General features: G+C 41.7%; 1 long non-coding RNA gene across 2 annotated transcripts; it reads left to right on the forward strand.

Moving 5' to 3' along the window:
- The first annotated feature begins 4,756 nt into the window (after window positions 1-4,756).
- Window positions 4,757-10,414, forward strand: LOC118892783. 2 transcript variants are annotated; one of them, XR_005019343.1, is made up of 4 exons: window positions 4,757-4,845; window positions 7,096-7,275; window positions 8,754-8,894; window positions 9,618-10,414. It is a non-coding gene; the product is annotated as an uncharacterized LOC118892783 (long non-coding RNA). The 2 variants fall into 2 exon arrangements; XR_005019344.1 differs by having other exon boundaries at window positions 8,754-8,854.
- The last annotated feature ends 61,675 nt before the right edge of the window (window positions 10,415-72,089 follow it).

Raw genomic sequence — 72,089 nt, forward strand, 5'->3', positions numbered from 1 at the left:
CACAGGCAAACTGTGCAAATGGCACCCAGGACACACATTTTGTCCTGGTGCTTCATTCTGCTTCAGTACTAATTGGCCAGGCATGGGAGATGTGCTGAGGGTTACAAGGGAGCAGGTCCCTGGCCAGTCAGTGTTATGGGGAACCTCCAAGCTCATGCTCTCCTGGGGCTGGGCCCCTTGGGTGCTCTTCTCACAGCAAGAAGAGGATTTGCCACAGATCAACTCAAGATGATTGATGATTTGATAAACATAAGGAGATTAAATACTGGGTAGTCAAACTCCCAGTTTGGAACCCCAGTTTCACTCCTTTTATTGCTTTGAGACTTTAGGCAAGCTACTTAAGTTTTATTTGCCTCAGTTTCCTCATCTATAAATGGGAATAATAATAGCACCCAACTCATGAGGTTGATTTGAGTCTTAGTGCCAGGAACAAACTGAGTTCTTGTCAACATTATATTATATATTAAGCAGCTACTGTGTGTCAGGTTCTAGTAAAGATGACATAGAAAATGTGAAAAAATGAGACAGGACCTGTCATAGATGGGGAACAGATGTAAAAAGAATAAGGAGAGCAATATAGGAAAAGGTAGTTCACTTAAAAAAATAAAATGTCTGTCATGCAGATGTATTACAGATTAATGGCCAATAAAGGGAGAAAGCAAGGATGGATTGATCCTGGGACAGCTTCAGAGGAAAGTCAAGCTGAGGAAGACCTTGATGTGAGGCGGTCTTGGAGAAAAAGGGGCATTTCTTTTGGAAGTCACGCTATTTGATACAAACTTGCAGCTGGAAGACTGTACTGTCAGAGGACAAGTGTCTGAAGCTGAAGGTCTGGTATGTGAATATTTGAAAAGGTAAATAAATCCATATTTTTTATTGCAATGATTCATCTTCATCCTGTGCACAAAGATGAAATGTTACCACAAGTGAGAATTATGACAAATGCCATAGGGACAGTTTAGGTTACCTTAGCATTTTGCACAAACCCCCTATTTTATCATGTGTAGAACTCCAGAGCCTAGAGAGGAACAGGAGGCAGGTGAGAGCAAGTAAGGTCAAAACGAGAGACCATGTGAGAGATGGTAAGACCTCAAATTGGGTAGCAGCAGTGGGAATGGAAAAGAAGTATAACAATAACTGTGATAATAATAATAATGGAATTGCAAAATGATTGACTATCCTGTGCAAGTATTGTAAAGCACACAAGTCTGACTCCAGTGTTTATATTCTTGCTATTACATCAGAGCTTTCCTCTTAAAGCTAATTTATTGAGCATTTACTTGGTACCAGACACCATTCTAGGTACATCACCTATGTATACAAGGCTAGTGCTTCCTTCCAATAGCCCAGAGAGGCATGATGCTTACTTCAGTATTACTTAATTATTCAATTTTTTCAAATAGTCTTTAAATAAATTAGGTAAATGGTTACATAAATTTTGCAAAATTTAACATTACTATCATTTACCATAACCAAATCTGCCTGTGTGATATGATCTGTTCTTAGTATTTCTCATCCAAGAACCGTGATAAAAATCCTGATTCTCACATCCCACATCCAGATTCTGAGTTAGTAAGTCTGGTCCAGGGCCTCAGAACCTGCATTTTAACAAGTTCCCAGGTTACCTTTATGCAGTTTTAGAACCCAGATAACCTGCTCAGATCTTGACCTTCTGAGTTTTCTGTCTTGACAGTAGCTCATTGTGAAATAGTTATTATGAACAAAGAGTAAAAGAACAATAACAACAACAAAATTGAGATAAAAAGGCAAATCAACATTTTTAATGCTTTGTTATTTGAGGCATAAACAGACAGCTATTCATCCCTCTCACTTTGAGGCCTCAAGTCCCTTCATTTAAGGCTGTTTCACTATCTCTCTCCCTCCCTTTGCGTCTCTACAGAGCAAATGTGTTTACTATGCCTTTCTGTTTCCATACATCTACGTGACCACCTCATGATGTCCCTGGAATTTTTACTGCTTCATTTGTGTATTGTTGTTTCAAATAGAGAGATTTACCAAAATCACATTTCATTGCATTGCAGAATATCGGACAATTCCCTTAGGTTAGCTGAGTGCAGTGCCCTGATTTAGCCACTACATATTTCTTTATTTTGCTGTCTCACGGAGCTTTCACGCGCTCCCAGGACCATGGTGGCTGCAGGTCCTGCTCACCTGAAGGCAGAAGACTGGAGCCTAATTCGACTCTCTAATTCACAGCCTCATCCGTCCTGCCTCTGGTGTGCAGGGGGCTCCTGGGACACAGACTCCACAGCAAGACCTCCCCAGGGTTGGGAAACTGCTCCGAGGAGAGCCAGGCAAAGGTCAGATCTTAGAAAGGAAGTGATAGTTCTTTGAATATTGCAAGGGTCAGTTCAATAATTACCCAGCTGAAGTGAGCCGTGGCCCAGGCCCCCAAGTTACAAAACACACCACGGGCTCTTTAGTAATGACTCAGGGCCTCAGTCAGGGATGCTGACTGTTTCCCTAACACCTCTGGCCACAGTCTCTCAGCCAGCCCTGCAACATGCCTGCCAATGCTGCAGGGTTATTAATAGAAGCTAATCAATAAAGATAGACATGGGGCTTTGGTGCAGCAGGCAAGGTCAGCCAACTGCAGGGCAACCCCCAGCCTCTTGCTAAGCCCCTGATCTTTAACTGATGTTCCCTGCCCCAAAGGTGCAGCCTCCGAAGAGGGGACAAAGGAAGACTGCAGTCCTGTCTTTCTCCTGAGTTTATGGTGGAGACACTAAGAAGAGGCTCAGGGAGGAGGTGGGGCCGTTCTGGGAGACCACTGGACATCTGCCTTCTGGGGATTCCTGGGGGGAGGGGTGCCCTTACTGGGAGGACTTCCTGGGGGGACCATGCTTGTTCAATTTCATCTACTGGGTGCCTGTCTCTCTCCGTCCCTCCCCACAGGTACGGTTTTAAATGATCACAGTGTGTATTTTTAAAGTTAATTTAAGCTATTGTAATGATGTTTATTCAATTATAAAATTATTATATTATCTTGTAAAGTGGAAGAATCTCTCTCAGAAGTAAACATGATTCATGTTTGGAATACTTCTTCGTAATATTTGTAATGCATAGATGTCTCTCTAGCACATGAAAATTGCAGCTGTTATGGGTACCTACTTTTCCCTAATACAGGCTCCCATGTTTACATTTCTCTGTCCGGGACATTTGCATAGGTGCATTTTTCACTCCTACAAACAAGGCTGAGACCATGATCTCAGAGGAGACTGCTGACTGCATCCCTGAGTCTTTTCTTAGGAGACAATCCTCCAGTGGAATTGCAGGGCTGAAATTGTGGACGTGCAAAAGCTCTTACTACACATTGTCAAACTGCTGTATGGAAAATGTGTACCAGATTGAAAATCCTGCTGAAACTCAGACAGGGGTGGCCCGGGGCGTCATGGACAGAACTCAGCATTGCCTGCTGAATCCCGGCAGACCGGGCAAAGCTTTAACTTGCATTTTATCTGGATGCAATAATGTTGGAAAATAATTTCCTAACCTGGAGTATTTTTGTTTGTAACCTTATATTTTCATGCTGTCTTTTTTTTTTCCATTGATTTTTTAGTAGAAATTATGCTTTAAGAATAATAATCTGACACATGGATTACAAATTCACTTGAAAAAAATGGATTTGTAAAAAGAATGTTTTTTCTCCATTTAGGGTATTTTTAATATCATAACCTTCCATTGCAATGGAGATTTTCCATCGCTAAATGTGCTTGAAATGTCTCATTCCTCAGATCAGATAAAGAAAAAAAGTTTATTCTGTACAGTAATTTCTTAATCCACTTGGAGAATATTTTTCAAAGGATATAATTTGAGTTTCTGTCATTTTTTTCAAATACTTATTTTGGGAATTTATTTTCTGAATAATGTGTCCCTCCTTACTCTGTTAGTTGCATTTATGGCCACAGAACAAGTACTGAACCAGAGTAGGGTCAGCTTCAAGGAGCCTGTTCTGTTCTCCTGACCGTCAGCTTGGGGGCGAGTACTGGTCAGTGGACAACGTCATCTCATATTGAGAGTGACTAGACCCCCTTCGTCACTCTCATTTTTTTTTACATTCTTTTTTAAAAATTCTTTTCCATTATGGTTTACCATAGGATACTGAATATAGTTCCCTACACTATGCAGTAGGTCCTTGTTGTTGATCAATCTGCTATATAATAGTTTGCCTTTGTTAACCCCAAACTTCCAATCCATCCCTTCCCCCTCCCCCTTGGCAACCAGAAGTCTGTTCTCTATGTCTTTGAGTCTGTTTCTCTTTCGTAGATAAGTTCATTTGTGTGATATTTGAGATTCCACATATAAGTGATATCACATGGTATTTGTCTTTCTCCTTCTGACTCACTTCACTTAGTATGATGATCTCTAGTTGCATCCTCATTTTTAAACATTTTGTTGTCAACTCTTGTTGTTATGTTCCAGCTGAAGTTTAGAACATTTTGTATCTTGGTGAAAACCTGGGCTGGGGACCAACCTTATGTCTGGGCAAGTGTGGGAGAGGGCAGCTCACATTTCTGGGGCTCTTCTGCATGGTGAGAAACAAAGCAAGTGTGCTTTATGTATCCTTGTACTTTGACTCGCATCAGTGCTGTCGTCAGCATTTTCTAGAAGAGAAAGCTGAGGCAGAAGAGGTTGGGCAACTTGCCTGGGTTTCACAATGAACAGAGGCGGAGCTGACGCATGGTGCAGGCAGTGTGAGGACACGTCACACACCCAGTCCCTCCCTCCCCAGATCAGAAACAGCAAAGACCCCTCCTCATCTGTCATGATGTTTCCTGCCAGTAAAGCTTCCAACGTTCTTCATACAGAACTCACACACTTGAGGTGAGGGTACTTCTAAGTAGTTATATTTAAAAGACTTCAATATTTTTTTTTACAATTCTTCCATAAATTTCCTAGTCCTATTTTCATAGATTTATTCCTAGAATTTTTGTTGCTCTTGTACAAGTTGTATCTTTACCTTCGTGTGTATGGTGAGTTTGGAGGAAGGGAATACGGCTGCTTTTCTTGTTATTGGTATTATATTGTTTTCTATCCTGAAATCCTGATGAATAGTTTATAGTGAGCAAGAGTTAGTTGATTTTCAGGAATTTTCAGTATAGATAATCATGTCTTCTAGAAACAAGGAAAATAGTGTCTCATCCTTACCAATGCCTATTCATCATATTTCTTTTTTAAATATATAATGTCTTTGAATTGGGGATTGTAATAAAATGTTAAATAGAAGAGAGTGATGAGAGGCAACCTTGATTTCTTCCTGATTTAATAAAAATGCTTCTAATCTCCCATTGCTAAGGAGTATGCAGCCTTTAGTGGATAGTTTTATTGCAATAAAGATGTCTTCCTAGGTCTCCAAGAATTTTTCTTGAATGAATGTTGAATTTTATATTTTTTTGCTCTTTCTAATGAGATAACATATTTTATTTTTTCTCTTTTAATATGTTAATCTGGGTGAACTAGGTTGATAGATTTTCGCATGCCAAACCATCCAAATATAAATGCTACTTGTTAATTACATATTACTTTTATATACACCACTAAACTTCTTCTTTTTAATTAATTTAATATATTATTTCATTTTATCTGCTCCAGTAGATTTTTTTTTATTTTATGTTTATTATCACTTTGTAGCCATCTCAAAAATTTTAAAAAAATGGATCCTTACCTATCACTAACTCCTTTAAGTTGGCACTTTTCTACATCCCAAATAATGAAACCTCTAAGAGCAATTTAACTTGATTTTACACCAATTCTTTCACTTATTGTCATATGTTTTATTTCTATACATGTTATAAGTCCCTCATTGTTATTATTTTTGTTTTAAACAGACAATATATTATACAATTATTGATACATTTTTCTTTTTCAATGACCTTTCTTTTTCCCCAGTTCTCTGCTTTTTTCTGGAATCCTTGTCTTTGCTCCTGAAGAAGGCCCTTTCATATTTTCAGTAGTGTGAAATCTGATGGAAACAAATACTCTCAGCTTTTGTCTAAAGAGATCTTTATTTTCCTGTAATTTTGGAGCAATATTTTCACTGAGGATAGAATTTCAGAGCTTCAGGTGGTCATCCCTCCTCTTCCCCTGAAGTTAATGGATGCCCACCCCACCCTCAGTGCTTTTAATATTCCCCTTTATCTTTGGTTTTAAACAATCAGACAATGATGTGATTAATTGCAGTTTTCTCTGCATTGTGCTTTGAATTTGCTGAGTTGTAAGCTGATGAGTTGTTTGTGAGTTGATGTCTTATCATTTGGAAAGTTCTGGGTAATTACTTTTCAATATTGCTTCTGTTTCATTCTCTCATTCATATCTTCACTCATATTTCTCTCATGCTCTGTTCTGCTGTTTCCATTCTTTCTTATCTTTAAAATCGAGCCCAAATACTATATTCTGAATTATTTTCAAGTTTATAAATTCTATCTTCTGCTTTAATTTTAAAACTAACTCAATATACTTTTTAAAAAATATATATATATTTTGCAGTTTGTATTTCTAGAATGCTTATCGATTATATTTTGCTCAGTGTTGTTTGTCCATTTGTCCATATTAGTCATACTTATTTTGAAGTCTTTACCCATTAATGACAATATTTGATTTATCCCTTATTTGCTTCTATTGAATATTTTATCTCTTGATTCTTTGTTATTTTTTCTTGCTTTTTGATTATATATACATATTTTTTAACATGTGCTGGAGTTAGTGTATGATTTATTGTAGGGATTCTGAATTATGTTCTCTTCCTCTAAAGAGTGTTGATTTTTTTTTCTGTCTTTTTCTGTTAAATTTGATTTGCTGTCCTTTTACAATATTTATATTTTTACACGTATGGTCATAACTCCACTGTGATTTCTTTAACTTGTGAATTGGATGTGGGTTGTTTGATTCTGAATGCGTCGGGATGGAGGCACTTTTAGTTGTTAATTTCTAGTTTCAGTCCTTGGCTGTCAGAACCTAGAGGAGGAAGCAGGGAGGGGGCAGCATCAGGACCATCTACTCATGCATCTCTCCATTGTCGAGGAGGAGGCCCTTTTCCAGAAGCCCTAGCCTATGTCCTCTTACATCTCTTAACAGAACTTGGTCCCTGGACTAAATCACTGGCAAAGAGGAAAGGACCATCATGGACCATCCTTCAGAGTCAGGTACATGGTCACCCAAATGTGATGCGTTCAGTAGAGAAAGGAGGAATCAATATCGGTCTGCTAACCAGCAAAGTCGGCCACAAACATTGTGCCAAGTCACCACATATAACAAGTGAGTATTCCTTTGTCAGAGCTGCTGTGATAAAGTGCCACAGACTTGGTGGCCTAAACAACAGTAATTTATTTTCTCACAGTTCTGGAGGCTGTAAGTCCAAGATGTCAGCAGGACTGGTTTCTTCTGAGGCCTCTCCCCTTGGCATGTAGATGGTCGTCTTCTCCCTGTGTCTGTGTCCTAATCTCCTATTCTTATAAGGACACCAGTCATATTGGATTAGGGCCCCACCTATGTGACCTCACTTTACCTTAATTACCTTTCTAAATGCACTATCTCCAAATACAGTCATATTCTGAGGTACCAGTGGTTTGACTTCAACATATCAATTTTGGGGGAACACAATTCAGCCCAGAACATAAACCAGTGCACAATTCTCTGATCTCAGCTTATCTGAGCTGCTAATAATAGTTGACACATGATCAACTGCACTTTCAAAAAAAAATCTCCTTCACTGTCTCTTGAAAAGTTACTCCTAGTTCTTCTACCTCACTGAGTGTTTCTTTTACTTGCACTACTTAGAGGATAACACTCATCTGTCATTTAAAAATTCCACCTATACACGGATGATTCACAAATTATCCCTCCAATCCAGACCTCTCTCCTGAACTACAGTCCTGTAAGTCCAGCTACATTCTCAATAATTCCACTTAGATGTTCAAGGAGCATCTCAGTCTTCATGTCTTAAAAGGAACTCAATCTTTATCCCCAAACATTCTTCTCCCATAGTTTTCCCCATCCTGGTAGATTATAACTACATTCTTCAATTTGCTTTAACTAAGATCTTAGAGTCATAATTAGATACTTTCTCTCTCTCTCTCTCTCTCTTTCACTCAGTGTGTAACTCAAGAAAAAAATCTGTCATTTCTACTTCAAAATATATCCATATTGCAACTACAACATGGAATCCCATTGACGGGACTTCCCATCTCCCTGAGTGTGGAGACCTGGCCCCGCTTCCTCTCTGGCCTTATCACCTGTTACTCCCCCCCACCTTATCATCCCCACCTCACTCTGCTACCACAATACCACCTCTCCCTGTCCTTGAATTTGCAGAAGACCCTGCCAAGACCACCTGCACTCCCTCTGCCTAGACACTCCCTTAGCTGATTTTGGTCTTGTCCCTGCTATACTCCAGCCTGCTACCCAAGACCACCTCTCCTGACACCTCACTCTGCTTTATCTCCATCACTCATCATTCCCTGGGGTCTTGTGTGTTTGTTTGTCCATCCCTCTCCACTGGAGTAGGATCCCTGGAGAACGACACTTATCTCACAGATCTCTGTATCCTCAGAGTCTGGAAGAATGCCTGACAATAAGTAGTGCTAATAAATATCTTCCAAAGGCAATTGGATGTGCGCCATTGTAACTCACATCTCTTTGCTAGTTAATAAGTTTGAACATTTTCCTCTTATGTGGGTTACCTGTTCATGTTTGTGTCCATCTTGGCTTCCTGATATTTTGCCTTTTAATTTCAGACCATCAGTGTTAGTAAGCTCACTTCATTCCATCCCATAAGAGTTGGAGTCTCCTGGTGGTTACCCCTGCTTCTGCACAGATGGACGCACAGGGAAGCCAGGTCACGTATGATGTCACACCAGAAGCTAAGTTTCCTCCAGGTACCAAAGCTGAAGCATGCCCCTCTGCCGGGCTGTATCTTCAGCACAGATACATCAACCTTGAATCTGAGAAACCTGCTGAATGCGGCTCCCTTTGGGTTGAGAGAGTAGAGACGTCACAGCCAAGGCCCCCAAGCCTGGGAGCTGGGGACCCATCACCATGGGCTGGCTGTCAGTGTGGCAGCATCAGGTTCTAATAAGGCACAGATTCAAGGGGAGCTTGCACCCCGACCCCCTGGTGAGGTGATTATGATTTGTTCACGGGCATTAGCGAATTTTGCTCAAATGTGCATTGGACCATGTTTCTGCACATTTCATGAATAATTAAAAATGGAAGTCTAAACAGTTCATGTGTGGGATTTGTGTATGATTCTCATGCTAAAGACAATCGCCAAGGTCTTAGAACTTTATCCAGAGCACAGGATGTTTCAATAGCAGCTTGTTCATGACGTAGGCTGCATGGGAACTTTAAATTGCCGCCCTTTTAAAAAAGGTGATTCATGGGGTCTGCGTTCTTGAAGACAGTATGTTTTTAACAAAAAGAAAAAGAAGGCTTTAAAATATTCAAATGATGCTTTCACATAGCCTGTATGAACACAGAACACATTCTAAGATTCCAGCATTTTTGACATCCTTTATCTGTTTTCACTTATAAAGGCTAACGTGTTTTCTACTGTATGATAAATCCATTTTTTAAAGCTATAACTTTGACCTCTCTTACAGGAAGCAACTGGAAGCAAGAGATGTGGTGTCCTGGAAGGACATCATTTCCCAGGAGTCAGGCCCTAAATGTTCATGGTGAAGTTGCTCAGAGTGGAGCTACTCTGAGGGCCCCTCACGGCAAACACCTATCCAGAGCCTTGGAGCCATCCCAACAGGGCCACTGGACTCCTCGCCCTCTCCTCTGCTCCTACCCAGCCCTACCCACCCCCTGGACTGCGGCTCTCTCTCCCCGGCTGGCTCTGTCTTTGTCCTTGTTGTCCATTCTCAGGCCTGAATCCACTGCAGATGGACCTCAGATCTGCCCTTCCCCCCAAACCCTCAATGCCCCCTGGGGCACCCAGAGAAGACCCATGGTCCTGGTGTGCCCGCAGGTCCCGGCCTCGCCCATCCTCCCTACCTGGCTGTTCTCAGCCACCTCACTCACCCCACTGGCTTCAAACACGCTGGCCTGCCTGGGGCCCTGACCCTGCTCTTACCCCCATCTGGAACGTTCCTGCTCTCTCTCCCTCCCCGTCTTCTGGTCTCTTACAGCCAGGCCTTCTCGCAGTCCTAGTCAAATGTGGCAGCACCCCGGTCCCCATCTCTAAGTCATGGCCCCGCGTTGATCTGCCTCAGACACATGGAGGCATAGTTTATTTAGTTATTGATTATCCGCCCCACACACCTGTGTCCACTCCAGTGAGAGGAGGCTTTTCTCCTATTTTGCCCACTGTGTGTCCAGGATAAGAATGACTTACCTGCAGCAGGTCCTTAATCAGTATTTGTTGAATAAATAAATTCTCAAAATGTCATTAGGCCTTTCAGGGCCTCCAGGCTGAAGGTCAAGGGCACCTGCAGTCTACATGCTCCCTCTGTAACCCGGCCCGTGACCCTATCATCCAGAAGGCTTCCGGACGTTGGGGGAAAGGCACTCGGTGGGGACACAGATGCCCTGGGACCCCTGACTCTGAGCAGCCCTGCCAAGCACATGACGGGCTAAATGCATGTCTCCTGGGGTGGGGGGGTGTCGGGCACTCCTCACCTGTGCGCCCCCATCACCTCCCCAGGGCACCCGGCTCTGCTCCTTTACATGGGGTCTCCCGAGGACACAAGGCAGATGTGATAGACCCGTGGGGATATCCCAGTAACAAATGGAGAACATTCTCAAAGGAATGCCTTTTTTCCAAAAAAGCAAAAAAACAAAACCTCCATCCTCCCACGTGGAGGCAATAGGGCCCACACGTCACCTCCTCTCTCTCCTACGTCCCTGATGGGCCCCTGAAAACCAGTGGGGATTTCACACTGGACCACTTCTGCACAAAGAATGTGGCTAAGTGTGACTAAGTCATTCAAGTCACCCACGTGGGGAAGTACCCGACGTTTTTGAACTTCTAGAAGATCTTTAACTTTTCTGTGGACGCTCAGCTCTATGGTTCACTGTTAAAACAGCTGAGATAGGAGCAGGCCCTGCAGGACGGCCCTCATGGAGACAGAAAAGCAGTGCGTTTCTCGGGGTGGGGGGGTGGGGGGGGGGGGGGGGGGGGGGGGGGGGGGGGGGGGGGGGGGGAGGGGAGGGGGAGGGGAGGGGGAGGGGTGGGCAGCTTGGATTCAGCGAGAGTGGCGTTTCGAGCAGCAGCGAACTGTGCGTCTGAGGAACAAGCAAATGAAAACTTCTGGTAGCTTCTTCCCTCGGGGGCTGCTCTTTAGTGTAGGGACTTGAGACGGAGCCTCGGTCATCTCCCCACGTCACTCCCAGGACATCAGGGCACGGCCGGCCTGGGATGCTGGTCAGGTGCGCCCTGGGATGTGGGCCCTGGAGGTGGCGCCCTGCTCCCGGGGACTCTCTCTCGCCGAGGCCTGGAGCGCACTCCCCGCACACCTTCCCCGCTCTCCAGGCTCCACCAGACTCCAGCTCAAGGTTCCAACAGCGGGCAGCCAGGGGGTTCTGCGCTCCGGAGCGGGTGGCGGCCTCAGCCAGTGAGCATGCGTCTCAGTCCTCTCTTGTCTTCTCCTGCTTCCGGCCCGACCCTGTCCTCTCCCCGGGCCGCCTTCTCTCCTCTGATGGGCTCTGGCCAGAGGAGCAGTGGGGGAAGGGGTGGTGTCACCCTCCCAGCCTGGCACGGGTGACAGAGGCAGAGGTGATTCCGGTTCCGCAGAGCCCCGGACCTGCACCTGAGCTCTTTATCACTGGCCACGCCCAGGCCACCACGTGGGGCCTGGCGCTGTGCTTACTAAAGGGGTGTATTTGCCCCCGCTGTCCCCCTCGCCTTGACGCATTCTCGTGCCAGACTCACAGATATGGGCTGAATTGTGTCACTCCCCTCCCAAGAAGGTCATATGTGAAGTCCTCACCCCCCCGCCTCCCTGGACCTCAGAATGTCACCTTGTTTGGAAATAGGGTCATTGCAGATATAACTAGGTGAGGAGAGGTCGTAGTGGAGCAGAGCCCCTCATCCAATAGGACTGGTGTCATGAAAAGGAGAAATTTGGACACAGACACACACAGAGAAAAGACCCGGTAGAGATTGGAGTTCCGCAGCCGTCGCCAAGGACCTTCCAGAAGCTTGGAGTGTGGCCTGGAGCAGATCCCACCCCGCTGCTTTCAAAGGGAGCGTGGCCCTGTCCACACCTGTGTCCCGGGCATCCTGCCTCCAGACTGAGAGACAATAAATGCCTGTTGTTTAGGCCCCGTGGTTTGTGACACTTTGTTAAGGCAGCCCAAGGAGACCAGCACACACCCCCCAGGACATGATGATGTGGAGACTGAGGCCGTGGGTCCTCTGAGTGTTGACCCAGAGGCTTAGGTGAGAACCACACGTTTCTGATCTGCTGAGGGCAAGAAAGATAATTCCACCCAACCCTTTACCATTAACAAGTAAGCGAGGCCCAGAGAGATTAAGTGACTTGTGAGGATATGATGACTAAAAACAGTCATCAGCCTGGAACCCAGGCCTCCCCAGCCCCAGGTCAGTGTTCTCTCTGTTGCCTGATTCTTTTCTTGAACTTGTATTCTGAGCTCATCAAAAGAGGCCACCACTACCTGGCTTCTCAGTAATGGGATTTGCTCTGGGGCCATCGTCAGGGCCAGAGCATCCAAGACCACAGCCCAACATCATCCTGGGTGAAGCACAAATCATGGGGCACCTTCTCAACCCCAAATGTGCCTGCATTGGTGGGAGGTGGAATGGAAGCGTGCATGGCCTCCAGGTGTGAGGCTGGCGCTTCCAGACGGGCAGCGGTCAAGACAAAGAATGCCAGCGGGGCCCCTCCTGATACTTGCCAAGGAAAACCGCATGTGAGGAGAGGATGTATCCGCTCCTGAGGTTTTACTCTGAGGACGAAGACCGCAGCGCTCATTGTGCAGGGTGAGCAGAGCTGCCTCCTCAGCACAGGGATGACAAAACTGAATGGTTTAAGGGTCCGCACAAAGAGGAGTCATGTGAGAACCCATGGGTGGATGCCTGGCATCTCTCCTTGAACCACACCATTGCAGAGAAAGTGGCCGTGGCATCAGGCACATGCTTTCAGGGGGGCATGAACACAGACACTTGAAGATAATAACCTACCGCTGGTCAAGAAAATAATAAAAACTTTCAAGTAATGAATGGGAGTATTTGTTTTGGCAGGAATTGTCTGATGCACTGGCCTGACGTCCATCTCTGATTGCTAAGGTTGGTGTGGCCAGAAGTCATGTCCACAACAAGTAGAGTCGTTGTGCCCACTGGTGATTCTGCTGAATGAAATGTTTTCCCCTGAGCAACCGCGTGAATGTAACACAAGATTGCCTGTAGGGCTGCAACATGGGCCTCACACCTACAACAGTCCTCCCAAGATGCAGGCCAGAGAGAGAGGCAGAGACACACAGAGGGGATGCTTTTGGTAAAGAGACTTCAGGTTCCCTAAAACTAAAATATCCTGATGTGTGTTCTGCACATCAAACACACCAGTCTCTTAAAAGTTCCAAGAAAAGCCTCAATCCCCTTCTTCCTAGAGGACAGTGTTGATGTCCCTTCTCTCTGGAGGGAGGTTGGATGGAGGGGGAGATGGGAAGGATGCCTCAGGTGGAGGAGGGGGAGAAGAAGGGCAGCTAGGGAAACACAGGCTCCCCAGACACAGGGAAGAGCTAGTTCGTGAGCCCAGTGACTGCCTTGAATTGCTATGGGGTTTCTCCTGATATTGTCAGAGAAAGGGGGCTGAAGACACAGGAGATGGAGGGGGAGAGAGCTGGGACGAGGGGGTGTAGCTGAAGCAAGCCTCTCTCTCCTTGACATCTGGGGCTCCTCAGGAACACGGCAGGGTCAGCCTTCAGCCAGAGGGTTGGGCAAGGGATCAGGCTGCAGACAGGCAATGGATCACACGTGTGATGGTGTGGACAGAGCCCAGCATGCATGTGCTACAGAATAAATAAGTGTGTTTCCAGATTTCTCCAGCAGCTCCATCAATCCAAACTACAACAAACCACATGGAGCTCACTAGGTACCCTTTAAAGGAAACAAGTGATTCAAAACAACTCAGTGTTATATGATATTTGTCTTTCTCTTTCTGACTTACTTCACGTAGTATGATAATCTCCAGTTGCATCCATGTGGCTGCAAATGGCATTATTTCATTCTTTTTTTATGGCTGAGTAGTATTCCATTGTATATATGTACCATATGATATCACTTATATGTGGAATCTAAAATATGACACAAATGAACCTATCTGTGAAACAGAAACAGAATCACAGACATACAAAACAGATTTGTGGTGGCCAAGGGGGATGGGGGTGAGGGAGGGATGGAGTGGGAGTTTGGGATTAGCAGATGCAAACTATTATATATAGGATGGATAAACAACAAGTTCCTACTGTAGAGCACAGGGAACTCTATTCAGTATCCTGTGATAAACCTTAATGGAAAAGAATACGAAAAAGAATGTGTGTATATGTGTGTGTGTGTGTGTGTGTGTATATGTATAACCGAGTATCTTTGCTGTACAGCAGTAATTAACATAACACTGTAAATCAACTATACTTCATTAAAAAATATGGTTAAAAAAACCCTCAGTGTTTATCAGTACTTATCATGGGCTGGGAGAAGGGCCTTCCTGGTGCCCATGAGAACCCTGATGTGTGGACAGCTGGGCAAGTCCTTCACGTGCTCAGAGAGGCAGATGGACGAGGTGAATTCCAGCCCTGTCTCCGTGAGAAAGCCCGGCTCCTGGGCACGGGGCTGAATGGCCCCTCTCTGCAGCCACTAGTGCCGTGACCCACAGCATTTGGGGGCCTGAGAATTGCCTGCAATACTTGGAAAGTTGAGAAATGTGATCAGCAAATGGGCTAAAAAATGTGATGTAGCGTGAGACCAGGTTTGTCCCTGGGTAGTTTCAGTGGTGCTTTGGCTGGAAGGGCGAGGTCACGTGACTTCTTCCACCCTCACCACTGACAGTTTTACGGAAATAAACTCACACATCCATCAATGCATTCACCCAGACACCCGGCGGTACCTTCCTGTGTCTGGACATGGCTATCGACATCTGAAGGCAAACCAGCCCAGGGTCCTGCAGAACACGTTTCTGGACCTTTCCTAAAGGGGCTGTGCTGCACCCTGGTGACATTTCTGCATACATTATTTAGGGTAATGATGGTGGGAAGGGGAAGAAGAGGGAATAAAAGAGAGAAAGGAAGAAAAAGGAAGAAAGGAACGAGGCTTGTTCTGCTTGAGATTCAATATTTCTTCTTCCCGTTTTAATAGTAAATAGAGCAAGCCTTCCTGACAGTTGTTCCTTTTAAAATGAAATTATTAGACTGTGAATTGCAGAGGCTGGAGAGCAAATCAAACAAACAAACAAAAGATTATTTCTATTTCCTTGCTGGATGGTCTGTCCAAACCAATGAATGCAATTTAAAGGCAGGGCCTGGGAAAGTGTAGTCCACATAATACACGCTGAGATCCATTCCGTGCGGGCACAAAGGACTAAAAATAAGAAAGGAAAAGGGAAAATCTATATAAAAGAGGATAATCTCGGCCCTGGAAGCACAGGGGAATTGCCTTTACTGCGACAACCAGAGAAAAGTAGAGAAACAGCATCTTCGGGCAACATGGTACAGCCGGAGGAATCAGCGGCAACATCATTTGACTCCAGGCTGACAACCTGGAGGGCCGGGGGTCCTGTCCACCTAAGGCCCTTCCATTTCCCAGGGAGACCCTCCCTTCCCCTCGCTGCTCCTCTGTGTTGCATCCGTCTCCTTCCCTTCCGCTACCTGGCCAGGCTGTAATATGTTTTTTCTCAGTGTTCACTCTGTAATGATCCCTGTCTCCTACAAAGGCCACGGCGTAAATGAGATGTGACGCCACTGCAGTGAGGCAGTGTCTAAATTGAAATATTATAGGAAGGGCAGCTCACTGCAGACCTTTGATGTAACAGCCCCTGTCTCCGAGGGGAGCTGTGAATACAGAAGCCATTGTCGGCTGCACAAAGTTCGTCGTCGTTGCCAAGAGGGAGAAGAGAGAGCAGACAGAGTCAATAAAAATAATTCCAACTGGGTCAGCAAAGTGGGGGCTGTGAGCTCGCAGAGCTGATGGCCCCTGGCTCTGGAAAGTAAAGCCGAGGAGGATCACTCAGTATTTAAAGTGGCTTAAAATAGGTTTATGTGTGGTGGTCTTTTTGCTGTGGTTATTAGAAAAACAAACACATAAATCCAAGCCATGAATGAAATGAACCTGTAAATTAACCTATAAAATTGTTTGAAAATGACCTGTTATGGATAAATATGGAGGGGGATCTCTGAGATGGTGAATTATCTCCCACCAGGAGCAAGGGGGTGTCTGTGCTCTTTTACTTCTTTTAAAACATGCTGGTGATTACTTTCAATAAGTATAGTTGTGCATAGCTCTAAGAACAGACTTGCTCACAGATATCATGATCATATATGGAGAAAACTCAAAAGATTCCAAAAAAAAAAAAAAAAAACCTGTCAGACCAATAAATGAATCCAGTGAAACTGCAGAATGTAAAATCAACACACAAAGATCAGTTGCATTTCTATACACTGACAATGAACAATCAAAAAGGAAATTTTTTTAAATTCTATTCACAATAGTATCCAAGGGAATAAAATACTTAGGAATAAATCTAACCAAGCAGGCAAAATACTTGTACATTGAAAACTACAAAACATTCCTGAAAGAAATTAAAGGTATAAATGGAAAGACAGGCCTTTTTCATGGATTAGAAGACTTAATATTAAGATGTCAATACTACCCAAAGTGATCTTCAAAGTCAGTAAAATTCCTATCAAAGTCTCAACAAAGTTTTTGTAGAATGAGAAAAATCTATTCTTAAATTTCATATGGAATTTCAAGTGACACTGAACAGCCAAAACAATCTTGACAATGAAGTACAAAATTAAAAGTCTCATGTGTCCTGATTTCAAAACTTACTACAAAGCTATAAAAATCAAAACAGTGTGGTACTGGCATAAAGACAGATACATAAACCAATAGAGAACCCAGAAATAAGCCCTCAGGTATACCATCAAAGGATTTTCAACAAGGGTGTCAAACCATTCAATGAGGAAATGAAAGTATTTTCAAGGAATGGTGTTGGGAAAACTGGATATCCACATGCAGAAAAAAAGTGAAATTAGACCTTTATCTTACACCATATACAAAAATTAACTCATAATGGGTCAGGGACCTCAATGCAAGGACAACAACTCTAAAGTTCTTAGGAGAAAAGCCAGGGGAAAAGCTTCATGACTTGGACTTAGCAATGATTTCTTGGATATGACCCCAGAAGTACACATAACAGAAGAAAAAAAATTAGATAAATTGGATTTCAGGACTTTATCATCAAAATTTAAAAACTTTTGTGGATCAAAGGATACAGTCAACAGAGTGAAAAGTCACCTCACAGAATGGGAGAAAATATGTACAATATCTGATAAGGTGTTAATATTCAAGTATATAAAGTACTCCTATAATTCAATAATAAAAATCAACCCAATTAAAAAATAGGCAAAGGGCTTGGGGAAATATTTCTCCAAAGATATTCAAATAGCCCAGCACATAAAAATATGCTCAGTATCATTAATCATTAGGGAAATGCTAACCAAACCACAATGAGATACCAGATCACACCCACCAGGATAGCTATTATAAAAAAAAATGTGTTGGTGAGGATGTGGAAAAATTGGAACCCTTGTCCACCGCAGAGAGAATGTAAAGTGGAAGACAATATGGTGGTTCCTCTAAAAACTAAAACTGGAATTACCATGTGATTCAGCACTTCCATGTCTAGGTTTACATCCAAAAGGAAGAAAGTGGACAAGTAAGTCGAGATGTGTGCTCTGTAGGAGGGGATAAGTCACAGTTGTGTGGAATCTTCCAAGAAGCAATTTTTCTGTTGTTAGAAAAACAGTTGTTTTTGAGCATATTTTTATGTGCTATGGGGTATTTGTATATCTTTGGAGAAATGTCTATTCAAGTCCTTTGCCTATTTTTTAATTAGGTTTATTTTTGTTATTGAGTTGTAGGAGTTCTTTGTGTACTTGAATATTAACACCTCATCAGATATTGTATTTTCTCCCGTTCTGTGACTTGTTTCCAGTTGTTAGAATATTTTGTTTTACTTTTTTGTGGAATTGAATGATTTTGAATAAGTTAAATCATCTGACTCAAGTAAAGGATTCCAGTCAGCTTCTTCTTGCACAGATAAAGGCACAGAGAGTTAACCAGACTCCGCAGTTGCCATGGTCAAGGTCATTGGGCAGCAGGAGTAAATTAAAACCCAAAAATCAAAGTCTCGCTTTCTCTTAGGATCTATAGGACAGCAGATCACGTAAGGCGGCACAGAAGTGTCCTGACAGTAGAGTCAAAAATGAAACAACCCCTGTCCTGCAGTTGTTCACTTTGTCCTGGGGTAAAAAGAATCATAAACCAAAAATCCAGACTTTCAGGCTTGTCCATGCCTGTTGCTGTTCTTAATTGCCTCATGTTAAAAAAAAAAAAAAAGAGGGGGAAAAATTAGGCTAATTACAGCAGCATGGCACATTTCACTGGGGTGCCATAAAAGTAACATGAGAGAATGGACAAGAAAGCACTTAAAAGTTTAAAAGTGATGCACAATGGGTTATGAGCTTTATTCCTGAATGATGTACCTCATCAGGGAGGATGGTTCTTCCGTGTCTTTCTATCTCCTAAACTATACCAACAATAAAAGAAAATATGAGTTTGTCGGGAGAATTAAGCTGACATTATTCTCTTAGACAATTGTTATTCGCCATCATGCTTTAGCCCATAAAATAGGTTTTGGATTTTTCTGTGTGAGTGGGTGGGGGTTAATGGTAAGGGAATAGACACAACAAACATGGTCAAAGTACACATAAGCTGTGGGGTGTTTCTTCTTGTAGTGCCCTTTGATTCTGCCGAGTGGAGAAGAAAGCACACGTGATTTTGATGCCAGCAAAGACCATGATTTCCCCACGCTCAGCCCTGCCCCTCCCCCAGAGTCTTCCTGTTAGGGCTTAAATTGGATGAGGGTCCTCACACTGGGGTCTAAGCTCCTTCCTCCCCACGTCCACCAGGCACTACTTGGTGAGGAGCCAGGCTTGGAGCTCGAGCTCATGTCACACCTCCTCCCACCCTGGGCCTCAGTCAGAGCTGCTGCTTTTGTTTTTACATACTGGGCATCTGATTAAGACATTTTTTCATTTAAGTAAAGGGTTACACTGCTTTAGGGAGATAAAAGGTGGAGAGAGAGATTTAGATGATGATTGGTCTCCACTGGTGTCAATTGTTTGCTTCTACGCTCACTAGGAAAGTCATCTCCTGAGCACCTGACCATGACTGAAAGGGGAGGGTGAAACTGACATAAACCCAACAGCAGCGGAAAGTCTCTTTACGAGCAGCCAGGCCTCCCTTTTCATCCCCGGCACAAACCAAAATACGTATAATAAGCTACCCATTCCCAGGGTGAATCCTCTGTTATTAGACTTACTACAAAGTACAGTTTGCTGGTACAGGTTTATTTGGACTCGGGAAGGGTGAAATCCCATTCTTCCAAGGGGAGTACCCTTTCCGTTTCTGGAAAAATTGATCATCAGTTAGCAAATCATTTCAAATAGGCAGAGCATCCTATTTCTGAGTCTTTCTAAATGACAGAACAATAACTGCAACCTTCTGGGTATATACAGTACACAGTTGTTGTTATTAAGATGATGTGTCTTTAGGGTGACCCACAGTTTCAGTTTCCGCAGAATGAGGGGAATTCGGGGATGTGGTACCACCATTGATAAAACTGGGCAGTCCCAGGTAAACTGGGGCTGTTAACAAGTCACCCTTTGTGTCTTGTGGCTGCACGTTACCTTTTTTTTTTTTATTGAAGTATAGTTGAGTTACAATGTTTCAGGTATATAGCCGAGTGATTCAGTTGCATATATATATATATATATATATATATATATATATATACACAAATATATATATATATACAAATATATATATACACATATATATATTCTTTTTCAGATTCTTTTCCATTATAGGTTATTACAAGATATTAAATATAGTTCCCTGTGCTATACAGCAGGTCCTTGTTTATCTATTGCATGTCACCTTAAATGTCTCATCAACTCATTGATTCATTCATTCCCGAAGTATTCAGTGAATGACTCCTGGGCACCTAATCAGCCCCAGGGTTCACAGGGTGAGATGGATTTCACATGCAGCATTTGCTGCCTAGAATAACTACAAAGCCAGGGAGTGATTAAAACCTCTGAGGACTCATGTATCTACAAGTCTGGGAGTTAGGGAAAACAATTGCCACCAGAGAGAAACAGAGGAAGCCCCATGACCACTGGACTCAGAATGGCCAAGGCTGGACCATGTACAGCCAGGAATGGAGGTGGTCCCAATGAAGAAAGAGCTTGGACAGAGGTACAGAGAATACTGACCAATCTGTCATCAGTTTTATTCCAAAACACCACTTTCCAACCCCTTCACACACTCTCCTATGGGACCCCCTTTTGTTGGACACTCAGAGACCCACGCACACTCGTCCAAGAGACTGTGTTGCTGTGTGAGGCCTATGCAGGTGTGCACATGTGCTAGCAATGCCCCAGCAACATTGTACAACATCGATTGCATCCTTGCTCTGAACTAGACTTTGGGGATTCAGAGAAGAGCAAGACCAAGTTTCTCCCTCAAGGAACCAGAGATATGGAGGAACCAACTGTAAACCAACAAGGAGGTGAATGAAGGAATGAGGTGAACTGGTCTCATTTGTGCAACACAGGAAAACAAACCAAGTACTAGCAGGGAGAGTGATGAGGTGGGCAGGGCTATTTGAGTTGGAGGAACTGGGGACAGCTTCTCCGGGGAGAGTACATCTGAAGAGAGTCTGAAATGCAGAGAGGGAGTGAGGAAGCCCAGAACCAAGGGAAAGGGCTCTCCATGCAGAGGGACCGCTGTGCTAGGACCCTGAGTGGGAGTGAGCAGGGTGTGCTGGAGGTGAGGGTGTCTGGGAGCCCGTGAAAGTGGACTTGACCCAAGAGGAGGTTGAAGGGTCGTGGGAAGGGGAGGCCGCAGGGCAGAGGAGCTAGTCTTTGGAGGATTTTAGGAGAGGAGTGACATGATTCGACTGCATGTTGGGATGACTGCTCCGATGCTGAGTGGAGAATGAACAGGACGGGGGCATCGTCCCAGGAGTTCAGGTCAGAAGGCACTGTGATCCAGACAGGAGTGTCCAAAGGAGAGGGTGGGCAGTGGAAAGAGTCAGAATAATCTTTGGAAGGATTTGTGTTGAGATAGCGTGTGGAAAAACAGAGGGCATCTCCAAGGCTTTTGAGATAAGCAATTGGTGGGAGACAGTGAAATGGGGGATTCCAGGGCAGGAACAGGTCTGGGATAAGGATGGAGGTTGAGGGTTCCACTCAAGTCACCCAACTGATGCCCAGATGGAGACTCCCAGGGTCAAGTTGGCTTTGACGCTGGAGCTCATTGCAGAGATGGGGATGAAACCAGGGAGTGGGTCAGATCCCGAGGGCAGAAATCTTGCACAGTGAAGAGCCTGCCACCAAGCTTTGGTCCTTCCAGACTTTAGACATCAGGAAGAGAGAAGGTGGTGAGGAAACAGAAGCAAGAAGGAGCAGCTGGTGCCACCACATGAAACCAGGAGTGTGGTGTGCTGAGAAGCAAAGAAGAAGGTAAAACTGCCAGGTTTTCAACCCAGCCCCTGCAGCCATCAGTTATGGGGTCTCAAGTGAGATTTTTCTAATTCAGCCTACATAACTATACAAACTTCAAAATGTTATGAGCAACGAGCAGACACTGAACGTGAAGCACTGGAAAGGCACAGCGTGGACACCATGGCGGGCTGTCTCTACACGGTGCAGGCAATTACGACAGTGTCCTGGTCCACCTCTCTTTACATCACCTGTATCTTCAGTTGATTGGATGAGCTAAAGTATTATTCATCCTTGTGTCCCAGGTGCCTGTTTCCCCACCCAGGTGGCCCACGTCTCCCATGTGGATTCAGCCTCAAGTTAGGCATTAAAATAAACTGCTGCAGGAAGCACACTGCTGTCTTCCATTAAAAATTCTTGGTGCTCTTGGAAATGACGGATCTTGCTTATCCCACTCTGTTGTATGTTTGGAGTCACCATATCTACGCTTTACTGAAACCTTAGGAAAGCATGTATTAGATGGGTTTCAAGGAGCTGTATTATTTTTCCTTTGGTGCTGCAATGAATTACCACCAACTTAGTTCCTTAAATTAACAACACAAGTGTATTATCTTGCAGTTCTGCAGCTCAGAAATCCAGCATAGGTCTCAATGGGTGTAAATCAAGTTGCCAGCAGGGCTGTACTCTTTTCTGGAAGATCTGGGGGGAAAATCTATTTTCATGCCGTTTTCTAGGCCACCCACATTTCTTGGCTCAGGGCCCCTTCCTCTGTAGTCAAAGCCAGCGATGGCCAGCCGAGTCCTTCTCGTACGACATCACTCTAACATGCTTGTCATCACATCTCTTCCTCGGACTCTCTCTTCTGCCTTCTCTTCCACTTTGAAGGACTCTTGTGATGACATAGGACTCACCTGGGTAATCCAAGATAATCCCCCCCACATCAAGATCATCTGATTAACAACCTTAATTCCATCTGCAATATTTACTCTCTTTTGTCATGTGCCAAGTATATTTACAGGTGCCAGGATTGGGATGTAGACATATTCTGGTGGGCCTTATTCTTCCTACCACAATCTTGGACTTGTGTGCAAAACTTACTGGGTATGTGAGTTTGAAGTTATTTTTTCCTGGGAGAGAATCCATAGGTTTCATCAAATTTCAAAGGAGTTAGTGGCCCAAGGCAAAGGTTAGAACCGCTGTTTGAACAAACGCACAAAAGACACTTGTCCACACACCAGCAGGGTGGGAGTCTCCACCACTTATTTTATTAATCCTCAAATGCTTATCATCAATCAAACATTGATTGACAAAGCAAACCAGTGTCCGAGCTTTCCTTTCCCTTCTGCAGCAAAGGCAAAGCTCCATCTTTTCCCAGATCAAGTATCATTGCCATATTACCACCTACCTTATATTTTCTTTGGAACTTCCTATAATGACAAAGATTACAACAAACAAATCACACTGTATGTATTGGGTTTTACGTGGCTTTGAAACCAGAAACTGGTCAACTGACAAGCCATCCTCTCTGTTTTCACATAGTCATTTTATGTGTGTGTCCTTGGCTCTCCACAAACCCTAGACTTATTTATTAAATGTATAATGCTTATCTTGAGACTCCAAAGGGAGGAACTGAGAATGGAACTTGCTAATTTTGGCAATTCTCTGGGTAAATCCTGTACTGGTCAGAGACAATGGAACCCTATTGTACACCCAGTGGCCTTTCTCACCTCCAATCTGCCATCAGCATCTTATCTACTCAAAGATAAAACAAATCAGATCAAAGTTGAATGCATTAAGGATTTGTTGACTAAAAGCCTATTGTATTATCTAAATCAAGAGACACACACTAAGTCTATTTAATGGGGAAGAACATAAAAATGAAGGCAAATGGCATCTAATTGGGCAAGTGTAAATTTTTATCCCCAATATCATCCAGTTCCCAAATCCTCACTCACAGACTCATAAACTAGTGGAACCGAGAGCAAGTTTAGAGATGAGCAAAATTTATACTCTCACAATTTACCACTGTGTAAATTGAGCCATGCAGAAGCTCCACAGTTCTTTCAAATTCACAGGAAAATTACTATGCTTCAGTTCTTTCTGGTAGACAGCCTTGTCATTTAGCTGCTTCTACTGCCCCGCTGCGAGGATGTTATCAGTAACTTCCTTGCAGCATCCTGACTCATCTGGGTTTGTTTGTAGGCATACAACCCACATTCAGTGTAAAGGGGGCAAGTCAGAAAAATGTCCCTATTGAAGAGCTATTTCTGGTGGAGTCCCGGATCTTTGAGTCTTATTCATGACATAGATGCATAACATTGTTGTTGATTTATACAGATAATTCACTCTGAGGGAAGGAAAAAGAATCAGCTCCCCTCCGTGCTGCCGAATACAAATATACAGACTGTGATGGAAACCACCGGACTTACACTTGGGAAGATGAAGCAGTCATTGGTCATGATATTCGAAGGTGACAAGCAAACAAACTCTTGTTGGGCTTGCGAAGTTTTCGGATGAAAGTTTACGTGCTTAAGATAATCCATCTCTGCTCGTGCAGCCCTGGGTGATTTTGCCCCCGTCACCAAAGGAGACCCCCGGGACAGACGGTTGGCCGTACCCATAATGAGGCACTTCATCCCAGAGCAGCTGCCACCTCACCTGTTTGCCAGCTCATCCGCAGGCCTGAGAAATTCTCCAATTTAGCAAGCAAACTTAAGTCATTATTAGAAATGACAGGGAAACCTGATGAAATTGTACTTTCAATTGGAAAACAAAATTGCAATCAGACCAACATGATTTCCTCATGGTCTGACCATGCTAATGCCAGCCGAGACATGGGCAAATGTATTTAAAAGTCATAATGGGGCATTACCATGCGATCTCCTTTCACTGGCCCTTATTAATATAAAACTTCAATTTGCATGTAAATGTGGTCAACTTTCATATCATCAAAATACATGAGGCCTGGGAAAGTAATGAATTGAAGTTGGATGCAGCAATTACTGACGTTTATAAAGAATTTTAAAGAGGTCAGTCTAGCCTTGGCTGAGAAAATGAGGAAATCAACAGGGAATATTGTCAATATAGCAACCGGGGGACTTGGAGTCAGTCCCAGGTGCTGGGAGTGAGACGATGATTAATAGAGTGGGATGGAGGCGTCTCTCACCCAGAAGGGCTCGGCCAGACCCCCGGCCAGCGCCATGCGGCATGAAAGGTTCTTGCTGGTCCTCTCTCCAGCCGCCTTGCGGTGCGATCCGGAGGGAATAAAGTAGCAAGTGTTTATGCGGGAGAGCAAGGCTGAAAGTTTAATTGGACTCGCTCTGCTTTCAGCCCCCTTCAGTAGCTGATGTGCAGTTTAACCTTTCTCCCCACCTCAGACACTCCAGAGCCTTGGGGATTTTAATAAGGCCTCCGCATGACGGCTGTGCTAAACATTGACTTTGTTGCTAAATTGAGTTAAACTGCCTTAGTGTGTTGTAGTGGCAATTTATAAGTTGCTTGATTTTTTTTTTAAAGAGGAAATATTTATCTGGGTCGCATATTTCATAAATCCTCAACCACGTGGAGTGATTTGGAGAGATTTTCTTTGCCTATTGCTACAAGCAAGTTAACAGGCAACATTCTTTTAAACATGCCCAGATAAATCAATGCAAAGATAGACGTACTGCTCTAATTTTTGAGTATTTTATTTCATGCAAAGCAGTGTCGGGGTATCTCCTCTGAATGTGCCAGCCATATGTGTACAATGTGACATGACCAGTCAGGGCCTCTCAAGGTTTCCAAGAAGGACAGAAATCACATGGCCTCTTGCAGAAAAGAGGCAGAAGTGGAGACCCAGCCGGGCATGCAGTCTCAGTGGGCCACATGCAAGGCTGCGGTGTTTGCAATTTTCCATATGTCCTTTACATATTTACACTTTGCATCTCTTCCCTTTTTCAAGATTTTAGAGTCGTCTACAAATCTATTATAAATGCAGCCACCTCAGAATTACAGAGACATTTACGAAATCAATATGTGTAATAGCTACTTTTATTAATTGCTTAGTTTAAGGGAAATCCCATGTCTGGCCCATCCTGTGCCCGGTTTGGTGGCTTTTTTGCTATTGGGCAGATGTAATCTCTCTTGCACCAAATTCCTCACTTGACATTTTGTTGTCTCCATGGCCACTTTTTCTTTTTTGGCTTTTTATTATTTATTCCTTCCTGAGACTGTGCATAAATATGGATGCTCAGCCGCCTTTAGAGCTACACAAATATATAATTGCACTGACATATGCATCTGCCATCCTGAAAACCCAGAGTCCAGATACCATGGCCATCAACGTTGGGAGCTGGCAAATGTAAGTCTTTGAATAGAGAGTCTGCATTTGCAATGACGTAATCATCACCATTTACCCCCATTTGACTACCAGTAGTATTTTAAATACTTACAAGAAAGCTTTTTCCTTCTAGTTAATAAGCAAAGTTCCTCTTTCCCAAGAGCTGTTGTAAACAGATGAAGTCAGGGACATTTATTGAGCAGGGAAAAGAGTAGCCAGGTACTGGGACAATCCTTCAAGACTGGACTTTGGATGCACATGTCCCATAAGCGTTAGCAATTTCCTAAGGCTTTAAAATTAAATATATATTCTTCCCACACATGTTATCTCCTTTATGAACTATATCTTACTGCATTTTATGTTATTTATTTTTTATTGAGATGTAATTGACATGTAACAGTGTGTAAGTTTAAGATGTACAATGCATTGATTTCATACATTTATACATTGCAGTACAGTTACCACTGCAGTGCTAGATAACTTCTCTACCATGTCACCTAATTATCATTTCTTTTTCTGTGGTGAGAACAATTAAGATCTAGTCTCTTCCCAACTTTGAAGTTTCTTAATGCAGTATCATTGACTATAATCATTACGCTGTGCATTAGCTTTCCAGAACTAGTTGCAAGTTTGTATCCTTAAATATTATCTTCTCACTTCCAGCCCTCAGCCCCTGGTAACCAACATTTTGCTCTCTGTATTTATGAGTTTGGCTCTTTTAGATTCCAGCTATTAGTGAAATCATACAATATTTGTCTTTCTCTGTCTGACTTATCTCACTTAGCATAATACCCTCAAGGTCCATCTATACTTTTGCAGATGGCAAAACTTCATTCTTTTTTATGGCTGAGAAGTAGTCCACTGTGTGTGTGTGTGTGTATGTGTGTGTGTTAGTTCCATTTTTACTTTTCTAAGGAATCTCAGTACTGTTTTCCATAGTGGCTGCACCAATTTACATTCCCACTAACGGTGGGTTATTTGCATTTTTTTGTATATTGAGTTGTATGAGCTGTTTATAAACTCTGGATATTAACCCCTTGTCAGTCATATCATTTGCAAATATTTTGTCACATTCAGTATATGCTGTCTTTTTGTTTTGTCAGTTGTTTCTTTTGCTGTGCAAAAAGATTTAAGTTTAATTGTGTCCCATTTGTTTATTTTTGCTTTTGTTTCCTTTGCCTTAGGCAACAGATCCAAAAAACTACTGCTACAAATTATGTCAAAATGTTCTGTCTATGTTTTCTTCTAAGAGTTTTATGGTCTCCAGCCTTATATTTACGTCTTTAGTCCATTTTGAATTTATTTTTGTATATGATGTGAGAAAATGTTCTAATTTTGTTATTTTACATGTAGCTGTCCAGTTTTACCAGCACCACTCATTGAAGAGACTGTCTTTTCCCCACTGTATATCCTTGACTCTTTTGTCATAGATTTAATTGACCTTAAGTTTGTGGGTTTATTTCTGGGCTCTCTATTATGTTCCATTGCTCTATTTGTCTATTTTTGTCCCAGTACGGTACTGCTTTGATTACTGTAGCTTTGTAGTATAGTCTGAAGACAGGGAGTGCAATTCCTCCAACTCTGTTCTTCCTCAAGATTGTTTTCGCTTTTCAGGGTCTTTTGTATTTCCATACAAATTTTAAAATCTTTTGTTCTAGTTCTGTGAAAAATGCCATTGGTATTTTGATAGGGATTGCATTGACTCTGTAGACTGCATTGACCATCTGTAGTATGGTCATTTTAGCAATAGTAATTCTTCCAATCAATGAACATCATATGTCTTTCCATCTGTTTGTGTTGTCTTCAATTTCTCTCATCAGTGTCATAAATCTCTGAGTACAGGTCTTTCACCTCCTAGTATTTTATTCTTTTTGATGCAATTGTAAATGGAATTATCTCTCTTTAATGTCTCTTTCTTTTGGTTTCTGATAATTTGTTGTTAGTGTATAGAAATGCAATGTAATTATTCTCCTGTTTGTGGGTCTTGACTATACCACGACTCTGCCCCTTACCTTTCCTTCTTTATAGCTTTAGTTGTAGAAGATCTTTTCTGGTAGGTTCTGGTCTTTTCAATTGATAGATGTTCTGTGAATAGTTGTAATTTTGATGTGAGAGGAGGTGAGCTCAGGGTCTTTCTACTCCACCATCCTGTCTTGCCTTCCTGATAACAGTCAACCTAACAATAAAGGCTGATTAAATGCCTCACTGTTCCTTCAAATCTCACTGCCTCGCCCAACCCAGCCCTCACCTAAGAGCTTCTGGACAGTCAGGAATCCTGCCCTCCCTTGAATAAAATTAATTTGATTTTAAAATGTAGAAAATGTAATTAAAAATAAATTAACTATTTTAAAAATGTAGAAAGTGTCTGCCTTCTTTAGGCTGTGTGATGTTTACTGCTTTTCTTGTCTGGTTGACTTTCCTTTTCCACATTGATTGATATAGTGTATAAATTCAGAACTCATAAAATCATTTTTTCTACATAGAAGAATTCATGGCTGATGCTTAAAGATCAATTAGAAAAGGAAAATGCAGGAAAATCTAATCATTGGGAGAATCAGATCGATCTGGAAGATCATTGGATTTCTGTAATTCTTTTTTTTTTCCTCTTCTCTAAAAAAAAAAACAAAACTAATTCTTACTACTATTAACTGAAATAAATCAGTCAATCAGTTGCACTGTTATAAGAAAGTAAACAAATCTATTCTGCTTAAAATCATTCCTTATGTTTTTAAATCATGCACAGTTACAAACTTTAAAACCTTGCCCATACTTGTAACATAGTATTTCACCTTTTATTTCTTAATGGTCTCTCCACTGCTCCAGTGTATCTAGAAATCACTGTGCTTTCCATGTACCAAGAAGAAGGTAGCATACTGCCACTCTATAGCTATATCACAGCAGAAGGTGAAGGAGTCACAGCTGGGCATTTTCTGATGTTTCTGTTAGGTACACAGCACAAAATATTCCCTGAAAATGGTTTTAAAATATCTTTCTACTAAATGTATATTAATCAGGTCAGCAAGTAAAGCCCCATATTCAGACCCCTTGCAGCCTGGTACTCTGTGATCTCAAGGAACTAATCAAGGCAGTGCCCATTCCTTGAAAAAAGAAGTATAAATTCAATTCTTATTTTTAAATGAATGGATAAATAACCAAAATTTATCCAAAGCCAAATTGAACTTTGGCAAGGTAATCTGCCCATTTCATTCTAAAGCTTAGTATTAGAAATAAGAAATTTCTCACATTGTTTTTCTCAGGACTTCATAATTCAAGTTTATATAAATATACAGTTGAATAATTTTATTTCCTCTAATATTGTCACTAGAAAAAGTTGTTGAATTTCATGCTGGGATTTAACATGGGACATTCTTAAGTGACTGAAGTTCTATTGTAATTATCATCTTACATTTCTGATTACTGGGTTCTTCTCCTTGTACCTCATTTATTCACAGATTTACCTTAATTCTTGTTCTGTGAGGGGACAAGCGCCAGAAGACCTGATGAGTTCTAGCTTCAAGGGAGAGACCACACACAGAAGCTGGAGCAGAAAGCTGTATTTATTACATGAGTAGGGGGTGATATGCCTCTCAGACACAGGACACCTGAGCAAAGTAGACTGATATCTTCATGGTATAGGGCTCGGGGGTTGGAGCATTAACAGAGGCTGCAGAGAGGGGGTCCCCCAATGATTTAACTGGTGCTCAGAGGTGAGTTTATTGGAGCAAGGCTCTTCCCAGTTGGCTGACTTCCAGAAGTACAAAGGTGCTACTGGTGGTTTGGCTTTTGGAAGTGTACGTACTGGTGCCAATTCATCAACACTTGATCACAGGGTTTAAACAGAATCTGGGGGACATTAGTGGGGCTGTGTATCTGGGACTGCGGCACCTCTGTTTACCATACTACAAAAACACATCTTTTCCCTGTAGTGCTGAAGAGACCACCAAGAAATGTCCAAATCTCCACCAGTGTTATGTTTTTTCCTGAAGATGATATTCCATTTGAAATAGTGTGAGTTTCAGTTTATGTGCCCATCAGCCTAATTTTACCCTTGTTTGGCCTTTGAATCATTTGTTGAAGTATCTGATAGAGCAGTAGCTATACAGAAGTATTCATCAGATATTAAAATACTGTAAATATTATAATAAGGGGGAGATTTGGTTGTTAATCCTGGTACAGTACGTAGTGGTAGCAATGGCTTAAATTATGCCTGGGTTGGCCAAGAGAAAATCCAAGACTGAAATACTATCCCTAACTACTTGGGCTGAAGAGTGTAAACTAGTTTGCTATCTGAGCCGAAGTGAAAGGTGCATTTTTGACGGCCACCTCACCTTGTGCATCTCCTATAAGTGGGATCATTCTTTCCAGTGTTCAGTCCCCTGATTACACACCCAGGTTATCTGTACACCCAGGGATTCTTTTCTCTCTGGAGACTCTGTTTAGAGAGACACAGTCCACCAAGGGTAACTGAGAGTCATACAGTTGCAATGGTCTCTTAGTCCCACAGAAAACATCCAAGATTTCTCTCAATTTGTTGCGCTAGCAATTGCTGGAGAGTCAATTTGTAGAGTGAAGATGGTGACTGTCCTATAAAGTCTAAATAAGCAGCTGATTGACAGTAGTCAGTGAAGCATGAGAGATTAGAACAGAAGCAAATTTACCCTAAACTATTAAAGAGGAAAAATATGACCCCAAAATACAGAAGAAAGTATGCAAAGGGAAGTAAGATGATCAGACGAGATGACTTATAAGCAGCAGAAATGTATTGCTCAGTTCTGGAAGGTGGAGTCTGAGATCAGGATGCCATCAGGGTCGGGGGAGGGTTCTCCTCTGGGTTGTAGACTTCTTGTATTTTCACATGGTGGAAAGGGCAGGGGAGCCCTGTGTGGTGTCTTATAAAAGGGTACTAATCCCATTCATGGAGGGATCCACCCTCATGACCTAATCACTTTCCAAAGGACCCATCTCCTAACACAATCAATTTGGGATTTGGGATTTCAACATATAAATTTGGGAGGGAGACACAGATATTTAGATCATAGCATCTGTATTCCTTGGCTCATGGCCCCTTCCATCTTCAAAGCCAGCAATCTCATCTCCAACCTCTTCTTCTGTCCCATCTCCTTCTCTGAGTCTCACCATCCTGCTTTCCTCTTTCACTTATAAGGACCCTTGTGACTATATCCAGCCCACTCGGATAACCCAGGATGTCCAGGTTATTCGATTAGCAATCTTAATTCCATCTGCAACCTAATCCCTTTTGCCACGTGACGTAAAATATTCACGTTTCCAAGTATTAGAATGTAGACGTCTTTGGGGGCCATTATTCTGTCTACCATCTCCTGAAGTAGACTCCAACTTCCTAATTTACCATCCTCTACCTCCTCAGGAGTCAGAGAGATAAAAACCTCATAAACTTCTACTACTGAGGAGAAGACTGAGTTATTTGCGATCATTAGAGTATTCTCCTAGTATACTCCACCCCCAGGACATTTAGATTCTAGTGAGAGAGACGGAGAACAAGCCCATGAAGCAGCCAACTCAGATGCTGACGTGCCTTGTGATGAGTGCTGAGGACAACACAGCCAGGGTGTAGAGATGGCCTAGCCATGGGAGCCAGTTCAGGCGGGCAGCTCCTGGGAGCTACACTGGGGCTCGGCGCTGGGATGGAGAAGGAGCTTGCTTCGCCCAGAAGAGGGAAGGTGGTGAGGTGGGACGTGGCAGGAGGAGGCTGCTCTGGGCTGGAGGGCTAAGGGTGTCACAGGGGAGACAGCAGTCACACCTCCCATGGTGGACACACCTCCCATGCTCTGCAGGTCACAGCAGGGAGACGGACTTAATCCAAAATGCAAAAGAGACGCAAATGTGGGAGCATCGTGGTCTGACACATGCTTTATGTAGGAGAGGAGATCGCGGGGCTTGATGTGAATACAGGAAGTGTAGGTAAGAGGTTGTTCCCTGATTTAAATGAGAAGATGTTACCCTGATCAATGGCGGTGGCAACACGACAGAGAGGTGTAATGAACGTGGGTGGGGAGGAAGGGGGAGGACCAACGGTTCTGGCTTGAGTTCCCGGGGCAGTGGTGATGCCATTTACTGGAGCAGCAGTAAAAATGGGCATCCTCACTATGGCTCTACCCAGTGGGGGCAGAACAATCACTGTTATATTGACTTACGTTGAGTTTTGTCTTGAATTTATAAAGACTTGTTTGTCATGATGCAAGCATGGTTGTTTTTTGCATTATAAAATTTAATACAATCTACTTATACCATACTTTACAATTTGAACAGTCAACTATATCCAAAAGTGTTTAAATGTGCCACTAAAATGACCCATTTATTTAAACATTATCCATATACTTTGGAGCATTAGAAGATATCAACGTATCTTTATTCATATGATCAAATATGTAAAGAGAGTCAGAGCTTCTATTTCTAGATTGAAGATAATTTGTTAAATTAAATGAATTAATTCATATCACTCCAATAGTTTCGGGTTATTGATAACATTCTCAATTATTTCAAGTTTCTGATAGAATTAGTGCTACCGTTTTCCAATAATAATGGGACAGCAGAGAGGCATATTTTCCATGTGTTTTTCTTTGGAGGGAGTTCCTGGTTGCTAAAACCCACATTCCTGATGATCACTTATTTTAGCCTATTGTACGCCAAGTGCTGTACATACCACAGGGTCGAATGGAATTCTGCTCCCTGACCCATGATGAAGCAGAGGTTTAGAGAGGCAAAAAGCTTGTTGGAGACCCCACTGGTCACATCAGGTCAGCTGGATGGGTGTCCTGGAAACATTTGTTTGTCTGCTGCTTCACCCCAACTCGGCTCTTCTAGAAACTGACAACCACTCCATCCACCTAAGCTCCCTCCCCACAACACCCCTATTCCTAAGGGAGCAGTAAACAAACAAATGTCCTACATGTTGGCCACTGATCAACCAAAAGAATGCTGCCTGGACACCAGATCATGTATCCTTTTGGTTGCTAGGTGGTGAGGAGGTCTGGGGGCTTTGGAGGTCCCACTGGCTGAGATGTGACATCCCGGGCCTCATGGCAGTTGCTATCTGCCAACTGTCATAGAAGTGTTTCAAAAAATTAAGTACCAGTGTGTGCTGGCCAGGGCCCACCTGCACCCCAACCAGGAGGACGCCCCTCTGCATCGATGAGTGAGGGGCTCAGAGGGAAGCCTGGTGCAGGTCGGCTCATGCCTTCCCTGGATGGATGCTTGACTCAATCTGGCCAGTCAGAATCCTTCCCTTGGGATCTGTAAGTAGAAATGAGAGTGGTTCTCCCACTGGCTTCACAGAGGAGGTGGCAGCCAGCATAAAGAACAGGACGGGCTCATGCCTCCAAATTGAAATAAATAAATAATAAAATTTAAAAATAATAAGTAAAATTTAAAAAGCACACATCTCAAAAATAAAACCATTATTTAACAGCCAGAAATAATTTATTTTGCTTAATAATATTATGTTACTTCTGGGTTTAGATATGGTCTGTTGAAGGGCTTATTTTCTTTTCCTACTTGATACTAGTGACCTATTTTTAAATATTTTTATACTTCTCTCTATATGAGTGGAAGCCCTGAGGATCACCTCATCGTACAGATGAGGAAACTTAGGTCAGATATGCTATCTGCATTTTTATTTTTCCATGTAAATCAAACCTTTAACGACTGATGTTCCCAGATGGTTTCCGTCTGTGTTAAGGACAGATCGCTACACAGGGTCGGCCTGGGGATGGCAGGGACACCCCAGATACTCCCTTTGTGGAACCTTGTTCATACTGGCCTGGAGGAAGAGGTCCTTATCCTGTGCCTTGGAGGTAGAATCTATCGTTTCTTTTTTTCTTTTTTGAGTTTTCCAGTTTTATGCCCCCTGCCTCCCAGGATACCTGCTTTGCAGAGCAGATGTCTCAGCCAGAAAGAGTGTGAACACGCCCATCTGCCTTGTGAGCCGCAGAAAGGAAAGTAAGGCAGCAGTGAGGGGAGGCCGCCTTGGTTAAGGCAGGCAGGAATGGCTTGTCACTGAACTAGCTTCTGGCAAACATCTGCAAGGCGAGTCTGATATCGATCTGGGGAACCTCGGCTGCCCCCCTTCCCGCCCCGCCAAGCACCAGGTCATTAGGTCAGAAGCACACCCGAGGAACGCATCCCCCCAAGACGGGAGCCCAACTTCAACCATCACTCTCTCTTTCTCCCCAAAGTTTTCCTGGGCTAAGTGATTTTGAAGATTTCTCAAAGACCTTTTCTTCCTTAGTTTGCCATCACTCCTGTGGGTCTGCTCTGAGGACACCGTAGTACCTGCTTAGTTGAGAGAAGAAAAGAAAGTTAGTCAAGGGCCGTAATGACTCTCCCTGATTATTTAAAGGCCTCTGGATGGAAAGAAGAAATAGATTTTTTTTATGACAGAAAGAAGACCAACAGGTGGCTTTTTAATTGCCCCTTCTTGTATGTATATCAGTAATAGGTGAAAGTTATAAAAAGGCATATTTTGCTGGATAAAAGGAAGACAACGTTTGATAGCTCCATAATTAGGCTAAAAGAGAATAAGCTGAGTGGCCAAGGGGACTGGAAAGTTTCCAGTAGATGTTGGGTGACCGTCTGTCAGAGGAATGGTACGGGGACTCCTCTATTGGATGGAATATTGGACTGGGTGATGCCTGTAGTGGATCCTAGGATCCTCCACCCAGACCTCCCTTCAGGGCTGAGGCATCTATCCCCCTGGGATGCTGGGAATATCACTTGCTAAAAAACAGCCAAGAGGATTGCCCGCCCCAAGTCCTCGCCCCTTCCAGGGGCCACCAATCGCCTGCCGTGAACGAAGACAAGACCCAGCTGCTCGGAGGAGTCTGAGGGTCATCCAGCTCCAGCACCGGCAAGACCTCAGCTTGCACCACAGAGCAGGTCACTTCTCCCCGCACCGTCCTGTCTCCTCTTTCCCTACTGAGCCGGCCCCCAGCTCACCCCAGCAAACACCTGCGCACAAATCCGCCGGCCCTGGGTCTCCAAGGAGCCCAGGCTGAGACGGCCCCTCCTGACACTTAGCTACTTGTGGGTGTTTATAATCTTACCATTTCTTCTTTCTAGATGAGGAGCACTTATAGATAAGTCACAACTTATTTCTCACCCCTTGGCTGTTTCAGGTGTGTGAGCACAGCGCAGGTGATGGTCACTGCAGTCCTCACGTCCACCCATTGCATGCCCATATTCTCAGGGGCTGCTGGGGAGCCACAGGAGACTCACCTGGATTAAGCCCGCAGGTGAGAAGCTCCAGTCAATGCAGGTAGCACCACAGTCTTACAAAGGCTGGAGCCAAATTGGAAGGGACCACGTTCTCCTCAGACCAATGGCCTCCTGAGTTCCAGCCACCACGATGTAGATGTTAGCAGACGACGGGCCTGCAGACAATGCTCCTCCGCCTGGTGGATGAGGGCGGTGGCTCTGGACGTGGGTCAGTTAGGTCGTTTAGCTAAAACTTGGCGCTAATGAGACCACGATGCAGACCTGGGCCCCTTATGGCCAATTAACTCTGAGCAAAGCAAAAAACTCCATTCCCTGGTCAAAAGCTACCCTCTTCAACGCAGTTAGCGATTCCATAAATGTGTGACGCTGACCCCAAAGGGGAACAGAGGGAAAGAGCAGGGAAGCTTCAATGCTCGACGCCGTCCCAGCTTGGGAAAGCAGCTGACAGCCCACAAGCTTTGTCTGCAGGTTGGGGTTGCCTCGCAGTCGGAATGACAGATGGAAATCTCCTGAGCCGGAGACAAATGTTTTGTTTTGTCAGGTCCAGGTATTTCAGTAAGAAGCGGCTTTGGAGATGATGTTTCTAAACCTTTGGATTTCTTGAGCCACTGATTTCACTACTTTGTTGGCTACCCGCGATGTAAACAGGGGCTTTTGGATGAAATTTTGCTTTTATCCACCTATCATTGAACAGACTCAGATTACTCTTAGCTTTAGAAGGAACCACAAAGGTCACGGCCTTCAGCGAACCCACCCAAGCTTAATTTGCCTGGAGGAAGGCAGCTGCCCACTCTATTCCCAGACAGGAAGGCGGGGCCTCCCATCCTGGAGAAACTGTTAGAAAGCTCCACCTCATTCAGAAACTAACGTATCTCATATGTGTGGGTGTCCTTCTTGGATTAATTTTTAAATGTCAAATCTACAAATGGAAACAGAATTTTCATTTCACAGAAGCCACCCAAGGATGCCTCTGCAGGGCCCTTTTCCCAGGCACGTGCTTTCCCAAATTCTATGTCCACCCATTTCCAGGGACATGCCCTACACAAAAGACACGCGACCTCAGCTTCACAAGGACATCTGGGTTTCATCACAGGTAGTGAGTTCTACATAGAATCTCCCAGTGCAGGTGGACCCATTGTGATGCCTACAAGGTCCTCTCAGATATTTCACTTCCTTCTGTCTGAGTGTTCAGTCCCCATCCACCAGGGCACAAATCATGTTCGGATTCTAAGTAATGCAAAACTGGGGCTCAGACTTAACTCTTTAGTCTCCACCAAACCTCCATGAAAATTGTCTGAGTTTTTAACTATATACTTACTGCAGGTCAGTGTTGGGTTAAAGACATCTAGGACTCAGGCTCCAAGACATGGTTTCCATGCAATTCACATGAAAGTTGTATGTTCTAAACCGACAGATTTATAACCATATGTGTGTGTATATATACACTTTATAATGATATATACAAGTTATATATAAACTTTGATAATATATTGATAATGGTCAACAAATTTAAAGCAAGCCTGTTAAACAAATTACCCCTAAGATTTTAAGGGGCATAAGAATTACTATGAGGACTTGTTAAAATTCAGTATTTGTGGGCCCTAACCCTAGATATTTTATTCATTAGTTCTGGGGCAGGGCCTAGAAATCAAAATTTGTAGCTAGTTCATTATTTGAATCTGGTCCTAGTAGTCTTGCCAACCACCCTTTGATAAACAGTGCTCTATGATTCAAGTTCATGTTTTTCTTTGCTAAAAATTTGCTGTGTATAGCCAGCTTTACAAAGTTAACAGTTTGGATCAGGAAACGCTAAAATGATTATGTTTCCCCTAAATGCTCCTGAATGCTATATCTCAAGATGGAAACTAATTCATAATGTCTGGTATAAGAAACTGAGGAAAGTACTATTTCTTGCTGTCTCTTGAAAACTGCTTGCTGCATCTGAGGACTCCACCTGGTTTCCAGGTTAGCTGGACAGTGTCCATTAAGACTTGAATTAGAGCTGAGTTGTCTTGAAGGAAAGAACCATGCACAGTCTCCATAGATGAGCCAGAATCCAACATTACTGCAGACCTCAGAGCCACTTCAACCAGACCAGGCCCAGTCCTGCCCAGAGAGGTGTGTGGCCAGGGATCTTTCATCTTGCTTTTCTATTTAGGCAAACTGAGTATGTTGTGGCCATCTATACTACACACCCTAAAATAGACTTGGGAAGGATCAGAGTCCCGGGCTGGTCCTGGAAGGCCAGCATCCCTCCTGCTTACCTGTCCCAACTCTACCTTCCTGCACAGGCCAGCACATCAAATGGTACATTTCCCAAAACCAGACAAAGTTACATTGTTTTTCCCTTTCTCTAGAAAAAGGATGATTTCTGCCTTGCCTCACACACCCAATGGAGGACACTGCAGTGAGGTCTCCCATAAGGACAACTTGCTGCAAGGTGTTTGATGGTCCCTACACCCACACAAAGAAGCGACACACCTTAAAGATGCCCCTGTTCCCCAAAATGGGCACAGCAACACACACCTACTCTCTGTCTAGACTCTGGATTTGGGGAAGGCAGAGAACATGTATTTTCATCTTTCAGCCCCAATTCTTGGCAAAATATGAAGCTTTCCATAAATATTTTTGGATAAGTTAACCAATAAATGAACCCCTCATTTTCTCCATTGAAGCCTATAAAATTACTGGAGATGAAGACATAATAATCACAGGTGGCTGTCCCCGTCTCCATCCGGGGTTCTCTCCATAACGTCACTGTCGACACCCTCTGGCATTTGACTCTCCTCCCCAGGATTTTCACAAGAATTCCTCAGAGGGGCCAAGAGTTCCTCAGAAAGATAGACAACATTTCTTTCCTCCTTGTAGCTAAGCACGTTTCCCCCTTCAAGGTGCACTGTACATTTATCACGTCTCTAATACATTAAGATGTGATGGCATCCAAGTCCCTCTGGAATGGAACTCCAGTTCTAATTGTTTTGAAGGGAAATAAGAGGCAACTGATCTTGGGCAAGTATTTATCCTTTATGAAATGAGGTGAAATGAGGCAAACAATTATGGAATTAGTTAGAAAGGGTACTTATTTTTACAATAAAATTACTCAAGTGGCAGATATTCTTAATTGGGAATATTTAGGCTCAGGATTTGCTGTTTTCTTACTGTGGTGAATGAGTACAGAGCAAAGCTCCACTGCAGCTCAGGGAAATGATGTCATCTGACTCTGTTCCATTCTATTCCCCTTGGAGGGGTTGACCATCAGCCGTACAGAATAGATGGCCTTACAGCAGAAGATGAAAGATTTGGACTTTATGTACAGTAAATATTTATTGAATGAATAAATAACAATTTTAAGCTACATAAATATCACTTCAAAACCTCTTCATTATTTCATACAAGTGATTCAAAATAAAGTATTTGACATTTGTCCAAATAACTTCAAAGCATCACTTTTTTAAAGAATAAAATGTGAAAGTGTTTACGCTGAAGAAGAACATTAATCTATTTCTCTGACGCCCGTATAAGGAACGTTAAATGACCACAACTGGGTCTCTCACAAATGTGAAGACTTAAAATAATTTTCTTTGAGCTTTCACTAGATATTCAATGAATAAAAGCTCACTTTGTCTTTTTTTTTTTTAAAAAAAAAAAAAGGTGAGTCACCGGAATTCTTACCAAATAAGAACTTGTTGATTGAATTTGAATCCAGCTTCTAAGAGCTGCCTACCTAATCCCACTTGAGTTTCTCCATCAGCCTCTTTCTCTGGGGACAATCATGCTCAGGAACAGAGGAGAGGCGGCCTTTTTTGTTGGTGAATGAGCTGTAAGGAGAGGTCCCCCAGCCAAGCTGGGATAGCTGGTCTACCCTGGACCTGATGAAACGCCACCAGGACAGCCCTGCAATGCTGCACCAGCATACTAATATGTTTGCTAAACTGATCAATAAGAAGATTGATAAGTCCTCTACTGGGTTAACTTAATCTTCTTATTGATCAGCCCAGCCAACATATTGCTTTTCTTGGGCAGCCTTCGTCTCCAGCTTCTCCCCCCACCTTGCCGCCCTTGTTGTCTGGTGCCATCATGAAGAGAAATAGAGCAACATTTTCTACATTAAATGCTTCCATTACATCAGGATCATCTTTGCCAACAACAAATATCTCCTCGAGTAGCGGATTTATAACTGGTAGATGCCTGACTAATTTTTCTGTGGGTGTTAGAATATTGATAATGATCTGGGCTTTTCCTGCCTTGCAGATTTTAAATTAATAAGAATTACAAATGGAAGGTAGTAAGTGCCTCTCCAATTACAGTGCCCAGAGCAGAGATCTTAAAAAGTAAGACTACAAATAAAGCTAAAACAAGGTGTACACCCAATCTATTCCTGTTTTATTCTTTTTCTTCTTAAAGATGGATTAAAGGTAGGGTGGATAGAAAGTCATCTTATCAAGTAGAAAGGAGCCAGCCCCAGGTGAGGAGGTGAAGGTAGGGAACACTCAACCATGATGCTTAATCTAATTCAGGGGAACAATCTTACACCAGTGTCCACACTCCCACCAGGTCATTTGGGGAAAATCACTCACCTCCCATCACCTTGGCCAGTCCCTCTGTGACCTCGGACAATTATAGTGACCTGTGCCCCCTGGATGTTTTGAGGATGAATGACAGCAGACTTCCAAAGGCTCCATAGCAAAGAAAAGTTGAGGCTGGAAACAGAAAGAGCTGCTGTTGGGTGGAAGAAGGGCAGCTCAATGCCCACGTGCTGTCAGAGCTCAGATTGAGTGGATCACTTGTCGGCCCCAGGTGTGATGGAAGCCAGCAGCCAGGGGTCCTGAGGTCTCTGTGGAATCTCAAAGAAGTGGTCAGGATAAAGCCTTTGAGGAGAAGTCTTAAAGGCTTTGAAAAGCATGTGGCAAAGCTGGTGTTTTAACTAGAGGATCCACAGTGGGCAATGCAAGGCCACGGAGCAGCAAGAGTGACATTCGACCAGCCACCAGCCACAGATGGCCCAGCAGTGGGAGGGATGCTCACCAAATCAGCCGCCTCCGGTAGGTTTGTGTGAGTTAACAGGCCTCCTGGAGGGGAAAGTAGGACTCCAAATTGGGGGAAATTATTGTGTTCTGTGTGTAAGGAAGACTATTCTTTAAAAGGGAATCAGGGTCTACTTCATAGGCAAGACTCCAGAAGGTGCTGTCTGGAGCATCAGCTGCTCAGGTACGAGCTATCAGGCCAGGAGGGGGGGGGTCCAGAGTTGATGGAGGAGGGGTGTCCAGAGTTGATGGAGGAGGGGGTGCACATTCCCAGTAAATGAGAGGCTGTCAACACCTGCTTCTGGGGCAGCAGGTGTGCAGGGACCCCTTCCTGGTCATGTGCCTCACATCCAGGAGATAGTAGTAGGGCTGCTGGAAAAGTATCCCCTCACCCCTGGTCAGGATTTGTTCCTCCAATGCCTACAGAACCAGGAAGTCATGCAAGCTCACACCCATCTGGCAAAGCCCTCTGCAGGGCAGGGTGCTGGCTAAACACAGAATTCCGTGGACTTAAACCCTTCAGGAGAACGCTTAGTCATCAAATGAGAGTCAGTTTGACCTTATCTCCTCCACCAACCTCTCCTGACACTGCCATCCTGGACTCCCCACCTCAGTTGGGTCAGTTCTCTCCTTCTGCCCCCACCCAGCAGGTTGGCTTTGTCGGCCTCGGACCTACTGGAAGGCAGGTACCTTAACCACACGAGAACATGGCTCAGCGATTTCTGAGCATCTTTTTTTTTTTTTTTTAATTTATTTAATTTATTTATTTTTGGTTGCATTGGGTCTTCATTGCTGTGTGTGGGCTTTCTCATTGCGGTGGCTTCTCTTGCCACGGAACACGGGCTTTAGGCACATGGACTCAGTAGTTGTGGCACGTAGGCTCTAGAGCACAGGCTCAGTTGCTCCGCGGCATGCGGGATCTTCCCGGACCAGGGCTTGAACCCATGTCCCCTGCATTAGCAGGTGGATTCTTAACCACTGCACCACCAGGGAAGCCCTGAGCATCTTGATAACAGGGCTTTGCGTCTTTTTCATCATTATGTTCCCCCAGCTTTTCACAGGACACATAGTGGTCATCAGCAAATTTTTGCTGAATGATATTTGAATAAAGACAAGCCCAGAAAGGTCACCCTTTTCCACAGTTGCTGGGTGGCCATCGTGAGCTCAGCTTTCTAGGTGTGCTTTTCTGGAATCGAATATCAATACATCGATGCTGATGGCTACTGCTGTAGAGGCTGCTGTGGCTCAGGGCTGCCTTTTGTATTTTGTGCCAGCACACGTTCCTGGTTTGGTCGTTATTATGACACATGTGTGTGAGGAAGGCTACTCTCCCCCAGATGCCACAGGGGGCAAAGACACAGAGTGTGGGCTTGCTCGGGGCTCCAGCCACGGGGGGTTGCGGGGGGGAGCTCCGTTTCTGCACCGCCTGGCCTGCGCCAATGAGGGGAACCCAGACGTGTCCCCTGGGACCACAGCTTCAGGTCAGAGAGTCAGAGCATCAGGAACAAAACCAGAACATGCATATCAACAAGGCTCTGGGACAGCATAGCTGTGGCTGGTGCACGGGCTCCATCCCAGCTGGGTGAGGCTTTACACTGTGGCTTATAACTGAACAAGGAGCCCTGGTTAGAAATTCTCTCTACGCCTCGGACCATGTAATTAATTTTCCAAAGTGGGAGAAGTGAGATCCAGGGTGTATGGTGAAACCTAGATGATCCCTCAGCTCTGGGTTGTTCTTTCTAAGTGATGAACAGAGATTTCTTTAAGCAGGAAAAAGTCTTCAAGTTATCAGTTAGGATGGAGGCCAAAAGTAGAGGCCTGGGGGCAGAGCTGGTGGGAATTGGCATTTGCAGACGGAAGGATCCGGCTGCTGTAGGGCCCTGGCGGTGGACAAAGCTCTGCCAGCTTCAGAATCCAGATAACTTCATTCCACCGTGCTCAGGCTGCATGTGTGCTGATCTTTTTCTCACCACAGGTTCTGAACAAGGACGGCTCTGAGGACAAGTTTTCCACTACCTGTATCAGATTAAAAGGCAGAATCAATGAGCAGAAAGCTGAAAGCACCGTGAGCGCCCATGCGGGGTCAGCGATGCCGGGTGACATCTGCCGTCCAGGAGCCTCGGACACGGAGCCAGTGGAGCCCCGCCCAGTGATCACTGAAGACCTGGGGAGTCTGGCCAAGCAGAGCGAGTTATTTAAACCCGGTTCTGGCGATAGACCCCTGATATCTTTGCCACTATTTTTGAGTGACAGGCAGGTTCCTGCATCCCTTTTTATTTCTGCAAGTTAATTGAGGTTTCTGCACTTTTTGCTGAGAAGAAAAAAATGTCCTCTTCTTGGCGCTCTGGGACATCTTTCTGCACACCATTTGCAACCAAGAGCTTGAGTGTTAGTCCTTTTTACTTGTCTTTTGTGAAATATCAATACTCTCTTCTGAATCCGAGAAATCCCTTGTGGACCAAAAGTGAAAAAAAAAAAATTAAAGAGGAAGGGAAAAAAACCTCCCTCTACTGTCTAGAGAAAAAGTATTCTAAATCGTTCGAGGGCAAATGGTGGATGTGATCCTCTTATTTCACCTTTGGATAAATTTTCACTTCAAGCAAAACTGTTTTCCTTTGAAATTGCTGTTAGGCAGACACATACCAAAATCACTCAAAAGGAATGTTTTGCATCGGAATAATGTGATGTATTTAATGTATTCTGACAGTCGTCAACATGCCGGACGCAAAATTCCTTTCATTTCTACGTGTTCTTTTTTCTATATGTTGGCATTGGACACCTGTCCTTAATTAGCACCTAATCTTAGATCAGTGGTTCTCTACCGAGATGGCTTTGCCACTTCATGGGGACATGTGGCCATTTCTAGAGACACTTGGGTTTGTCACACTGGGAAGAAGGAGGTAGATACATGGACTTGAGTAATTGAAGTATTTGGGCAGAAATAACAAGCAGGTAAGTTTGTAGTCATTTGGGATTTTAAAATGAAGTACTTTGCACCCTAAGCTAAGAAGTCCACAGCTAGCTTCCACCACAGTTCAGTGGGGAGCCTGCCTCAACTCCCCTGCATCCTCCCCTACCCCTAGCACCATGGACCTGTTGAGTCAGGAGACTTCCTCTGTGTTCCCACACCACCTTCAGCTTATTTCAACCTGCCTGGGGTCCTCGTGTCTGTCTTCTCTGAAGCATGAGATTGTTGAGACTGGGAACCTTGCCTTAAGCCTCTTTGTTTCCCCAGAAGCTAGGCTTGGGGAATGAGCTAAGACTCATTTAACAAGGTCCCTTCCTTTCACCCTCACCCTGGGTACTCCACACATGTAGGCAAAGAGCTTCATGGGCTCATGATTTAACTATTCTTTCTGCCACATCCATAGCAATCTAATAGTTGCCTCATGACATCACAGATTATATAGACCTATAGAAACTTTTATCCTAACATAATTATGAATGGATACCCAAAGCACAAGACAAAAATGCAGCCGCTGTTGTCATGATGTGAGAAGAAGCTCTCAAATTCTCAGAGACATCCCTTAGGTCACCTCCAAGGAAACTCAGGGCTCTGCAAATCATGGACTAAAAACCCCTCAATGAGGTGAATCTTATCTTACTAATGAGAAAGCAATGTTCACCATATGTCAACAACCTTCTCTATACATCCAAGTCGCTGAGTTATTTCTCTGTCCAGACCACGGCAAATAGGTGCATCTTATAAACACATAAGAAAAAAATTATTTAATTAGTTTCATTCACAGACAAGTGACAAGATAGTAAAAGATGTGATTCACAGAATTTCATATCTGTTCTACCACTTGGCTCCAGCACAGGGTATGTATTATCATATTGACTGGCACCAACTAATAAACAGCATTACAGAAATAATGCAACCATAATAAATGAGATTGCAGTCAAACCAAGAGACTTTGAAAATGAATACTTTGGTAATTATGACCCTATCTATAAATATAATGGACAAGGTAGAGAAGCAATTTCTAATTTATGATATTGCTGTGATTTATACATGGAACCGCAAGCAATAAATCCAAGGAAATTATATAAACTATGAAGTCTTGCTCACAATATGGTGTTAGTTTTACATTAAAATGTTATAAAAATAAATTGTGTAAATTTCCAGGGGGGAAAAAAGGCAAACAATAAGCAAAGCATGACAGGGATCTTAGTGAATTATACATACATAATGAAGTATTGAAAAGTACTGTTTTGTGCACATAAAACATTATTACATTATTCTCTTTACCATTCCAATTAAATAAAATTGGGATTATGACTTGTTCCCCAGAGGAGCCAAACTCAAACACCTTTGGTTAATGTTAAGTGTTGGTTGGTTTCCCAGATCGGCACTTCAGTACATGGATGGTGTTTGGAAGGAGATCAGGAGTCCTTGGCTTTGGCCTCACACTGATATGTTCATTCCAGGAATGCACTAAAGCTCTTAGGGTGATTAAGATCATACCAGACCAGGGTCAGCAAGGTCACAACCATCCCTAACAAGAATCCTCACTGAGGACAATGAGATCAAGAGCTGTTACAGGATGAGACGGGACTACAGCTTGGCTCATACCTGCCATGATCTAAGTAACATAATTTAGAGGGCCTACTATGGCCAAGATAAAGCTGACCAGTCTCCCAAGGCTCCTAGGAAATATATATCCATTTATTAATCTCTAGCTAGGACCATATCATCTTAGTCAAGACTGTAGTTCAAAATGTGACCTGTGCGGGCAGCTCTTAATCTGTACCTCTAGTCCTTTCCCTGCATCCTGCCTTGTGTCCATCTGTCGACCAAACATCTCTAACTGGGTATCCCATGAATGGGTCCTCCTGCTTTACAGGCAGTGTCAAGCTGGGAAAGTCTTCCTCTTTTTCTTAATGTTTCAATAGATTGTAAGCTTCACAAAGGTGGAAACTGACTCCCCCAGGGGTATAACAGGATACCTCACTAGCACTGCTATTTTTATGAGAATTAATAGATAAACTCCACTTTGGTGAATACCTGGCACATTTAGTAAGGATACATCTATGTATTGAGTACAATTTTTTTTCTACAGACTTAGGTCTATAAGAATTATTTGATTTTTCTAAGTCGATGGTAGTAAGTCATGAAAGCTAATATTTCTTAATAACAATCAGAAATAACATGGTAAATGTGAAAATGATAATTTGAAGATATCTGAGAGCTGTGGACACACTAAGAATAAGATGATCTACATTCCCAGAGAGTGAAGGAACTACCCTGGTGATTTGTTACACACTGTCTTTTTTTCTTCTCTAGGACCAGTGTAGGCTGGGCCAAAGCAGAGAACTATACTGGAATGAAGAGAAACCTGTATCATTTGGTATTCACTAAAAAGGAGTAGGTGGAACACGTTATGGAATTCACACAGGGCTGGGAATTGTTTCTTTCCCAACAACAGCTCTCATAATGGACAAGGCATTGGAAGGAAATCTCAGGGGTTTTCACCTTAGTAATGGTGCTAACTTAACACTGTAGCAACAGCTTCTCAGAGCACAGCTTAACCAGCCACCCCCCACCAAAATCCAACAACAAGCATCAGAAAGATCCAACTGATTCCATATTTAATTGTGTACCAGAGGAAACTCACCACTATTTAAAGGAATACAACAAAATCCAGCAGTCCAAAAAAAAAATTAACAGTATCTGGAAATCTATAAATAATCACCAGACATACAAAGAAATAGGAAAGTATGACTACTAACTAGGAGACTGATTTATCAATAAAACAAACTCAGAAATGACACACATCATGGAACTAGAAGACAAAGGAGTTTGAAACAGTTATAAAAAAAATATGATCACAAAAGTAAAGAAAACATAAATATGATAGAACAATAGAATGTCTCTAAAAGACAGATGAAACTGCTATAGATAGAAAAACATCTGAATAAAAAAATATGCTGAGTGGAAATACAAGCGTAATAGACAAAGCAAAAGGAAAGACCATAAACTTGAAGACATGGTGATAGAAACTGTACAACGTGAAGCAAAGAGACTAAAAAGATTAAAATAAAATGGACATAGTAAGGGTAATCTGTGGGATGACAATATCAGGTATATATATAAAATCTCAGAAATAAGAAATAAGGAAAAATACTTGAAAATATAGTACCTAAATTGTTGTACATTTGATGAGAACCAAAAATCCACTGATCCAACAGTCTCTATGAATGCTAAGAAAAATCAGCTTAAAGAAAAACCACACTGCAGAATATCATAGTCGAAATTCTGGAAAAGGAAATAAATATTAAAATATTAAAAGTAACTAGAGGAGGGGAAAAGACACACTGCATGAAGAGGGGTAAATATAAGGAAAACAGCAGATTTTGCTAAAAACAAAACAAAACAAACAAACAAACAAAAAACAAACCAGCATGTGTCAGAGACAGTAAGGATATCTTTTGGAACTAAAAGAAAAAAAAAAAAGGCTGTCAACTGAAAATTCATTAGCTAGCACAAACATCTTCAATAAATAAGAGTAATTAAGATTAATTAAATAAGCAGAAGCTGGGAGAGTTTATAAACAGTAGACATGCACAATAAAAAGTATTAAAATAATTTATTCAGGCAGAAGGGAAATGGTTCCATATAGAGATTTGAATCAATGTAAACTATAAAGAGCACCAGAAATGATGACCATATAGATAAATGTATATGGCAGTCATTATTATATTTTAGTAAATTTTAAAGATAATTGATAGTCCATACCCCCCAGAAAACACTGCATTGTAGGGTTTATAGAATATGTAGAATTAAAGTTTGTGACAAAAACAGCATGAGGGTGTGTAAGTATTCAAGTTTCAATCAACTTGATCTAATTGATATTTATAGCATACTTCAGCAAGAAATAGAAGAATGTGTATTCTTTTCAAGTGTCCATTTTACACTGACCAAGGTAAGCCATATTCTAAGGAAAAAACAAAAAAAAAAAACCTCTAAATTTAAGAGGACTGAAATGAAGCCAAGTATGTCCTCTGATCATAATGCAATTAAACTGGAAATAAATAACAGAAAGATATTTGAAAAATACACAAATATTTGGAAATTAAACAAACACAATGTATAAAGACAGGTCAAGAAAAAATCATAAGAGAAATTAGAAAATATTTAAAATGAATAAAAATGAAAAAGTAAGATATCAGATTTTTGGAACACAGCTAAAACAATGAATAGAGATAATTTTATGCAATCAAATGCTTATATCAGATAATAAAAATCATCTAAAATTAATGACCTCACCTTCCACCCTAAAGATATTGGGGGGGAAAAAAAGAGCAAATAAACCCAAAGTAAGCAGAAGAAAGAAAATACTAAAAATAAGAGCAGAAATCAATGAAGTAGAAAACATAAATAAATTTTTAAAAACCTCAATGGAATCAAATTTAATTCTTTGAAAACCAATAAAATTTTGATAAACATTAGGCAAATCTGAAAGGGAAAAAATGATGTTACAAATCACCAACATCAGAAATGAAAGAGAAGATATCATTATAGATCCAACAGAAAAATAAAAGAACATTAAGGAATACTAGGAACAAATTTTTGCCTATAAATTTGACAACTGAGAAGAAATAGAAAAATGTCTTGAACAACATAAAATACCAAAGATCACTCAAAAGAAACAGATTATATGGATAGCCCTATAATGATTAAATAAATTGAATGTGTATTTAAAAACCTTCCCATAAAGAAAATCCAAGTTCAGGTGGCTACAGTAGTGAATTACATCAAATATTAAAGGAAAAAATAATAATGATCCCACTCAAACACTTCAGAAAATAAAACAGGTATAAATATTTCCCAACTCATTCTATGAAGCTAGTATGACCATGTTGCCAAAACCAGGCAAAGGCATTACAAGAAAATAAAACCACAGAATAAAATTTAATAAAGTTTTGGCTAATGATTCCAGAAGTATATTTAAAAAGATAATAACCAAGAGGGGCTCATTTCAGGGAGGCCATGTTGTTTTAACATTTTTACATCTATTAATGTAACTGACTATATAGCAGAGTAAATAACTAAAACCATTCGGTCACCTCAATAGATGCAGAACATAAGTGACAAAATTCAACATCCACTTAATGATTTTTTTTTTTTTAAAGAAGCTCTTAGGAAATAGAAACAAAAGAGTACTTCCTCATAACTAATAAATCTTCCAGGGATCTAGGATAGAGGGGGGACTGTCCTCAGCCCACAAAGGCATCTATGAAAACCTACAACAAACACCATACTTCACAGCAAAACATAATGTTTTTCACCCTTAGATGAAACAAGACAAAAATCTTTGCTCTCATCTTGTCTTATTCAGTATTATACTAATGATTCTAGCCAATGCAATAAGGCAAGAAAAAGAAATAAAGGCACACAAATTGGAAAGGAATATTAGAAATTAAAAGTTTTAAAAGTACCATTTACAATAACATAAAAATATGAAGTACAGAAGGAGAATTTAACAAAATAAATACAAGATTCAATATTGTTAATATATTCATCCTTAATGTATTGACTTATATGTTAATTGTAATTCCAATCAAAATCCCAGCAAACTTTTAGTAGAAATCAACAAGAGGATTTTAAACTTTATGTAGCAAGCAAAGGATGTAGAATAGCCAAATCAAAATGTAAAAGTAAGAAAAAAATTGTGGGACTTATTATACATGATTTCAAGCATTATTTTAAAGTAAGTAATTAAGACAGTGCAGTACTGACATAGGGAGACATAAATTAATGAAACATAATAAAGAGTTTAGAAATATATCTACATATATCTGATCAATTTTTGACAAAGATATCAAAGTAATTCAGCAGAGATATGATATTCTTTTTAACAGATGGTTTTAGAAAAACTGGATAATTATGTCGGAAAAAATAAACATCATCTCCCCACAATATTCACAAAATTAATTAGGAATAAATAATTTACCTAACTGTAAAAGCTAAACGATAGAAGTTCTAGAAGAAAACAAGAAAACAAATCTTTATGACTTTGGGTTTGGCAAACATAAACCATAAATGAAAAAAAAAAATCAATGGATTGGACTTCATCAAAATTAAAACATTTCTGCTTTTACAAAGACACATTTAAGAAAAGGAAAAGGAGGAAAGCAAAAACTAGGAAAAGAAATTGCAAAATTGATATCTGATAAAGGAATTATATTCAGAATACTTTTAAAATATCTTACATTAAAATAATAATAAGACAAATCATCTAATTTTTAAAGGGCAAAAATTTTGAATAGATACTCCATCAAAAAAGATATGCGAATTAAAAGTAATCACATGAAAAGATATTCAGTATCATTAGTCATTAGATAAAAGCCTATGAAAGCCATAACAAGTTACTTCTCCTTTTTGCTAAATGAATAGCTAAGTTAAAAAGACTGACACAAATAATTGGTGAGAAGGAAGAGCAGCTATAATTTCCATAAATTTCTGCTGGAGATATAAAATGATATAGCCACTTGGGAAACTACTTTTTCTTTATTTTTTTAAAAAAACAATTAACATTTACCAATGACCAAACAATTCCACTTTTAGGTATTCATCCAAGAAAAATAAAAGCATATGACCACGAAGAATTTATCCATGAATATTTATAGCAACTTTATTCTTAAAGACCCGAAATTTAAAACAACTCAAATGTAATTTAGCTGGTGAACAGATGAACAAAGTGAGGTAAACCCATACATCAAAATACCAGCATCAATAAACAGACCAGAGTACCGTAATTACAAGCAACATAGATGAATGTCAAATGTTTTATGTTCAAGAGAGAGACTATATGAAATTCTAGACAAAACTATACTGACAAAAGTAGATCAGTGGTTATCAAGGGCTGGGAGAAAAAGAAAGGGATAGACTGAAAACAGGCACAAGGGAATTTCAGGGGGCAATGGAAAAGTTCTACACATGCTTTCACTTAAAATGGTGAATTTTATTGAATTTATTTTATTCCTAAATAAAGCTGACTTAGGTAAAATAACTGCATTTAGGTAAACATGAGTAAATTCATTGTCAGCAGACCTAACTATAATAACAAGTAAAGAAGAAAAAAGAAAAAGAAAGAAAAAGTTCCAGCTATAGAAAATGATTCTAGGTGGGAGCACAGTCCTGCAGAAGGAACAAAGTGGACTGGAAAAGACAATGTGTGGGTACATATAAAAGAATGTTGAGTGTTTTATACAGAAATAATAATATTTTGTGGGTGGTTGATATATATATAAAAGTAAAAATATACGGTAAGAGATTTTTTAAAAAGGAGGACATTGATACATGATGGTAAACTGTTGAAAGTTTGTCATATTATTTAGGATGTTTTAAAAACAAAAACTAACTCAAGGATGCATATTGAAATACAAAAAGTAATATAAGACTGTGTTACCTAATACTTGATAGAAGAGAATAAATGGAGAAGGAATATTTGATTAAACCCAAAAGAAGAAAAATAAGAGGAATAAAGGGACAAACAGGAAAATTAGAAATAAATGATGAGATGGTAGATTTAGGTCCAAATATATCAATAATTATTTTTAATATAAATGTACTAGATCCTATTTAAAAGAAAAAAATAGTTTTAATAAAAGAAACAAGATGCAGATATATGTTCTTCATTAAAAAATGCACTTTAAATATAAGAACACAGTTATATTGACATTGAAAATGGAGAAAGACATATCTTATATATTAGAAAATAAATTGATGCAGGACCACTAAAAATAGACAAAGGAAATTTTATGAAACAAAATTTTACTAGAGACAAATAGGCATATTTCCAGGTGATAATAGGTCAGGCCAAGAAAAACACACAACAACCTTAAATTCCTCATTTCTGCATACCTTCAAATTATTTAACACAACAATTGACAGAACTAAACGGAGAAAGAGACAAATACACCATTTTGATTTGGAGATTTTAACACCTTTCTCACTGATTGATACAGCAACAACAAAAAATCAGTACAAAGGAGGCTTATACAACCCAAGAAAATGACTTGGCCTGGCTAGTATCCTCTCTAAGCTTAACAATTGCAGGAAAACTTTCTAAGTACACATGGGAGATTTTCCGAAACAGAGAACATGCTGGGCCATAAAGCAAGGGTCAACACCTTGCAAAGGACTGAAAGCATCAAGTTAGGCTATTTGAAAACAGTGAAAATAAACTAGAAATCAATAGCTAAAATATAACAAAGAAGTCCACAACTATTTATAAATTAAGCAACTCTTTTCTAAATAATGTATGGATCAAAGAAGAAATCACAATGGAAAATGCAAAATATTTTGAATTGAAATATGTACATTATCAAAACTTTTTGGATGTGCTAAACTGGCACTTAGATGTGCTAAACTTGATAGTTTCAAATGCATATATAAGAAAAGATTACATGTATAAAATTATTGATGTAAGCTACCAACTAATAAATCTAGAAATACTTAGATAATTAAATGAAAGGTACAAGCAAAAGTCAATGAAATGGAAAACTGGCATATAATAGAGTAAATCAACAAAACCTAAAGGTGGCTGTTTGAAAAAAAATTAATAAATCAATAACCCATAATACCATAATTTTTTTAAAGGAGAAAAACTAAGTTAGAAGTATAAGGAATGAAAAAGGAAATACCATTACAGATTTCCTAGATATTAGAAAAATGTAATAATAATAATAAGAGGATATTATGAAACAATTTATGCCAATAAATTGCACAACTTCGAGGAAATGAACAAATTCCTTTTAAAAAAACACAACTTACCCCAAAAAATTCCTCAAAAAATTAAAAATAGAGCTACCACATTACCCAGCAATTCTACTCCTGGGTATTTATCTGAAGAAAATGAAAACACTAATTAGAAAACTTATATGCACCCCTATGTTCATGGCAGCATTATTTACAGTAGCCAAGATATGAAAGCAACCTAAATGTCCATCAACAGATGAATGGATAAAGAAGATGTGGTACATATATACAATGAAATATCACTCAGCCATAAAAAAAAGTATGAAATTTTGCCATTTGTAACAACATGACCTTGAGGGTATTATGCTAAGTGAAGTAAGTTTGACAAAAACAAAAAAAAAGTACTGTATGATTTTGCTTACTTTGGGACCTAAAAAACAAAACAAACGAACAAACATAACAAAAAGCAGAAACAGAGTTATAGAAATGGAAAACAAACAGGTGGTTGCCAGAGGGAAAGGGGTAAAGGGAGGACAAAATGGATGAGAGAGATTAAGAGATACAGACTTCCAGTTGCAAAATCAATGAGTCAGAAGTATGAAATGTACAGTGTGGGGAATACAGTCAATAACAAAGTAGTATCTTTGTATGGTGACATATTGTAACTAGACTTAGAATGGAGATCATTTTGAAGTGTATAGAAATATCAAATCACTATGTTACATAACAGGAACTAACACAGCATTGTAGGTCAATTATATGTCAAAAGCGAATAAACAAATGCATAGGAAAAGAAATTTAATTTGTGGTTGCCAGAGGTAAGGGCTGGTGGGAGGAGGAATTAGATGAGGGCACTCAACAGGTAGACACTTCCAGTCTTAAGATAAATAAGTACTAGGTATGTCATGTACAACATGGTAGATTATAGCTAACACTGCTGTATGCTATACATGAGTGTTATTAAGAGGGTAAATATTAAGAGTTCTCCTCACAAGGGAAACTTTTTTTCTATTACTTTAATTTCATATCTACGTGAGATGATGGATGTTCACTAAGCTTATTGTGATAGCCTTTCATGATGTATGTAAGTCCAATCATTATGCTGTACACCTTAAACCTATACAGTGCTATATGTCAACTATATCTCAATAAAACTGGAAGAAAAGTAAATGAATAAATAAATAAACCATAATTTACCAAAATAAAAACAAAAATTAGAAAAAAAATTCCTCTATTTTTTGACTGACAACATAATTTCAAAATTCCCATAAAAAATGCTATAGGGCCAGATGTTCTTACTGCAAAATTCTTCTACTTATTTAAGAAGGAAATAATATCACATTTATACAAATTTGTTTGGAAAATAAAGAAAGAGAAAACACTTTGCAACTTCTTTTGTGAGGCCAGCATAAGCCTGACACTAAAACTTGTCAAAGACACTATAGGAAAAGAAAATTAGAAGCCAGTGTCTCTCATGAGCACAGATATAATAATGCTAAAAAATATATAAGCAAATTGAATTCAATGATATAATGAATAATGCATTATGACCAAAAGAAGTTTATTCTAAGAATGCAAGGTTGGTTTAACATTTGAACATCAAACAATGAAATTGGTCTTGTTAGCAAAAAGGGGAAAGCAACAAGCATCTGTTCAAACGAATGTATGCAAAAAGCTATTAGAGAGAATTCAACACCCATTCACAAAAAAAAATACAATGAAATGAAATGAAGTAAAATGAAAATATCTCACCAAACTTAAAATAAAATGGAACTTCCTTAACCTCATAAGAAGAATCTATAAAACATCAATAAGTAACATAATCCCTAATGGTAAATTATTAAACACTTTTTCTCTGAGGTCAGGAAAAAGGCAATTATGTCCACTATCACCCTCATATTCCACATGATACTGGAGATCCCAACTAGATCAATAATGAAAGGAAATGAAATTAAAATGTAAAAAGATGGGAAGCAAGAAACAAAAGTGTCATTTTTATAGGTGGCTCAATTGTATATATAGAAAATACCAAAGGACATGCAAATAAACTATTGAAATTAGAATGTGAATTTTAGCAGGTTTGCTGGCTACAAATTTCATATCCAAAACCCAATTGTACTAGTAACAAACAACTGGAAATTAAAATAAAATACAAAATATAATCAAATGTTTAGGAATAAACCTAACAAAATGTTGCAAGACCTCTATATGTATAAAATACAAAATATTGATGAGAAACTAAAGAACATTTAAAAAAAATGAGAGATAGTCCATGATCTTGGATTAGAAGTCTCAGTTGTGTTCAGATGTCAATTCTTCCTAAAATAACAAAATTCAATACGTTCAATACAATCACAATCAAAATCTCAGCAGGCATGATTGAGTAAATTGACAAACTGATTCTAAAATTTACATACAAATGTAAAGGATCTCAAGTACAATACAACCTGAAAGAACAAAAATGCTAGTGAATTTATACTAACAGAGATTGGGGCTTATTTTGAAGCTACAGAAATCAAGAGAGAGGTACTGCCGAGGGGTTGACAAATAGATCATTAGCACAGAGCAGAGATTATAGAAATAGCACACACACATGCAAATCACCTGATTTGCAAGAAAGGCACCAATGTATTTCACTGGGGAAAGGATACCCTCTTCACTAAATAGTGCTGAAGCTATTGTATATCCATGAGAGGAAAAATGAATGCTGGCCCCTTTCTGGCACAACATACAACATAATTTTATAAAAATGATAGAACAAATTGTAAGGGTAAAATATTAAAACCTCATGAAGAAAACATAAGATATTACCTCTGTGTCCTTGGGGCAGGTAGAGGCTTCTTACACAAGACACACACACATGCACATACACAAACAATAATAAAATACTGATAATTCAAACTTCATTAAAATGAAAAACTTCTGTTCATCAAACACTTCATTAAGAAGAATGAAAAGGCAAGCCACAGACCAGGATAAGGCATTTGCAATACAGCAAAAGATTCTTATCCAGAATATATAAAAACACCTGGAAATCAACTGCCAAAAAAAACTACCAATTTATTTAATTGACACAAGAATGAACAGTCGTCCATTCACAAAAGAGAATAATCCATGGCAAATAAGCTATGGAAAGCTCAATGTAATTACCTATCAGCGATACGTGAATTAAACCACAATGTGATACTAACAGATCCACACCCACCAGAATGGCTAAAATAAAATGAAGACCAAGAATGGGCTGCACCTGGCACTCTTGTACAATCTTGGTTGGAGTGTAAATTGCACAACAACTTTGGTTTGGCTGTGTTTACCAAAGATAAATGTGTACCTACCACAGAACACACTCCTAGACACACCCAAGAGAAATTAGTACACATGTGCACCAAAGTGTGAAACAATCATATTCGTCACCCCTTAACTGTACTTATAACAACCCAACATGGAAACAACACTATGTTCACCAACAACAGGGTAAATAAATACATTTTGTCATATGTATACAATAAATACAAAGAGAACAAACCACTGCTATCAGAAAAAACAGACATTGGTCAAAACTTGAACACAAAGAAGTATACACTGTATGGGAACATTTCTATGAAGTTCCCAGGGTGAAGAGTCAGAATCAGGATACCTGGGGCTGGGGGGTTTACAATGTTTTATTAGCTGGAAATTCTCCTGAGATCTCAGAAAAGTTATAGCTCTTGATTTGGATGCTGTATAAAACCCATTAAGTTGTACGATTAAGACTTGTGTGTTTTACTACACACACACACATTTATTTATTTATATGCATATGTATATGTGTGTGCATATGTATACTGTATGCATATGTATATGTATGTATATATGCATATATATATTTGTGTGTGTGTATAAGTTCACTCAAATTTTTTTGGCTCATTGTTTTTCACACAGAAAAATCTATTTCTGAATTTATATTATCTAGATGGAAGGAAATTCTTTCCAGGAATTTCTGGGACTGTCTCCCCATCTCAGATTCCTGGGAAAGCTCAGGGCCCACACTCCCACTAGGACTTGAGGGGAAGGATGGCCTGCCCAGCATGTGGTCCTAGGTGGTCAAAGGGAGCGTGGTCTTGCTCAGCCCAGGGGGTCCCGAGGGCAGCTGGTTCTGTCTGTCTTAACCTTGCTTGCCTGGAGCTCCTGCCAGAGCTGGAATACCTGTGATAAGCGTTTCCTATCCCCAGGTTCCTAGACTCACATCTGAGTCCCATCAGGGAACAGAAGACCAGGGCCCTGTTGCCCTGAGGACCACAAGCCATTGTCCTGGAGCTGGTCTCAGGGACATCTCAGACTCCCCTCCCTCCCTCTCAGGCTTCCCATAACCCACCCCCATAACCCATCCCCACCACAGCACTCCCTGGTCCCACCCCCTATCCACCCAACTGGCTGAATCGTGGTTTAGAAAACAAGCACTGAGAAAGGCTGAAGGTACCTTCAGGAAACTTCTGCTTCAACAGTGAAATTCGAATAGTTGCTATAAAGCAATGCAGTAGGTGACTACCTTGTTTTCTTTGTTCTCAAATCAAAGGGGGGAAAATACAATAAGGAAACACAGTTTGATGGCTCTGTTAGCTGTCCTTCCAATTTACCTCTTCACAGCCTCCTTTGTGGTTGATGAGAAGGTGCTTTCAGCTACGGGCCTGCCACTGTTCCACAGCCTCCGTGGACACAGATCTCTGAGACCGCCAGCACCAAGCACATCCCGCGTGGCTGGTGTGGACCTTGGACAGCGCTGTGTTCCAATCCTGGCTTCTCCACAGCATACATGGGAGTCTGCACCTGTGGGAAATCCTTACCATGAGTCTCTGTGTTCTGAGTGTCGTATCCTGTGTCTATTTGTTACTGACAGCCCAGCTTCTCTCACATGTCCACCCGTGGTCCCATGGTGTCGTCCTGCCTGGTGCTGTATGTCGTCACCTGGTGATGAGAGCCCTCCTGCAACCCATCACACACATAAACGCAGCGCTCGGCCTCAGGAAGGCGCAAACAGAGGGTATTGCATTGGTGTCAATCTGGTCAGTTTATTATAATCTTCAGTGTATTTTTTTTTTTTTAAAGGTTGACTACTTTTTTTTTTTTAATTTTTATTTATTTATTTATTTATTCATTCATTCATTTATGGCTATGTTGGGTCTTCGTTTCTGTGCGAGGGCTTTGTCTAGTTGCGGCAAGTGGGGTCCATTCTTCATCGCGGTGCGCGGGCCTCTCACTATCGCGGCCCCTCTTGTTGCGGAGCACAGGCTCCAGACGCGCAGGCTCAGCAATTGTGGCTCACGGCCCTAGTTGCTCCGCGGCATGTGGGATCCTCCCAGACCAGGGCTCGAACCCGTGTCCCCTGCATTGGCAGGCAGATTCTCAACCACTGCGCCACCAGGGAAGCCCTCTTCAGTGTATTTTTAAGGTTGATGTTTTTTGATCAGAAAGCTTTCTATAAAATCATTTTAGCTTCCTATAATCCTCATTTTTTTCCCAACTACTAGACACATAAGTCCCTTTACCTCACAAGGCAACTGCAAAAATACAAAGAAAATCCAGATTTACATACCTGGGAATAGAATACAAATTGTGTATTTCCCTTAATTACCGTGTGCTTGAAATGGCAGGTTATTTTGAACACTTTCAAAGGGGTCTGTGCACCTTTCAAGTGTGTGTTGAATAAGGTTGACTTACTTTTTTCCTCTTTAACATTATTTCATTGTCATTTTGACTGTGCAGAGTAGCCCAGGGGCTAGATATTTTATGCAACTCTTCCAAAATATTCATATAATGAACAATTAATTTAATTCACAATTTCCAATGATTCTTTAATGGTAAGAATAGTTTCATGTTCTATAGTATTAATGCCTTCTTTTTAAAAATGAAAACAAACAATCAATGTCAATTGTCACAGGCTCTCATTTTCTATTCTCTTATGTGGCTACCAGTACAGTTTTTAAAACCCATAAGAATTTGATTGGTATCATAAAAACACATGACCTGTCAAGGTCTCTTTATGGCTTCAGATCTCAGGAGTTGGAAAAATTATATATAGGATGGATAAACAACAAGGTCCTACTGTATAGCACAGGGAACTACAGTCAAGGTAGAATATTTTAAAAAAAGAATGTGTATATATGTATAACTTCATCATTTCGCTTGTACAATGGAAATTAACAAAACATTGTAAATCAACTATACTTCGATTTAAATAAATAATAAATAAATTTTTGAAAATGTGCTTTATGTCTTCATGATCTTAAGATCCAAGTAGCACGTTTAGTCTCCCAACATTATCTAAGTTAAATTAAATCTAAATTTTTTTAATTGTAAGAGTACACCTCCAGGGACTTCCCTGGTAATCCAGTGGGTAAAGACTCTGCACTCCCAATGCAGGGGGCCCGGGTTCGATCCCTGGTCAGGGAACTAGATCCCGCATGCCGCAAGAAAGACCCGGTGCAGCCAAAATAATAAATAAAATAATAAATAAATAAATATTTTAAAAAAGAGTACACCTCCAACTTCACTCTCACATACACAATAGCTAGAAACGTCCCCATAGACGACCACATGTGGCCTGTGGGCTCCCAGTTCATCTGACTTCCTCTTTCTCCCCCAATTCTTGAGTCTGCTCATGCATTTAAAAGCAGATTGCCAAGTCTTATCTGTAATGGTTTTTCTGGACAAAAATGTGAAAGTTGTTTCCTGTTTGTTAAAATTGTGAAAACTAATCATTGCATTGGGTGGGTCGTGCTCCTGGGAACCACGGTTGGTAACTGTGTATGTGTATGTCTGTGTGTGTGTGTTTGTGTGTGTGTATGTGTGTGTGTACGCATGTGTGTGTGCGGGGGGAGGGCACTGTGACTCAGAATAAACCCAGTTCATCCTTTCCTGTCACCAGATGACTCTCTGCCATGACCGCCTGGCCCTTCCCCCCTGAGTCAATGCTCCAGCGGTGATGGTGGGTCCCCCGGCTGCTCAGGGGCGCATTGTCATTCCCTTTGCACTTCCTTCTTCTTCTAGAAACATGTGAGGTTTGGTCAAATGGAGCTTTAGGAACTGCAAAGACACCAGGTGTTTAGATGAGCCTATGTGCCGGGCCCCTTCTCGCACGAGCTATTTGCAGAAAGCACTAGGTTTAGAACAGTCAGTTCCTTCCTTTCCCACCTACACGGTGTTGAGAACAACCCCTTTGCCTCTGCAAGCCTCAGATTCCTCACCCGTAAAACGGGAATAATTATACACACCGCACGTTTGTTTCAAGATGAACGGTGGTGGTGCACGTGAAGTGGGTGAGGGCACTGCAACCGGACCGACCGTGTGTGGACAGAATCTACCACGGCCTCTTCTGTGACTCATTTTCCCAAGAGGAAACTGTTTTGCAGAGTGAACATGAGAATGGAGTTGAGCCAACCCTTGTTTGGAAAGGCCTCCGTGTCCTGGCGAAAGGAAGGAGCTTCTCAATCAGGCTTTCCTTCGGGAACTTGTCCGGGCAACACTGCCCTTCTTACCTATTCTTAGAATTTCAACTGCCCCTGCGAGGTGCTCACGTACGTGTCCATGTGGTCCACGGCTGTTTTATCTGAATGTCTCATCAATGTCTTTTCTCCCTTCCTCTCATCAAATGTCTCCCCCACTCCCCACCATACACCAAAGCAAATAAACCCAAACTATTACCGGGTCCTGCTGGGAGCTCATCCTACTCACTTTCCCATTTATTTCACTAGAAGCGTCTCCAAGCAAATTTTGAACACTCGGTAACCTCTGTGCCTTTTCCCCTCCAAATCTAGACTTCTGGTCTATCAGTTAATCCGTCGAAGCTTCTCTGTGCTCCCCATTCCAACGGCCACACCTCTACTCCAGGTATGCTGCATCCTGCAGGAATGTCCTACTCAGTCTTTAGTCTTCCCTACTCCAGCCCTTCAGTTTAATGCGCAACAGGCTTCTGCCAGGTGAATAATAACTTCATGCTGATCCAGCACCTGGCGTCCTGTGATCAGCCTGGACCAGACTCCTCACTCACCAGCTCGCACTCTCACCTGAAGCCTCACCTCCAACCACCACCGCTTGCAGCCAGGTGTACCCCTTCCTACTTCCCACCAGACGTTTGCATCCTGAGCCCTCAGCTTCGTGTGAACCAGTCCTCACATTTAAATGTAGTTGCTAGCCTGATTCAAGTCCATTCCTGGGTGTGAATTGACCATTAGGCAGCAAAAAGAATCTGTGTAATCGGAATTTGAATAAATTCAATAGGAGAGGTGTATCTAAGGGCACAACCTTCTGATTTCAGGAAGCTGGTGTTGATGAGCCAGCGGACAGGTATTAGTAAATAAGGGGCTACAGCAGATTCGTAGGGCAGGCGCTGGGGGAGCCCAGGTCTGCACAGCCCTAAAAGGTGGGAAACTCCCACTGAGAGCTGGATGTCTACCTCCCGGACTCACTGGGACAGGACGGGAGCCAACGCACTTAGCTGTGCTCAGCCACGGGCTTCTCATCTGTGACAGTAAAGGTGCGTGGCCAGGATGCATCTCTGAGGGGCTTTCCATTCGCTTACTATGAATCAACTGCTTGGGGTCTGTAATTCTGCTTTCTCGAACCCAGGAAATGCATGCAAGGACATTTCATGCTTTTTGTGGTTAAATGTATATTTTCAACATTAAAATAACTGGGAAAATTTTTTCCGAGAGACCCATACAAAGCATCACCGTGTTGATGCACACATGCCAACCCAAGACTCAGCTGGCCTCCACACCAGTGGCACAGCCCACCACACAGATGGCAGCTGTCTGCTGTCCAGGCGGGAAGAGCGAGAGTGAGTTCAGTCATACATCGCCCTGTGTTCACACCTGCAGGGGCCAGTGCTTGTCGAATGAGGCTCAGGAAGCAAGAGTGCTGCCTGGATATGGACTTACATAACGTGCTACCCCCAGAGGTACAGACGCATGGAGCTGTCAAGTGCAACTCCCAGAGTGCAGGTGGAAGTCCATCCGCAGGTGAGGCTGACCCTTCATGGAAGCACCTGGGCCATCTATAGCAGCTAGAGATGCTATACGTAGATCACGCCTTCCCCACATCTGACCGTCTTCATCTGTTGGGCCTTCCGTGACAACATACTGCAGATTGAGGGGCTCAAACAATTTATTTTCTCACAGTTCTGGAGAGAGCTCTGGTGTCTCTACCTCCTTCATAAGGACTCTAATCCTACAGGATCAGGGCTCTGTGCTTATGACTTTATTTAGCCTTAATCACCTCCTTAAAGAACTTGCTACTGTGGGGTGTCAGGGCCTCAACATGCGTTTAGGGGGAGACACAATTCAATTCACAGCAATGGCTTCCACTGATGTTTGGATTAAACTGTACAGGAATTTGCCACACAGTCCTTGGCAAATTCCTGTATTGTTCATCATTTCCACTCTTGTGGGTCCGGAGTTACTTTAAATTGCAGTGCCCCCTCCCCCACACACAGGCACACATATACAGGTGCACACACTCATGCACACACAGAGGCACACGCACATGCACACACGCACACAGGCACAGTCGCATGCACACACACGCACACACATGCACACACATGCACACACACATGCACAAACAGGCACACACGAAGTCACAGATGTCACCACACACCCTCCTCATAGAGACCCTTGTCCTGTGCTCTGCTGGGCCTTTGATTCTCCTGCTCTGCGATTACAACAAGAGTGAATCTGAGAATGACATGTGTTTTTCTGTTTGTTTGTTTAGTTATTTAAATTTAATTTTTATTTTATATTGGAGTATACTTGATTTACAGTGTTGTGTTAGTTTCAGGTGTACAGCAAAGTGGTTCATTTACACATATACATGTATCATTCTTTTTCAGATTCTTTTCCCTTATAGGTTATTACAGATTATTCAGTAGAGTTCCCTGTGCTATACAGTAGGTCCTTGTTGATTATCTATTTTATATATAGTAATGTGTATATGTTAATCTCAAACTCCTAATTTACCCTTCTCCCTGACCCTTCCCTTTTGAGATAAAACCGTTCCCAAGGCAGGGCCACTTTAAGAGGAATGACATTCATAAATAAAATGCTAAAATCATCCTTAATAAAACCAACGGGAAGGAGGAGCTAAAATAGGGAGCCTCCTATAGTCTTCACTTATTTCTAATCTCATGATGCCTCCACATCATTATTCCATAGTAGCAGGTTACAAAAAATTGTGATTAAAATATGAATTTTTCCCAAAAGGACCATGAGAATTCTGGCAGTCTGACTCAGATTGACACCACCCATTCTGGAAATCTCCCAGCCTCCATGTTTTCTTTATTTCTGGATGGTCCTTTTCTAGGCTACGTATCTTCAGTAACTTTGTGAGGAACCCACTGTATACAGTCATGCCCATGGGAAGGTCAACAGGGCAAACATGTCTCCCCACGTGCGGATCTGTGAGGGTTCCTCAGTGCTGGAAATGGTGTGTGGTTCCCCCAGGAAAGCTGAATAATCCTTAAAGGAGGACTGCTAGACTTTTGTTTTTTAAGAGTTCTTAGAAAAAGAATATATACATATGTATGTATAACTGAATCACTTTGATGTACACTTGAAATTAACACATTGTAAATTAACTATACTTCATTAAAAAAAGAAAAATCCTCAAAAAACACAAAAAACAAACAAAACCACCATAATCCTAAAAAAATAATAAAGATACCCTAAAAATGAAAGAAAAAGAGCTAACCATATATTTTCGTTTCATGTCCTTATCTTATAAACCTGAATCCAAAATTTGAGTAAAGCAACCGGTTTACCTTACTGTCATTATTCTGCTCGTCACTGAGTCTGCCTTAGTTCCTTCGATGGCCTGAGGCTGACCAGTGTTTACAGGTAACTGGGCTTTGGCTGTGAGGTATAGAGATCACTTTCAAGAAATAACATCCTGGTGTTACTTAACGACAGGTGTTTGTTGTGTTTCAGATGCCTTTCATTCATTCACACTCATTTGTTCATTCATGCATTGACTCAGCAGGTGTTTGGGGGTTTCCCATTGTGTGCTGGGCCCCCATCCTCAGGGACCTAGGATGCAGCTATCAGGGTGCTTCCCCTGACCAACAGCATCGGCATCCGAGCGACAATACTCAAGTGACACCTGGGGATGACTCCGCCCATGGGAGAGCTCTTGAAAGTCAGTGCCATGACTTCATACATTGTTCTTTTATCCTACAGACGCACACACCTACGCACGCACACACGTACCCCTTCCATCCCGTGGCTCCATCTTCCACTTCATCCATCTTAAATCTGAAAGTTTCGTCCCCCATCAAAATATCCTCCAAGGAGAAATGCTTGCCAGATGATGTGCTGTGGATGAAATGACACGCAATTCCAAGAGGACAGCCGGGAGCCATTCTGAGCAGCCTCAGCAGCAACACCGGACAAGGCAGGAGCCATCCAAGGGGACGTCTCAGAAGGGCTGGCATGCATTTGGAAGTGGAAGTTCAGCTTGTTGGTTAGAAATCATCCTTGTGGCAGTGTCGTCACATCTCATATGTAGCTCATCACTTTCTTTTTCTGCAGAAGAATGCCACCTTGCTTGAGCAGGGCACAGCCCCAGGACAGAGGGCTCTCTCCAACGGCTATGAGAGCAGCACCTTGTTTGACAAGAAGGCGAAGCACCACAGGTTAATCTTCAGCATGAAAGTTTAAATTTTACAGACACCTGTTAAAATCTAATCACAGCACAAGAAATTACATTGGCTAGAGTTGCCATTTTTATGATAAACTGGTATAATTCCATCCATCAGGAGGGGAAATCAACTAAATAAACCAGAATACAAAATGCTTCAGACGGTGGGAAATGTTTAAGTGGCTGAAGGACTATACTGCGATACAGGTAGTCCTGGTAGAGTGGGGTATCAATCCCGGAAGCCACAGGGATTTCACTGTGCACAGAACTGATGAGTCATGCCTCCTAGGCCTCAGAACTCATGGGTTTAGGTGTATTATTTAAATTTGAATTCAGATTGAGCAGCTATACCAAAGGACCTTGCAAATTGACCTCCAGGCTGTATCAAAAATTAGAATATAATGCAAAGTATTAATTATAAATCTGTTTTGTTTCAAAAGTGTGAGCAATCATGTTTTATGCACAAATGTTTAAAACTCGGGACTATTCAGATTTAAGATAAATTTAAATGAACACACTTTGAAGAGTAAGCATCCCTGCTATGGTTTTCCTCTGGGTACTGTATTATTTTTACAGGTCCTCAAACACAGCCACGCCATCTCCTAGTGATGCACAAGCCATAAAGAGTCTGCCCATGACCCCACCCTCATCACACTGCTCTTAAAACATTACCATGAAGAGGTGATGGATATGTCACTACACAAACAACTATCTTCTCAGGCCCCTAGGACTACAGTGATGGAATTTAATCCTGCAGTGAACCAGAGAGCCCCTTGCTAAGTCCTGCTGGTACCAAATAAAGCAAACAGCCATCACCCACTCCATACCTGGGCAGCCCCAGTGGGTGGGATCGTCCGCTAACCTCGAAGCATCAGGAGAATCACTGGGGCAAGTCCATCCTTATTAAGAGCTGGCAAAATGTGAGCTTCTCAATATTCTATTTCAGGTTCCTCAAAAAGTTAAACATAGAATTACCATATGACCTGGGACTTCAATTGTTAGGTACACACCCAAAAGAGTTGAAAACATAGAGTCAAATATGCGTACGCAAATGTTTACAGCAACATTTTTTACAATAGCCAAAATGGGGTAGCACCCAAATGTCTGTTAACTGGTGAATAAACAAAATGTGGTCTATCCACACTATGGAATATTATGCAGCCATAAAAAGGGATGCTGCACTGAAACATGCTACAAAACAGACAAACCTCAAAAACATGATGCTATGTGAAAGTAGCAAGACACAGAAGGGCACATATTGTATGATTCCATTTATGTATAATGTCCAGTATAGGTAAATCCATAGAAACAGAAAGCAGATTAGTGGTGGCCAGAGGATTAGAGGAGGGGAAAATGAAGACAAACTGCTTAATGGGTATAGGGTTTGTTTGGGAATGATGAAAAATGCTTTGGAATTTGATATAGGTGATAATTATACAACACTGTGAATGTATGAAATGCCACTGGATTGTACACTTTTAGTAGTTAGTTTTATGTTGTGTGAATTTCACTTCCATTAAAAAAGAAATCTGTTTCAAGTGTAGAGCCTCCACCGCGAAGGCAGAGAGAGTCACGGACGAGGCTCCCAACCTTCACCACCAAGTGCTGGCCCTGGAGTTGGTCCTGTCCTGCTAAAGCCTCTTGCTGTTGCTTACTTTGTTGTTTATTGTTTATGTCTTTGCCTTTGTCTTTGTTTTATGGAATCTTGAGGCTCTAGGAAACACCAGCGCGGGCTTCATACAGCTCACACTGTCCCTGGACAGCATGACTTTGCGGGCTCGGGAAGCAAAGGCATGCACCACAGCCAGCATGGACCTGAGACTAACTTTCCAAAGGATGACATGCACATCTATGGACATAGAAGCAGAGGATGGGAGCAGCGTATCCAAACTGAGGGTCGTTGAGGACCCCCAGAAATTACCACAAGCAGAATGAGCCAAGGATGAGACAGCAAAGCAAACGCCACCAGAATGCATGGAGCCGTGGTGGCAGAGATGCAGCCAGAAGACAGCTCGACAGGCAGAAATCCAAACGTGACTGCTTCCTGCAAAGAGAGGTCACGCTGACACTGAGAACCTGCTGAAACTTGAACTTGAACTACAAATAGTCACCCAGACAGTCTCTCCTAACACCCAGGGTGCCTCGCTACTCTCTGGGCCAGAGTCACGGACAACTACAGCCTTTCCTGGTCTGTTAGGGCAGCTGGCATACGATCCTCAAATCCAGGAGCAGCCTGTCTGTGAGAATGACCATGGGCTCACTCAGAATGACACGGTACACCCGGCGGTGACTTTCGGCGGATCCAGACTTCCCTGGACAGGAGCACAGAGGTGACCCCCAAAAAGGGACAGGTAGGATGCGTGAACCCTCAGTGTGCTCCAGCCAGCTGCCCTTGCACGTTACCCTCAACTGTGACACCTGGGCTGCAGCCACAGCGCTTTCTCCACCCTCCCACAGCTTGTCCACGTGTGCCTGCAACAGGCACTGGATGGGCCTCCACTGCCAGCCTCTCCTTGCAGAATCGGGCATCATCCGACCAGCCCGGACTCTGTTTCCTCTGCAGGATATCTCCTTTCTGTCTGCTAATGGAGTGTGTTGCTTCCACTGCTGTCTACTTACTCTCCTGCCCTAAAGTTTTTAATTGAAGTGTAGTTGATTTACAATGTTGTGTTAGCTTCAGATGTATATCAAAGTGATTCAGTTATACACACATGTCTTCTTTTTCAGATTATTTTCCATTGTAGTTTATTACAGGCATTGAATATTGTTCCCTGTGGTCTACAGTAGGCCCTTGTTGGTTACCTATTTCATGTATACTGGTGTGTATCTGTTACTACAAAACTCCTAATACATCCCTGCCCTCCCTTCCGTAGCCATAAGTTTGTTCTCTATGTCTGTGAGTCTCTTTCTGTTCTGTAGGTAAGTTCCCCTGGGTCATCTTTAAGACTCCTCATGTAAGTGATACCACTGTCATCACCCCACTACCCAATTAGTATGAATGGCTTTTGGCAGCGACAGGCATGGGGTGCCCCCTCCGTTGCCCTCCCTCCTGCCACCTCTCACCCGTGCCCCCAGCTGGTTGCTTCCCCTGCATGATGTGCCCAAGCACTCCAGCCCATCGACTGCCCAGCGATCAATATGTCTGGTCCGGGCGGGGGAAGACCCCTGAGGAGACCTGCTCAGCTGAAGCCCTTGTGAGCAGGCACTTAAGATGAAGACTGTATAATTAAGTGGAAACTTGCTCCCAGCTCCCAGGGCACGGGGACTCTCTCATTAGCGGTAAAGAGCGCCCTGATTGGCCACTGCAGTCAGGCCTCTGGTGGCCCCTTTGTCGCCGCTCAGGAAGGATGGTGCATGCTGGTCAGAGCCGGCTTTGCCAAATGTTATCGTTTTAAGAGCCGTGAAAGAGAGGGAACTGGCCTAGGGGTATACACAGCCCCATATGCCGGCGACAGCGATACAAGTGTAATTCTAGACTATTAGAGTGACACACAAGATCATTTCTGCCCCAGAACCTGAGACAGCTGAGGGGATTATGCAGGACAGGCTGTCACGCAATAAAATTTTCAGAAATCTGTTAACCCCAGCTCAGACCCGGTGAATATTTGATTGCTTGACACTGAGAAAAAAGGTACATTTATTAACTATAGAAAGATAGAGCTGAGAGGCTGGGCAGATGAAAGGGGAGAGGAGGATGTGCTCAACGCCCCGCAGGAAAAATAGCCGGAAGGTTGTGGACGGGACGGACGGGAGGTTGGGCCACTAGGAAGCTCGCACTTGGGGGGCTGGAAACGACAGGGGGCTGGGCACAGGGAAGCTCGAGAGCACTCTTGGGAGGGCACCTCACGGTCCCCCCAGCATGTCTCATATAAAGGACACTTAGGGGAGTGACAGCACCAGGGTCTCGTGCTGGAAAAGCCAAGTACCTCCAGAGCTGGAGGGAGACAGATTTTCTTCACAAATGTCTTCTTTGAAAAATGGAAAGCCATGCCGTATATTGGACTTCAACCATTTTTAATAATAACAGAAAGTAAAGGTTTTTATTTTGGAGGAAATCAAAGTGCGATTCAGAGTCACGGGCCCTAAGAGAAAGGCCCGCTGCTGGCTGTGCGTGACGACCACAGAAGGACCAGGAGTCAAGGTCATCGCAAAATCCCCAAATAACAGAACTGCAGATCCCTCGCCTGCCAGGCGGCCTGGGTGAGTCAAGACCTCACATCTGGGGAGTGACATGTCCCTTCCCACATCCTGCTCTCTCTCATCTCACCCGGGGAAACTGAGTCAAGAGTGACTAAGGTTCGCAGACTAAGAGGGTTTATAATCTGAGATACCACTTGTCCAGAACTTTCTAAGGCTACGACAGCAATCCCTCCAAGATGGATGGAGACTAAACCATCTCTGGCAGGGTTCAATGGAATAAACTCTGTTTCACCCAATAAATCTCTTTCTACATCAATTCAACCCCTGCCTTGTCCTCATTAAGGTGACTGATTTAAAAAAGTAAATAAATAAATAAATTTGAGACCAGACCTATAGGGACACAAAACTCAAATATGTGATGTATTTAAAACAGCTCATTCACGGCATGTTCGCCCACCTCCGCCCTAACACACACACACACACACACACACACACACACTCACTCAGACACCACAACAGAGAAAGGGAAACTCGCCGGCTTTTTAGCAAATCGCTGAGATGATTGAGATAACGTTTGCCCAACAGTGTCACAAGGTCATGGAAAAAACCAACACAATATGCTTCTCCAAACCCACCCCATCTGAACGCCAGCTCCCAGGGTAAGCAGAGCCCAGGGCGTGCGCGGCAGAACAAAAGCAGCCCTCTGCTAATTGACTGAAAAATCAGCCAGGTCCCCCCCTGGGAGGCGCAGGAGCCCGCAGCAGATGGAGGCTGCCTGAGCACCGCCGCTCAGAAGCTACTCGAAACCTGCTGCGGATCTGCTGCAATTATGGGTCAAATACTGCCCTGTTCCCAGAGCAGCAGCCCGGCCGCCAAGAAGCCATCACCTGGAGAGTCCCTTCACTGGGCCCAGAGTTCCTGGGGTGCTCAGGCTCAGGCAGGGGGTTGGTTGGTCAACTTGGGGGGTTTGTTCTGTTTTGTTTTTATAGACTTAGCCTCTAGCCCCAACAGATGCTTTTTTCTGCTTTCTTTGATTCCGCTGGAATTAATTTGATTTCTGTGTCTCAGTCCCCAGCTCTGGGCCTGATAAGTGAGCAGCAGAAGTGACCGTGCATTTGCTCATTGTAAACACGCTGTGTGCGTGTGTGTGTGTGTGCACGCGAGCCCATGCTCACACACGCGAACCTCTCCAAGCACAACTTAGTTACACTGGCCAGGATGATTTATTCTTCTAACGAGAAATAAACCCCTGCGGCCACCGCTGGTTTTGCGACTTAGAAGATGTTTTAATCACCAGTCTGCCCTGATTCTCAAGTGCATTTGACTAAGACTAACTGCACCGTCTCCCAAAGCCTGCAAGTGGGAAACTCTTGGCTATGTGAGGTTTTGAGACACTGTGTAATCTGAATTGATAAACAAATGATTGAAAACTGGCTCTAGACTATCCATACACCTTTGTCTTTCACCAGAAAAAATAAACATCCAGTGGGATAAAGGAGGCATTTGATTCCACCTATCTAATTTGAAAGAAAAATAAAGCAAGTTTGCTTGTGTCACATAATCCTTAGATTTGAAAAGACTTCAGTTTCACCTGATATTAATTTCACAATTGTTAACAGTGTACTATTGTAAAATTATTAATTCAGACACAATATCTCATCTTGTACAAATGTCTTCATTTTTGTCCCAAGTGAAGCTCATGTAGAAGGCACTTTGTTGGTAAATCCTTAACTCTACCACTAACGTGAAAAAAGTTATAAAATCCACCCTAAAAGGAAAAATGAAGATTATCAAGCCAACCTATACATAGCTGACAATTTTTTTTTAAATATAGGACACACTCTGTATCTTTATGCATTTCTCTATGAGGTTTATATGTATTCTATCAATAACAACAACATTTAATAACTTATATTCACCAATAAACGTTTATACCATTATTATAAGAGTTCGAGAAAAATACGTTAGAGAAAATCACCCATAGTTCTGCAAAACAAACATTTTTATCACTTCATCTATTATCTTTTATTTTTTCATGACAAATTTTTTATAAGATTAAATATAGTCGACAGTTTTGCAGTATAACTCATTTCACTTAACATTATTACAAATCTGTTTTTTCATGTTGCTGAAATTTTTATGATTATCCTTTTAATATTCTAGCAAGTGACATTTTCATAATTGACCTAGCTATTCTGTTATTACTGGCCACTTGGTTTTTTTTCCTTGATTTTAATTTTTAAATTACCATACAGTAGATTGCTCTGTTTTTGGTGTATAGATCTGTGCAAACATTATCACAATCGTGATACAGAACAGTTAGATTACATCAAAAATCTCGTGAGGCTATTTCTCTATCCCTTTCTAGTTGTATCTTCTCTTCACTCTGACCCTCAGCAATCCTCATCTATTCTCCATCATGATGGTTTTGCCTACTTGAGAATGTCAGATGAATATAAATGGGATCATACAGCACGTCATCTTGAAACTGGCTTCTTTCACTCAGTACAATGTCTCCGAGACTCACCCAGGTTGTGTATCAGGAGTACCCTCATCTTTATTGCTGAGCAGGAATCAGGGTGTGGTTGCACCAGAGTCTGCGAATCCATCCACCTGGTGAAGGACACTTGGATGCTTCCATTGTTTGCCTATTACAAATAGAGTTGCTACATCTATATTTATACACAGGTTTTTGTGTGGACATAAATCTTCGTTTATCTGGAATAAATACCCAGGACTAGAGTTGCTGGCTCACAGGTAAATATATAGTTAAGTTTATTAGAAAATGCCAAGTTGTTTTCCAGAAAAGCTGTATCATTTTTCTTCTTCTTTTTTTAAAAATTATAGTTGATTCACTATGTGGTATTAGCTTCAGGTGTACAGCAAAGTGATTCAGTTGTACATACTTACATATATATATTTTTTCAGATTCTTTTCCCTTATAGGTTATTACAAAATACTGAATATAGTTCCCTGTGCTATACAGTAGATCCTTGTTGTTTATCTATTTTATATACAGTAGTGTGCATACGTTCATCCCAAACTCCTAATTTATCCCTTCCCTCCTTTCCCCTTTGGTAACCATAAGTTTGTTTTCTATGTCTGTGGGTCTCTTTCTGTTTTGTATTAAAGATCATTTGTATCATTTTCTTTAAATTCCACATATAAGTGATATCATATGATACTTGTCTTTCTCTATCTGGCTTACTTATTATGATAATCTCTAGGTCCATCCATGTTGCTGCAAATGGGATTGTTTCATTCTTTTTATGGCTGAGTAGTATTCATTATCCATTGCACTCAGCAACGTATGTCCTGGTTGCTCCACATCTTCACTAGCACTTGAAATTGTCATGGTTTTTTATTCTAGCCATGTTAATAGGTATGGAATACTAGCTCATCATGGTTTTATTTTGCATTCCGTAATGGCTAATGATAGTGTACATCTTTTTATGTGCTATTTACTTCCTCTTTGGTGAAATGTCTGTCCAAATATTTTGCCCAATTTTAACTGGATTATTTTTACTGTTTAGTTTTGAACATATATATATATATTATTTCCTATATTTTCTGGATATAGATAGATGGATAAGAGAGAGACATAGATATAGATATAGATATATTATGGACACAAGTCCATATTCAGATATGTATTTTCTCAATATGTAATTTATATGTCTCCTAACTTAATCTTGTCTTTCAGAGAACAAAGTTTTTAATTTTGATGAAGTCACTTCTGTCATTTTTTTCAGTAATTAGACCCTGTTTTGGAAGTTGTTGATATTCTTAGTGTAGAGTTATTTGCAGTTTTTCCCTTATTATCCCTTGAATGTTGTGATGTGATATCACTTCTTTCATTCTTGATATTTGCACCTTTTTCTTCTTTTTTTGTCAGTCTAGCTAGAAGTTTATCAATATTATTGATCATTTCATAGAAGCTTTGGATTTTTTTCATTTTCTCTGTTTATTTCTGTTTTGAATTTCATGGGTTTCTGTATTATTTTCTTCTCCTTATGTTTATTTTGCTGTTCTTTTTCTGGCTTCTTAAAAAAAGAAACTTGGATCTTTGATTTGAAACTTTTCTTAGTTTCTCACACACACTTCTAATGCTATAAATTCCCCTCAAAGCACTGTTTCAAGGACATCCCACAGATTTGATGTGGCATATGTTCATTTTACTTTTATTCAAATGTTTCTAATATCCTTTGATATTATTCAT

Source organism: Balaenoptera musculus, chromosome 3 (genome assembly GCF_009873245.2).
Source record: "Balaenoptera musculus isolate JJ_BM4_2016_0621 chromosome 3, mBalMus1.pri.v3, whole genome shotgun sequence".
Taxonomy (NCBI): Eukaryota; Metazoa; Chordata; class Mammalia; order Artiodactyla; family Balaenopteridae; genus Balaenoptera; species Balaenoptera musculus.